Source organism: Hoplias malabaricus, chromosome 3 (genome assembly GCF_029633855.1).
Source record: "Hoplias malabaricus isolate fHopMal1 chromosome 3, fHopMal1.hap1, whole genome shotgun sequence".
In the NCBI taxonomy this organism is placed as follows: Eukaryota; Metazoa; Chordata; class Actinopteri; order Characiformes; family Erythrinidae; genus Hoplias; species Hoplias malabaricus.
The window spans coordinates 55,063,434-55,135,522 of record NC_089802.1 but is presented as its reverse complement, the minus strand read 5'-3'; the positions used below and the strand labels follow the sequence as shown (position 1 = coordinate 55,135,522).

The 72,089-nt window shown below is 38.1% G+C and overlaps 2 protein-coding genes across 3 annotated transcripts; both read right to left on the bottom strand.

Moving 5' to 3' along the window:
- Positions 1 to 13,413: 13,413 nt before the first annotated feature.
- On the bottom strand, positions 13,414 to 15,539 carry rgs16 (regulator of G protein signaling 16). The gene is made up of 5 exons (XM_066664616.1): positions 15,435 to 15,539; positions 15,134 to 15,214; positions 14,967 to 15,028; positions 14,492 to 14,658; positions 13,414 to 14,090 (listed from the first exon to the last, which is right to left on the bottom strand). Exons 1-5 carry the CDS (start codon positions 15,476 to 15,478, stop codon positions 13,887 to 13,889), a joined length of 558 nt encoding a protein of 185 aa, XP_066520713.1. The 5' UTR covers positions 15,479 to 15,539; the 3' UTR covers positions 13,414 to 13,886.
- Positions 15,540 to 23,413: 7,874 nt separating this feature from the next.
- On the bottom strand, positions 23,414 to 42,313 carry rgs8 (regulator of G protein signaling 8). Of its 2 annotated transcripts, XM_066664493.1 has the most exons (6): positions 42,167 to 42,313; positions 31,157 to 31,210; positions 27,609 to 27,719; positions 27,459 to 27,520; positions 25,155 to 25,321; positions 23,414 to 24,954 (listed from the first exon to the last, which is right to left on the bottom strand). In XM_066664493.1, the coding sequence occupies exons 3-6, from the start codon at positions 27,707 to 27,709 to the stop codon at positions 24,760 to 24,762; spliced, it is 525 nt and encodes a 174-aa protein (XP_066520590.1). In that variant the 5' UTR covers positions 27,710 to 27,719; positions 31,157 to 31,210; positions 42,167 to 42,313; the 3' UTR covers positions 23,414 to 24,759. The 2 variants fall into 2 exon arrangements, with proteins under 2 accessions (XP_066520590.1, XP_066520589.1); XM_066664492.1 differs by lacking the exon at positions 31,157 to 31,210.
- Positions 42,314 to 72,089: the final 29,776 nt, after the last annotated feature.

Below are 72,089 nucleotides of genomic sequence, written 5' to 3'. Positions count from 1 at the left end.
TCATGGATTTCAGAAGATCCACTCGCACTGAGACCACGGCCCTTCCACATCAATGGAGAGGAGGTTGAGAGAGTGGAGAACTTTTAGTTCCTTGGAGTACACATCTCTGCTGACCTTACCTGGGCCTTCAACACCCGATACCAAGTGGGGAAGGCACAACAGAGACACTGCTTCCTCAGGAAGCTGAAGCACTCCCACCTCCCTCAACACTTGTTGGTGAACTTTTGCAGAGCCTCCATAGAAAGCCTCCTGACGTACTGCTGCACAGTTTGGTTCAGCAGTTGTACAGCACAGGACAGGAAAGACCTGCAGTGAGTGGTTAGAGAGGCAGTAAAAATCACATGTACTTCACATTTACAACAGCCGACTCCAGAAAAAGGCTTTCGGCATTTCAATGGACACTACTCACACTGGACACTCTCTGCCCCCCCCCCCCCCCCCCCCCCTCTAAAAGGAGATTCAGACAATTAAAAGTAAAGACAAACAGGCTGAAACACAGCTTCTTCCCTCAGGCTGTGAAAGCCATCAACTTCCACCCTCCCAACAACCTTAACCATCCTTAACCAACCTTAACCAATCCATCCTGATTGATAATCAGTGGAATCAATGGACAATCCTGATGCACAATAACAGGAACCCACTCCCTCCACCCAACAAATTGCACACAGCCCTTTAAATAATCTCAAGCTTGTACATAATTTTTAGTGTTAATATATTTTTTAATGATTTTTTTGTTGTTTTGCATATGTACAGATTTTAACTGCTGCCTGTTAGATGATGCTAAAATGGCATTTCACTGTTTTAACATTTTTTTTAAATACTGTTTTCTAAGCAACAATAAAGCTATTCTATTCTATTAAAAAAGGCTCTGCCCCATCACTCCAGCCATATTCAGCATTGTCAACATAAAAATCCCAAATTAAGTCTACAAGGGCATAACACCCTACAATAACCTATTACAGCAAAGCATGGCAAAGTTACAGTTAATATTGTCAGCTTAATACGTCAAATTAGACCAGAACACCTCCATGAAGCTCTGGTTGACTCATGTACTCTGTGCCCTTAGCATGAGCTTCAGCACAGACCTAGGATTTTAAAGCAGGCGTCACCATCCATCCATCCATCCATTATCTGTAACCGCTTATCCAATTTTTTAGGGTCGCGGGGGGTCCAGAGCCTACCTGGAATCATCGGGCGCAAGGCGGGAATACACCCTGGAGGGGACGCCAGTCCTTCACAGGGCAACACAGACACACACACATTCACTCACACACTCACACCTACGGACACTTTCGAGTCACCAATCCACCTGCAACGTGTGTTTTTGGACTGTGGGAGGAAACCGGAGCACCCGGAGGAAACCCACGCGGACACGGGGAGAACACACCAACTCCTCACAGACAGTCACCCGGAGCGGGAATCGAACCCACAACCTCCAGGTTCCTGGAGCTGTGTGACTGCGACACTACCTGCTGCGCCACCGTGCCGCCCCAGGCGTCACCTGCTTTCTTTTTTCAAGGTAGGCTCTGGACCCACCGCGACCCTGAACTGGATAAGCGGTTACAGATAATGAATGAATGAATAAATATGCGTGCATAAAATATACGTAAAATGTTTGGGGGGTTTCTGAAAATAAGCTAAATTTACTAACAAAAATTTCACAAAGGATTCATAACAAACAAAGTTCACCTTATTGTTAGAGTATTCCCACAAACTTTACAGAACATCTCAGGTACAGAGGAGTGAACATTTATGTAGGAGTTATCTAAGAGGGAGTGTACTTACAGACTTAGAAACGTTGTCCTGTACACTTTACTCTGATGTTATTTGTTAACTGTTTGCTTTGACTCGATGTGCAAAAACCACAGTTGTCTCTACATTAGGTGCCTGTCCCCACCAGATGTTGCTGCGGCGCAGTGCTCCACATGATGAATATCAGGGCTGGCCTTGAATATTTGGCTGTTTGTTCATTGGGTAGGAATTCGGTTTATAATTGATTTTTTATTTTATTTATTATTTTTTTTTTATTTTTAAATAAATGTGGCTATTGATTAAAAGCAACCCTCAACTCCAAGTGTATTCAGCCTTGTCAACATAAAAGTCTTGAACAAAGCCTAAAACAGTCTAACAATCTAACTACAGCAACCTACTTACAAAGAAGCACAGCAAAGCTACAGTTAATTTTATCAGCTTTACACCTAAATTTACAGCACATCCATGAAGCTCTGGTTTATTTGTTTACACCCTGTCCCCTTAGTGCTATTGTGTGTGCACAACACAGCGCGTGGAGCCATGCTGGGAGCCGCAGTGCAGACTTAATTTTAAAGCGGGTATGCAGCGCTGGTGTTCTGTAAATAGGACTGGCCCCAAGTATACGGGTATTCAGATATTTGTTCATTGGGTAGGTATTTGGTTTCTAATTTTGAGATTCACATATTTAGGTTTTTGGATAAATGTAGATTTTGATAAAGACAATGCTCCACTCTGGGCTCCAACAGTAAAAACAGTGCTCTCCCCACTCTACCCATATTCAGGCTCATCAAAATAAACTTCTTTGTGCAAATGAAGCGTGAAACTCAGTCAAATAAAACAGCCTAACATGCTAAAACAACACACTTACAATGAAGCAAGGTGACACCACAATTCATTTTGTCAGCTTTGTGCCTGAAATTTGTGCACCTCCACTCAAACTGGTTAAACTGTGTACCCTTAGCGAGCTAGTTCACAGGTTAGGGAGCATAGCCTGGAGAGAGGGATATTAAAGCAGGGGTTAAATTAAAATTAATGTTAAAATCTAAAAATATGTCATTTTCATAACTAACCGTTGCATATTTGACATATAAAAACTTCAATAGCATTGTGTAAAACCCAGTACATCTAGCAGCCTTCACTGATCCCCACCAATGTGGAATCAATATGGTTGGTTCGTTCTCAGCTGGAACCAAAGAAGAGCTGGTTCTTCAGTGCAAACTGTGTTGTTGGCTGTGGGCATGTTGAGATTAAACTCCAGAAAGAGCAGAGAGGCTCAAAGTGTTTTCACACAGTGGACCTGGACATGGTAATTTATTCATACCAGAGACGGCACTGGATAAAACCATTTTTGCATGACAAGCACTTAACTATTAAAGTGATAATTGATTTGTCTTTATGTTGTTCTGTTAACACATTGCCCTCCACACCCCAACATGAACTTGCCCATCATGACATGTCCTGGCGTAATCTTTTACTTGCCCTATGCATTCAGGCAATCAGTATTGTTGAACTCTGCCATATATATGCCATTTCTCTTTTCACTGCTAGAAAAACCGTTTTTCCCCATGAGCATATGTTTTAATTGAATAATAAACCTTTATAAATAGAAGCAGTGCTTTAGTGTCTGTATTATTTTTAAATAGATGCCATGCATAAAATGTTATTTCAGGCTTAAGAGGTGTTTATAAAACAAGAATGAAACAAAGAAGAAAAAATGATTCTTTGTTGCAAGGGTTTGGTTATGAAAATCGCTGTGCAGTGAAGTATTTAATGAAGTAATAACAGAACATAAAGCACTTACAATTAAACATTTAAGCATTATTAAAAAATCTAAAATAAAACTGATGAATTATTGAGAATCTGTGCATGCCACATTCTGGAGCATTTAGTATCTACAACAACATTGAGAAACGCTGTCATGTCTAGTCATTGATTTTGAAGCAGCCAGTGTCACTGAAGAATTCATACCTTGGTCCAAAGCAGTGATTCAATATGATGACACAAATTGAGGCTAGAACTCTTGCTGTGAAAGCCCTAATCCATAGGAGACCAAGGCTCCAAAGCCCTGAGGAACAGGGTCAGTGGATAGCACAATTTTCCTGATTCACAGGGGACAAACAGAGGCCTTTTCCCACGCTTGGAGTGCAAGATGCGGTAGACACTGTCCCTTGGGCCCTCAGTTGATGAAACTAGTGATCCTCACAAGCACCGTTTGTTTGAACATTTGACCCCCAAAGGGAACTTTGCATAATTGGTATGACAATGTAGCACATCATACGCTCAATGTTATGGAAGATATGCAACATGGAGGAGGGACAAATATATCTCAGGACACAATGTCATAAGGAAATGTGATGTGATGACAGTGTACAGTATCTAAGCTGATTTTGGAATGTTCATTTTAATGAGTATCAAGGGAGTGTTGGATCTTCTCAAACAGTTTGTGCTCAGAGTGACTGTGTCCTGCTCACAAAAGGTCATTCAAGGCTGAATTGAAGGAGTGCTGCCATGCTTTAAGTAGCATTATTTATATAGAACCCCTCAGGGTGGCCTGTATGTATTAGGGTGATATTTGGGATTGCAGTATTATTATAGTAATTGTTTTTTATAAAACCACAATCTTGGTCATATTTTGCACATTCCCACACTTAGACAGTGGGAACATTTTTGGATTTTTAAATATATCTTCATGCTGCACATGTTTGAAAATGTCTTGGTGTGCCCTACTGAATCACTGAATTGCAATGAGGCTTTGACATTCTGGTGTTTTTTGTGATGTTTGTCGCCCTCTGGTGTCTGAAAATCAAAGACGTCAGTGGAAAAGGATGTGGTGATACAGCTAAGCTGGAATGTCATGGAAAAATCTATGTGCTTGTTATATTACTCCCATGATACCTTTTCTTTCTTCAGGTTTATATTCATTCACTTTTTTAGCCACTTGATGTCGTCCTGACATTCATTTCTGTTGTTCAAACTGCATCTAGGTCTTCATTAACGCATCACAGACTACTGTTTAGGGACATATGTAGTAAGCATTTATTTAAACTACACAGGAATACTGTCAAACATGCTTAGTAATAAAATGCAATAAACATTGTTTTTACTCCAGAAATGAAACATGATACTGGTCTTTTGCTGGCTGATTAAACTGATGGTTTGTTGCCTGTTGCCTAATTGTAAACTGATTTTAGAATGGCTATAAAAAGAATTATCATCAAATATGAATGATTTTTCTATAACATACACTAATTTTACATTTCTATATTCTTTGTATAGACACATGGGATAGGAAGTCCAAATGAGCCTTGAGAGATTGGATGTTTTTGTGGTTTTTATTGCCATCTGGTGTCAGAAGCATGGAAATACCACCTGTAAGACCACATCTGATCAAAGCACAAATTAGATAAAGGCAGATTTCAGCCATTATTGATTGCACTCACATTTTTTATTTGAAGACTGTTCGGATTTCAATGGTGGAAGTGGTACTTTATAATGGAAACGGGCAACACACTCTGGCTGCTGGATTAAATGAAGCTTGGTTAGTTGCCCTTGTGTATTCTTGTACAAACCCTGTTTCCGGAAATGATCGGACATTTTGTAAAATGCAGATAAAAAAACAGGAATCTGTGGTTTGTCAAATCCCTTGGAGCGTTGTTTAACTGACAGAAGCACAAAGAACTGATTTCCCATATTTTCATCCACAAGGTTAATTGTATTTTGTAACAATAATTCAATGTAAAATTAAAAATATTGGATGTTTTGTAGAATATTTCACTTCCCTCTATAAGAAGGACAATGTAAAATGTATAGAGAAGCATCCACAAATGCTCAGGCCTGCTGCTGTATGGATGTTTTCAAAGTTTCAGCAAAGAAGAAAAGAATTGCTGTTTGCAATAAATGTTCGACTGAGGTAAAGTGAGGGGGAAATGAGGCAAAGGCTTCCACTAATCTAATCGGTCATTTGAGAATTCGTCAGTCCACTGATGTATTCAAGAATATGAAGCAGCCAGCATTAGCAAGAAAACAGGAGCAGCTGCAGCAACTTTTGTGTCCATAAAACAGGCATTTAAAAGTGGCAGAAAATTTGCTAAAGACTAAACCCATCACAGACAAAATCATGCAGATTATGGCTCTTGACGACCAACCGTTCTCCATTGTGGAGGACTGGGGTTTCTGTCGACTGACTGAGCATTTGGAGCCCCGTCATGCTCTCCCAAGTCGTCGTTATTTTTCAGATGTTGCCCTGCTGGCTCTGTACAATGTTGTCGCCTCACATATATGACCTACTCAAAGCTAAAGTCAGAGACGTTAGCTTTACCACTGACGTTTGGACTATGTCAGTCCAATGTCCAAATCCACATTTGGATGCTAGTCCAATGAGTATGCTAAGCTTAATGACGATTTCCAAATGAAAAGGGCAGTGTTGCACACACAGGAGTTCTCTACTTCATATACAGCGGCATCAATCTCCTCTGCTTTTGAAAAAATGCTGGGCGCATGGAACACAATGAAGGAAATGGTGCACTTTGTGATCAGAGATAATTCTCGCAATATGGCTAAGGCTTTGGAGGACAACGGGATTGCTAGCTTGGGCTGTATGGCTCATACTTTACAGCTAGCCGTTAACGAAGGCGTACTAAGCCAATGAAGTATTTCGGACTGAATGTCCGAGCAATTTCTTGGTATGGAGCCTTTGTATTTTTTCGCAACAGTCCTGGATCCCAGATACAAGGATTGCTATTTTGACTCTGGAAAAAAAAACCAAAAGCAATATAAATGTTGCAAGAACAGATGAACTGTTCTCATGACCATGAAGCTGTTCCATGTAGCAGCGACTCCTCTGCTGATTATACATCACAGAGACCCAGGTCAGATTGGAATTCCCTACTAGATATGCTTAATGAAATTATTCAGGAAAACCAAAAGGAAATAAATCCAGTAACTGTGCAGATATGCTTTCTTCATTAATATCAGCTCATTTCATAGGCTTTCAATCAGACCGAACCTAAATTTAAACTAGTTATCCCTGTCTACCAATAAACAAGCATATACAATGCAATCTATCCTCAGTATACAGACTGTATCCCTGAATAATATGAATTAGGTTTGGCTTTCCTGAGCTTTCCTGTGATTTTCTTAGATTCAGAGTTATTTCACAGAGTCCCTCATTCCCAGGAATGTAAGTCCTTTTGGATATTGGAAGAACAACCAATGTAATTTCCCTGTCCTGGCCCAATCAGCCCCCCCCTCCAACAGTGCTGATAGTGAGCTTTTACTCTGCTGCTGTTCGTGTGGTTGATGAGAAACATAATAGGATTGCATGTGAGAAAGCAGAAATGTAGACAGTGTGATGTGCTGTTAGCCCCTTTAACTATGATTGCTGAGTCTGCTTTCAACAGTTCTATTGATGCTTGCATGCCTGTCGCCTGTGTCTTCCAGTCTGAGGTGAGGCTGTGGTTGGCTACAGGCCTCTGGGTTGAACCATGGCCAAAGTGAGGTCAGCTAATGGTGCACTGAATGTGACGTTTTTAGTGTTTACTGATGTAATGTTTGCTGGTCAGCACTGAGCAGAACAGGGTGAAAGGGGGCAAACAAAATATGCAAAGCAACAGAAGGACCCCAGTCTGTAATTGTAGAAATGCAAAGTGTTTCAGTGTGGTTAGTGGGACTGAGAGAGGGTGGACAGCAAGTGTAGAAACAAGTAGGGGGTTGTCATGAGTGCTTCCCATGCTGGACACCAGAGGTCCTCCTCCCCAGTGTACTGAAGGGTTTCCATGACTACGAGATCTCACCTGCATCCTGCCATTATCCCAGGTTTACACTCCATCCCCTCAGTTCCCTGCAAAGTATTATGAGTTATGCTGCAATCCCAAGCCTCTGTTTCTAGTCTTTATCATTTTTGATCCTTATGTCTGGCCTCCCTTTCTGATTTTTGGATTTTGTATTATGGACTCCTTTCATGTTATGTATTTTTCTTCTGGATTGGACCCTTTTTTAAAGTTCTGCTTGTGGATTCTAACCTCCTGCCTGGTGCCGATATCTCACAGGGGTCATAATTCTATAACTCTTGGCAATATTCAGATAAACTGGTGTTTTTTTCCAGAGCTGTTGTGAATGGAAACTAAAAAGGTCAGACCTAAGTAAATAAATAAAAAGTAAAATATAGGCAAATGTAAGCCCATTAAATATTGTTCCCATAATATTGTGATTGTACTGTGTCTATATTTTGAGCCTTATTCTGACAGACTTTGGAAATCTCAGACAAATTACAGGGTGAATGCTACATCTGGTGCATCACTAATATTACTTTATTGTTTTATAAATGGAATTAGTGGTTACCTATAAACAAATAAATACAACATATATTAACTAAAAAAACAGCCATAATGAGCCTATGAGCAATTTTTATATTTAAATATAGTGCCCTTGATTTGAAGGTGCTACATGGCAGATTTCCCACTGGGAGGCAATGTGAGTCCATGTTAGTCAAAAGTAGTCTTGATAGAAAACATCTTCCCAAAACATCCTGATACCTTTTTTCTAATAACTATTGAGATGATGCTCCAAGAATGATATTAATTAATTTACAAGAAAAGGAAATAAACTACTTAACTTTCAGTGGAAGTCAGTGTAAAAATCTTTTATTCCAAGTGTTTGGGGAGTGTTTCTGTTGATCCATTCACTTTAAAACACTGTCTACAAATTATGTAGTAAACTAGAAATCGACAATAATAGAGATACATATGAAAACTATGGATGCACAGTGATATTGGAATCATATCTCAATTTGCAGATGTTAATTTAAAAATGTCATGGGGCCACTCACCATGCTTGAACGAGAATGCTAACTGCCATATGTAGCATCTCACAGAGGGATGAAAGTAGAGGGCAGATGATTCTGCTTACTCAGAGAGAGCAAATCCAATTATGGACCATATGTCCAAAAGTCAATAGACTCTCTTTATAATTAGTGAATTTATTGTACCCTCATGCTTTCACCATAAGTACGTGTCCACAACTTTAAGCCGTATAATGTAATTGTCTTGAACTTCTAGTGTTAGAAGGCTGTGGCATTGCTTGGGAAGAAAATCTCTAAAATCTCTTGACAGTTGATCCAGGGCTTTGGTTGGGACACATTATTTTCATTGTCTTACATTTATTATCATTACTCGCCTGTGTTGAGCAGCAGCTCCTCTACTTTGTGCTCTGCTGTTCACACAGTGCGTACATGTCCATTCAGCCCCTCTTTGATTTGCATGTACTGTTACTAATTTTTCAGTCATTTGTAGCTGACCATCTCATATCTACAGACCTTGAATGTTTTGGGTAATTTAAAATACATATATCAGAAGGATCAAAGTCAGATTGTAAGTCTAAAGACTGACTTATTTTCTTTTTCTCACAAAATGTCAGTCTCTTCATTTAGCTGGAAAATTTTAAATTGGGAAATTATATTGGAAATATCAAAGAGGGGTTAATTTCATGCAGGTCATGCAGCATAGGCCCACCTTTAAATTGATGCCTTCCCAGGCACGTTTCATAAAGCAAATGCTGTGCTAAACTTTAGGGATAGGCAGTATTTACATTTTTCATATTGACATACCGTTTTAGAGTTTTATCGTGATATACAGTATTACAGTGGGGAAGGTGTTGGTGTGTGTGTGTGTGTGGGGGGGTGCATTGTTGCACTGAGCCTTATCTGTGAGCACAAAGTCGAGTGAGGGGTTTTGAGTGTTTGTGCTGTTTACCTCAGCTCAGCACAGCCCGACAGTGCACACCAACACGTGGTGACGTGGTTTCTTAGAGAGCAAATTTCAGTGACTCTACTGTAAAATTTAGTTAAGCAATAAGTCATGACAACATCTTATTTGTCATTGACCTTAACTTATGAAATACAATTTTGTGATTTTTCAGCCTTTCAGCTCAAGTTTTTTTAATTACTCCAATGAAGAGGAAATGAAGGCGTGAAATGAACTTGAAACTGAGTTATGGCTATGGGCGGGGCTTTGGTACGCTCAGGAAGAGCTCCCAACATGCACTGAGGGCCCACCTTGTTCAGTGTTTATTTGGACCTATTAGGTCTGTCTTTGTAGCGAGAACCCTCAGGGTGAAACACTGCAGCTTTGGTGAGGTTCCAGCTGAGTCTCTTCGCAAGCCATGGCCAAATGCTGCCTGTCTCTTGTTCTTATTCTCCAATGCTCTTTCAGAGACTTTTACTAAAGAGTGTTAAAGGCAGCTATGACCTTGCAAAGTTCTTGACACATGCGTCATAAATACCGCTGTCATTTTGTTAAATGTACCGCTGTCCACTATGTTAAATATTGCGGTTTATGGTATTATCATTATACCACCCAACCCTACTAAACTGTACAAACCGGATTCCAAAAAAGTTGGGACACTAAACAAATTGTGAATTAAAACTGAATGCAATGATGTGGAGATGGCAAATGTCAATATTTTATTCGTAATAGAACATAGATGACAGATCAAAAGTTTAATCTGAGTAAATGTAACATTTTAAAGTTTTATTTTTTCATGGCGTCAACAAATCCCAAAAAAGTTGGGACAAGGCCATTTTTTACCACTGTGTGGCATCCCCTCTTCTTCTTACAACACTCAACAGACGTCTGGGGACAGAGGAGACCAGTTTCTCAAGTTTAGAAATAGGAATGCTCTCCCATTCATGTCTAATACAGGCCTCTAACTGTTCAGTCGTCTTGGGCCTTCTTTGTCGCACCTTCCTCTTTATGATGCGCCAAATGCTCTCTATAGGTGAAAGATCTGGACTGCAGGCTGGCCATTTCAGTACCCGGATCCTTCTCCTACGTAGCCATGATGTTGTGATTGCTGCAGAATGTGGTCTGGCATTATCTTGTTGAAAAATGCAGGGTTTTCCCTGAAAGAGATGACGTCTAGATGGGAGCATATGTTGTTCTAGAACCTGAACATAGTTCTCTGCATTAATGGTGCCTTTCCAGACATTCAAGCTGCCCATGCCACAAGCACTCATGCAACCCCATACCATCAGTGATGCAGGCTTCTGAACGGAGCGTTGATAACAACTTGGGTTATCCTTGTCCTCTCTGGTCCGGATGACATGGGGTCCCAGTGTTCCATAAAGAACTTCAAATCGTGACTCATCTGACCACAGAACAGTCACTTTTGTCACACTCCATTTTAAAAGCCCCCTGGCCCAGTGCAAACGTCTGAGCTGTTGGAGCTTGCTTAGAAATGGCTTCCTCTTTGCACTGTAGAGTTTCAGCTGGCAACGGCGGATGGCACGGTGGATTGTGTTCACTGACAATGCTTTCTGGAAGTATTCCTGAGCCCATTCTGTTATTTCCTTGACAGTGGCATTCCTGTTTGAGGTGCAGTGACGTTTAAGGGCCCGGAGATCACGAGCATCCAGTAGAGTTTTACGGCCTTGACCCATACGCACAGCAATTGTTCCAGATTCTCTGAATCTTTTGATGATGTCATGCACGGTTGATGATGATAACTTAAAAGTCTTTGCTATTTTACGCTGGGTAACACCGTTCTGGTATTGCTGCACTTTTTGTACATCTTTCTGCGCTACAATGGTGGAATTGTTGATCCTCTTACCATCTTGGCTTCAGAGAGACACTGACACTCTGAGAAGCTCTTTTTATTCTCAATCATGTTGTCAATTGACCTAATTAGTGTTAATTGGTCTTCCAGCTGTTCGTTATATGCTCAATTTCCTTTTTCCAGCCACTTATTGCTACTTGTCCCAACTTTTTGGGGATTTGTTGACACTGTGAAATTTTGAATCAACATATTTTTCCTTTAAAATGTTACATTTACTCAGATTAAACTTTTGATCTGTCATCTATGTACTATTACGAATAAAATATTGACATTTGCCATCTCCACATCATTGCATTCAGTTTTAATTCACAATTTGTTTAGTGTCCCAACTTTTTTGAAATCTGGTTTGTATTTTTCACACATTATACAAGTTTCCTACAAATTAAAGCTTTGAATTATTGGCTTCAAATTAACTCAGCACTTCTGTGTGTCTGTTTTTTAATTTACTTTATCTTTGGAATTAGCTCTTTGCATTTAGTTTCTTTAATCTTTTATTTTTAACACTTGGTTACAGATAGGAGAAAAATTGGTTCTTTCACCTCTTCATCCTGATGAAGGTTGAGCTGGGTCTGGAACCTATCCAGAGTCATTTGCCACATGATAAGTAAACTCACTGAACAGAGCTTCAGTAAATTGCAATGTGTTACACACTCACTCACACCCGTGGACAGTCACACAGCCAGCTGACCTACCCACATGGTTTTCTGGATTGTTGGAGGAAACTAGAGCACCTAGAGGAAACCCACATAGACATGGGGATCTCCTCACAGACAGTGACCCTTGGCATTTATCGAATCCATGACTCCCATAACATGGACTTGTGTGATAGCGACAAAACCTGTGCCACCACTGTGCTGCCATTTTGGTAACTGGAAATGGATTCCTGCTGAGTTTAAAATGCACCTGTAACTTGTTAATTACATTACATGAATTACATAATTGTTATCTCATATGTTCTAAGATCTTATTCAAAATCATTTTTTTTCCAGTGATCAAATTACAGACTACCTTTCTGGCCTCTCAACTAAGTGTATACAGTGTAATCGATTGAAACATCTGAATGGTACCTGGATATGGTCTAAGTCGAAACCCACATATAATTCACATGGCATCATGGCCATAAACTGTTCTCAGTGTTCTCATTGTGATGAATGCTGAATATTACAATCATGGCCACTGTACCATCTGTTGCTGCCTTCTTACTTGATGAAATAGAAATATTCAGTAATACTGATTTCAGATGTCTAAGCATTTTATCCTTTTTGGATGCCGACTCTAGGTAGCACCAATGTTGGCAATAAAAAAAATAAAATTTTAAAAAGTGATCATGAGATGAATTCCAACCATGTTTTGAAAATTAGAATCCACACATAAGATTTGAGTTTACAAACTCAGTTTGATTGTCTCCTCATGACATGTTGGCTCATAGACAAGCCCTGTAAATGACAGCTTTATTTCTTTAATAATTGCGGACTTATTGTTTAAGCTAACAGAGTCGAGCAAGCCTTTGTGACTGCTCTTTGAACGACGCAAATACCTTATCAAATGGATTTCCTGTTTCCAAGAATTATTGTTCACTAGTTTCTCACTGATGTCTGCATGAAAGAAAACCGGAAGCAGTAGTGAGGAAATGGTGTGTTCCCTGTGTTGGAAACCAGACCCAAACAGTTGCCTTGGTGACTCAGTAAACCCACACTGTATGATGCTTCCTGTTACCGGGCAGTGGAGATTTAATATGAAAGAAGCTAGCAGCTCCTTCATTAGGAGCTTGTTTACCACAGGGTGACATGTCTGGTATGTTGTTTAACTGAGCAGCAAAATTACTCACATACTGCTGTATGGCTTGACACTAGACTGAAAAGGTCTGGACAGAGGTAGCATTCGATTTGTGCATACTGTATACTGTATTAATGTATAATGTATTTACTGATGTGCCTATTTTACGTTTATGTCATTCTGCATCGTTGATCTGAATGTTTGTTACAAAACAGCCAACTGTCTAGACACAGCATTTCAAATAAGTTTATTTTTATTTTTGACAGAGTACAGCAAGGTTTTTTGTTAAAAAATAGATCTGTACACATCCACTCACAGACACATTACAGCAGTGTGCAGATTGTAAATAGAAGAAAATAAATAAATAAATATCTTTTTTTTAAAAAGTGGAAATATAAAAACATTTACAAAGCTTTCTTGCATGTTCAAGTTTACATTTTCCATTAGCATATCATCTTTGTATGTGATGCAGGTGCTTTAGAGTCCTCTCTTTAATATCCTTATTAATCCCAGGTTTTTCAAACCCGTTTGCTTCCATCAGTGGGACACATTTGCACTAGAGTGATAATCTTTTCCCACTCCATCCTGCTATTCTTGAGTTGCCGTCTTCACATCTACAGGTCTGCTCTCCCATGTTGGGGACTGTACTAACCACCATAACTCACTGTCTGGGCCTTCCCTTCGTCAGATGGACACCCCTTTCTTAACATCAACTCTCGTCTGATTGGGCTCCTGGAGATCGTGGTCCTTCAGGCCTTCTTTGTGGCCGCCTTGGCATTCTTCTTAGCCAGCTGGCTGACTAAATCTCGATAGGCAGATGACCGCAGGAAACGTGGGTAGCAGTCTTTCTCCATTAAGATGTAGATCCGGTACCGTGCTAGGTCAAAGCAGGTTGGTGTTGGGCTCTTCATATTGGCTTGGGTTATGTCTCGAGTTTCATGGTCAATATTAACCTGGAAGAGAGGACGAAGAAACAGAGTAAGTTTAATGAGTCGTGTGGAGCATTTTTAGACAGTCCTAGTCAAATTGGATTAGTGAAGATAAGTTCTCTACAGAGAGGACTCAAAAGTGGCATTGTTTTAGTTTCTGGTGCACAATTTCTATTCATTTGTTGAGTTCATCATGCTGGATAATATAAATTGTATAAAGTCTACCATAACATTGATGTTCAATATGCTAAATTCAGCAAATAGCTGTCACTGTGCTTTAAAATGAGCAGAAGTGTGCTCATTTAGAAAACAAACAGAACATGTCATTTGACCAGGGTTGTCTAAACATCGGTATAAAATTTCCCTACAAACTCCAAAGCTGAACACTTGTGCGTCATTGCTTTTAAATAGAAAATGTTCTTCACCTCTCTTGGTGCTTCACTTCCAATAAACTCATTGTAAATCCTCTGAGCTTTGGAGTGGAGCTTGGCTGCAGATTTTGTGTTCCTGTAGTTCTCACAGGCCAGGTAGAAAGCGATGTTCTCCTCGCTGAATTCAGACACCAGAAAAGCTCTAAAGGCATACAGGCCATCTGATGGAGGGAGGGGAAAAAAGAGATTACTGGTGTAACATGCTGCATCAGCTTAGTGCATCCCACACAGATCAGACAGTGCAGTACACACACATCTGTGCACTGCAACCCCATTACTATGATTAAATTTTTACCCACACTCCACTACACATTTTACTTGTCCTATTTTAGCCCTCTCTGGGCACACAATGTCTTTGCTAATGCACTGTTTTAAGATTCTGCAATTTGCAGAGTTCTCCCCTCACCCCAAATTACAAATCTGTTGTTGCAGCGTATTTTTGCAGTGTGTATATTCGCATGACACTTACGTTTGCTGGAGAGGAGCTTATCCAAAGATTCTTTCCACGTTAGACATTCCTCCAAGGTCAGTCTGCAAATGAAGGCATTGTTTAGTTATTGCAAGAATATAGGTCAGCTTTGTCTTTGTTTATACAAGATGCTTGAAATATGTGCCATATGCAGGATATAGCAGTACCTTGGTTTTCTCAGTTTGTAGGCATAGCACACCAGCCTCCAGTCCAGAAAGCTGCTCAGTCGTGCCTTTAATCCTTTAGCCCTGAGATGCGCAGATACAATTCTTTAGACATATATATAAGCCATTGTCTTAACAGCAGTCATGAATGCATTCAAAACATGCAAGTCCTACTGATTTACATGCCCTGCATTAAAATGTTTACAAATGAAACGTATACAGTAATGTACACTCTAAAAATAACATTAGCATAAAATTGCCTTAAAAAAAGTACTATGTTGAGACATTAACTTGAAAGCTGTACCTTTCCAGGCAGGTGTTTGGCAGTGCTTCAAGTCCTCTGCACATTGTGAGCTGAAGAAGTGTATATCCTTGATGTGGAGTGGTTTGGTTTTAGAGGGAGTTTATCAGCAGTCTGGCTTTAGAGAGGAAGGAGGGGGTTTATATAATGGCAGTGGCAAAGCATCACCCATCCGTTCAGCCAATCAGGTGGCAGCTTTCTCCCTTCCCCTTTGCCTGAGAGTGTATTTTGTGAGTGTGCGTGTGTGTTGTTAAAAAGGAAAAAATAGGGAAATGAAAATTGCCAGGACTAATAAATGTAGTGCCGTTTTGTTTGTGCTCTAACTCTGTTTACACACTGGCCTAGAGCCAACAGGGCTAAATTGTTGAACATGAAATCTCTCATTTTAAGTTGGAATTGGGGATTGTTGTTAGTGATATTAGCTTTATTAGTAAAGTCCTTACATCTAAACAACTTTATAGATTTTTACACGTGTGTCTGAAATAATGATTGTAAGAGGGTGATGATATAGCTCATCTCACTTGCTACACCTTAACCCTTTGAACCCCAAGTTTTATTTTTATACTGTTTGTCTTTATTTAGTTACTACTTTTAATTAATTGATTAATATTAAGATTGTTATGAGAGTTGTATGAGAAATTAAAATGTACACTGACATTTATGAGTTAATCCTGCTTATATTGTAGTACTTCAGGTTTCTCTCCCTTCAGGTTTTCTTTTTACATTTTAGCAGTTTATAAGATCAACAGTCTTTACATTCAGTACATATTTTTCTGATGTATTTACCAACAGAAATATTAAAATTTCTCAAAATTGTTCATTAATTAATTTCCCATTTCTGAAAAGTTGTCACTTTCATGATTTTGTTACAAAACCAACATTATTCATGTGCTGGTGCTGTAGGAGCATTATTTTATTTCTCTTTTTACTAAGCACAAATACATATTTATGCTAGAGATCATCCTCCTTTATTTGTGTTCTATCAGGTTTCTTGAAAAACAGGAAGTATGTCTCGAAAAGAATGGATGCCTAATAAAGGCAACTGATAGGCACTAAATACTTTAAAAAGTATTGAATATTGTCGTGACAGGGTAACATGTACTGTTAAGGTTTATACATCAATGGCACCCAGTAATCAGTTGCTGGAAACATTTTCTTCTGGAAACATTTTGCTAAACCATCATCTCATTACCCAGAGGTGGTTACTGGTCTAAGGCTTACTTATCTCATGTCGTGCTCTCATAAAGGAACATTTCATTAAGGTTAATAAGGCAAAATAGAACAAGACCTCAGGGAAGCCCACCTCTAACACTGTGGGTGGATAGTAGTGATGTCACTGCACACAGAAACCCTTTTACCTGATATGCTTTGTGGTACATGAACCTGGATTCACAAGAAAATATATAGTTACGCAAGGACATAGGGCTACGGCCAACGTTGGCCATGAGATGTTTGCGCATCTGCTGTGATGTAAGAACCTTACTGTCACCCCGTGCTTGGAAACTAACAGGAATGAGCAGGACATGCAGAGAAGAGGAAAATAACCTTGTTTTTCTCCTCTTAAGGCCTCTTTTTTCTTCAAGAGATAATATGCCCTAGATCAAGACAATTATAAAGAGACACATAAGTCACAGTGAGATAAGGTGACTGCAGCTTTTTGCTTATTCTCTACAACAAGATGAGAGGTGATCACCTACTGCTTCAGGAAATGGAGTCGGGGGCTTTGAGAGTACCAAGAGTGAAAGAAAAAGTCTTGTTTAGTCCATCTGAGGACACACCTTATGTTCCTATCACAGCTTGTATACTTCAGGTCTAGCAGTAATGGGGCCAGTAAACTACAGGTGAGATTTCCTTCTTAGGTAGTTCAGTCAGTTTTATAGTAATGGTCACTTATGACCATGCTACAGAATATTCTCACATGACCATGTCTTTCATGTTCTGTCATGTTGATGGTTTTGTAGCATTTAATAGAAGGATGAAATTTTAAATAAAATAACAAAAATATGTATTTCAAAGTTGCCAAAACAATACAAGAATACAAACAATTAAGTCAAATTTATTATGATTAATTGGTCATGATTGTCTTGTGGTGTGATCATGATATACATTTACAAATTACATTTTTTTATATATATTTGAGAGAAAATTGAGACTATACGGTACAAACAGTACTTAGTAACAAACTGCAGCTGTACAGTCTTTCTGTTGATACATTTTTATATTTCTTTTTGGACATTTTGGTTTCTCGGTGTGTTAAGGGTATGATGCAGGACTTGGTGAGCAGCTCATAAAACTGTAACTTTGTTTTGGGTGTGTTGCTCCCCGCTTAACTACAACAATCAGATTTTACACCTGTTATAAATAAAGAAGCGCCAGTGTCGGTTTATATGGTTTTTTCCATGACGTGATTTCACAAATCTCACTTATGCCTCAGATAAATGTTGGAAAGTATCTGCTGCGTATTTAGAAAAACAAATAGTGAGCCTTTAAATAAATTTTACACAAAGTGTGCATAAATCAAATGTATGAGAGATGAATTTATATCAGGAGGAGATGGTGGGATACTTCTAGTCTGTGACACGTAAAATGATCTTTTCACTTACAGGAGTTTCATTTACAGGAGACTTTTTTTAGTTGATCTGTCACACTTGTCTGTGTGGTTGGTAACTTTATTTTTTGATTTTTGGTGCCCATTTCTTTCGGTGTGGCCGCAGCTACGTTGTGTAAGCCGGCAGAAAGACCTATATTTTGAGTACTGTTCTGAGAATGATTTTAATTAAATCTCTCCCCACACTTTAATTAGATATTGTGCCGGTGCCTACTCTGCTGCTTTGCATACAGAGGACCCAGTTTCATGCACTGCATTTATACGTTCAGTGTAAGTTGTGTCATCATCTTTATAATGGGCCTGGTTCCATGCACCAAAGAGCTCTGCTTGTCTTCACAATACCTATTGCTTCTTTCTTTGCTGTCGTACCTACAGTATTATAATGTCTAAGCAAGTGGTAAACAAATTTGTGTGGAACAATAAGTGTTCATGAACATTGTAGTAATCTGAGATGTCTGTGCTGTCATCCTGCTGCTCTCTCTGGATCACTCAGGTTTGTTAGCAGTGGTGCTGATATCTCTGGGAGCCCCCCCATGTCTGTGCTACATTTGTAACTCACCCTTTTTAGTTACGCTGATCTACTGAGGTCTGCTTTATCTGCAACTCACACTGTAATGATTCTTTTAGTGTTCAGTCACCTACATCTAAATACCTGATATAAATACCTGTATGTTTCTCTGCTAAGCATCCCACCAGCTTTTCTGTCTGACATCCCGCAAGCTTTGACCATGAAACAAGCACCAACATGTTCCCTAGAACATGATTTAAGATTTTTAGATTCATGCTCAGCCTCCTGCATGCATGCAAGTATCTCACCTTCACGTCACTTGTTGACCACTGAGACTGGGCTTCAACTAGATCTGTTCACTCTTCACCAGCTTCAGGCTTTCTTTTTTGACACAGCTCTTATCACACTCATAACGTGCCGTAATAGACCACTGTGCAATCGTTATAACTCTGTAATTCATCATTCATGCATGGTCTGTTTCTCTCGCTATACTGTCTATAGTCTCTGTAATTCACTCTGAATGGGTGTACTAAGGTGGAAGTGTAAAATAATCTGGCACAAAACATAAAGATTTCATTCGTTTTTATTTCTCTTTTAAAAAACAAACAAACAAACAAAAAAAAAAACAATGTAAGTTTATTTACACACACACACATACACAAACACACACACACACACACACACACACTCCTGGTAAACACTCAGGACAGAACAGGGTGTGTTTGGTGATTCCAGTGACGTCTATAAATCGATGTGCATTGGATTAGGTCTGAAGAATGGGCATTATAAATGTGATAAGAACATTTGTTTATTTTTTTAAATAGCATGAATTTTTCTTAATTTTTTAAAATTAGTTCATTTTTTAAATGATTTGTAGCTTTTAAATTAATTATAGACCACTGCAAATCATTTTGGATTTAGTAATTTCTCTTCTAGAAATGACACATTTCCAGTGGGAAAATGAGAATACCAACCAATAGTTACCAAAAACACTGGTTACTAGTACACTACTGGTAATGTCCTTCATCTACAAAATGGTATTTGATTTATTGTTATCCAAACATTGATAGAAGCTGTTTTATCTGTGAAAGACAAACTAATGTGTAATGTGGGAATAAACTGTTACAGTTGTTATAAAATGAATTAACAATGTTGATATCCTTTATGCTTATAAAATCAGTGGCTTGCTTGAATATTAGGGCTTCAAGCAAATAACTAAACTCATTTGCAGATGCACTGTCTGAAACTTCGCTATGGTTTCATGTGTGATAACACACTGAATAAAGCCAAATTAAAGGAGTGAATCAATCCAAATTCATCGTCTGCATCCAAGCCACATGGTGTCTAGCACTCTACATTGTTCCTGTATTTCTTCTGAAGAGGGGTGGCAAGTATTGCTTTACAGAAATTAAAAGAAGTATACGTAACATGTACAAAAAGGATTCCAAGAAGTTTGGTGGAATTTTTTGCAGCGCATTTTAGTTTAGTTTTAGGCATGAGCATCTTTCATATGAGTGGTTTGTGTGTCATTGTGATAAGAATAACCCTTTCTAAACAGAAAGCTGCTTGTTTAAAGCACTGCTAGGCTTGCTGAGAACACCATCTCATAATATTGTGAGATTTATCCCAGCAGCACTTAATTTTCCGATAACTCTTATAAAGTTGAAAAGACTGATGCTCCATGGCTGTCTTTAGCTTATACAACAGGGATATACAAAGGCCCTGTGTATGTCACAGCGAGATGCTCTTATTTACTTCTTACTTGTTCTTGTCTAGACACCATACAAATTGACTGAAATGGGTCAAAATGACTACTTTCTTCTTATTATTTTTTATAAACTTTTGAAAAACTTTTAAATAAAAAAATGTTACTTTTTCTTTCTTTTTCTAAATGAATTTCTGGGCTCAGTGCAATTGGCTGCTGCTTTTTCATGCCTTGTCCTCTGTTTCCTAGCAATGTGGAAAAAAACAGATGAGTGCTAAGCCACTGCTCAAGGTCACTGTCAGCTCTAATGCCAGTTAAATGGTGTGAATTAGTGGGGAAAATTAGTGAGTGAGAAGCCGTCCGGGAATATTCCTGAATCAGCTGCTAAAGGCCAGGCCTGTGGTTCCCATCTCTGTTTGTCTGTTTGTTTTAGGGATCCTTGAGTGTAAGTTTTAAGCAAAAGCCTCTTTTATGCCTCTTAATACACACAGATGAGACCATAATCTCTTTAGTTTCGTGCTTGAGGTTTTATATAATACTGAGCTTTATTACGTTACAATGATTTTAATGACAGAGCTGTGCATATAACCTTTGATTGCACTAGAGGCCTTGTAGTCCTCTCGTTTGGTGTAATTTTATATGCATGGATCCATAGATGATTTGTTTTGTCACACAAAGAGTTTTTTTTTTTAGTAGTTAAGAAGGATAGCATGATATATTTATTTATTTGTTTATTTATTATTATTTTTTTATTAATTGTGATTGCAACTCTGAATTTAGGATATTTTGGGATAGGTGAAGATAGCATGTCATTTTAATGTCTGAAAACAACACTTGTACCTGTGCAGCTGCGTCATCAAGTAGGAGATAGAGTCTATGGGGAATCCAGTAAAATCCCTGCACTTCTACTTAGCAGTTTGAACAGTTCACTTCACAGCAGGGTCCAAAGCACTGAAAGCACTGTGCTGACAATCTAGCTTAGCAACCAAGTGAGAGGGCTTCCCAGAAACGGAGCTGTGAACTTCACCAAGATTCACAATCTGTGACCACTGTTAATTCAGATCATTCATAATGTAGTAAGAAAGTGTGGCCTAAAACTGCATGCTTGAGACTGTCATGAAGGGACTGCTGAAAATAAAAGGAAATATCCTTAAATGCAGTTTTATAAACATTTAAATTTACATTTTAATACAAAACTTTATTCAGTAGGTGAATGTAATGAGTTGACTTTATTTAATGCATATAAGAGCTGATTTAATCTAAATCCAAATATATTAAGTCATAAGCAAGAGAATGACTGGATAAATACAACAAATGAAAACATTTTGCTAAAGTTGCACACATTACAGCAAGATATCACACCGTCACTGATGAGAGATATACGCTACTTTGTTGAAGCAGTTGCATAGACTGGTCAGCAGCTGGACAACAGTCTCTATCTGACTGAAAAAAATATTTGAAATAATTGAAAAGCCGTACCCTAGTATTAAGTGGCATGCTTTGATTTTTATTTTTTTTAAATGAGTTATTTATTTATCAATTTATTTTAAATTTTATTTATTTATTTTAAAAAGAAAACATGGCAAATGTCCAAATGTTTCCACAAACCTCGTCTATTGAGCCTTTCCTGTGCACCTATTGCTGACACGAGCATTCAAATGTGCATAAAGAGCATTTATAATCTCCATAATTAAAGCATTGATCAGTATAATGGCTGTACAGGAGCAGCTGCACACAAGCGTAAAGTCATTATGTGCAATGTTTACTGTTGGCTAGAGTGATATAAAGACCGCCCCCACCCCCACCTCATCCCCGGACTGTGAAACAATAGAAGTACATTCTCCAGGGCTTCATCCAAAACCAAAAATAGCGCTAGGATTTATAAACAAAACTTGTTTTGAAACCATTTTTATTTCCCATTGTATACATTTAAAACACACAACCAACTGTACATCATTTCAATTAAACATTTCCTACCTGGTTAAATGCTTATAGCCCTGTGAAGGACTGGCGCCCCCTCCAGGGGGTATGCCTGCCTTGCGCCCAATGATTCCAGGTAGGCTCTGGACCCACCACGACCCTGAACTGGATAAGCGGTTACATATAATTAATGAATGAATTAATTAAATGCTTATATTGGGGTTATGTCTGTTCCATTGCAGTCACATTGCAATGAAGCTTCCTCTAGCTATAAAAACACATGGCCTATATTTTCTCACATTTTACTCTCTCTGGTCCTGAAGATTTTTAGAAGGGCACTGAGGCTTATTAAGTCAGGTAAAATATTTCCTCTTTATCTCTGTTTGACTGGTCATGGCTGACGGCATTTGTCAGTTATTGTGGGTACTGGCAACCCTGTGTATTTGCACTGTAATATGATTGGACAGAGGACACTTCTCAAAGAGAATTTATTGTCTTCAGCACTGCTGTCTTGAATGCCAGTCCTTCTTCTTGGTCTGTTTTTCCTGATTCCAATGTTCATAGGAAATTCATGTCAGTGCATTCATGCTAACATTTTTATTAGCAGGTTGGTGTTTGTCTTGTGAATAAAGAGAATAAGAATTACTCCTGATTGCTGACCTGGAAACAGCTAAATACAGCTAAGAACTGGACTTTGTGCCAGCTTAATACTTTAATGCAATTTATCTGTCTGAGAGAGCATTAAAGACATTTTCATGGACCAATTTGGATAGCATATGGAATATAAGATCCACAGAAGCATCAATTTAACACCAGTACGTTACAGGAAATTTGTTATATTTTTAAGTTAACATGTGCCTAACCACTAAGGTGACTAGGGCTTCAACAGATGTATAACACATGTATGTTGTTATATGCTGTATAATACTACTGGCCACAGGAACCGCTACAAGATTGCATAAAATAGCAGCTAAAACTAGAATGAATTGTTAGTAGCCTGTTGGTGATAAAACTGTTCTGTTCACTGTTAGTTGACCTACATATGCTCACATGCTGTGTATGCTGAAAAGAAGACAGTCTGTCCCACATTTGGTCATTGGCATTCAGCTCCAAAATGATTCACATTACACATTAGTAAAATGGTCAAACTTATGAGAGATTTGAGGCTTGTCCTAGATTCACAACGTGCAAGTTTTATCACAAGGTGTTCAGAGAATGACACTTGTTAAGTAAGGACACAGTTTACTTGAATTATATATTTTGCAACAAATAAACACTGACAAAATGCTACATACATACATATTTCTGGAGGATCGAATTAATCAAAAGTTTCAAAATAATTAATAAAATATTAATTATTTCATGAGGTTGTCAGGCCAAGTAACATGCAACAACCAACACAAGACTACACAATATTCTGAAAAAAAAAAAAAACCTGTCCCCTGAACGTATGCTGTGTTTGAATGGATACATATGTGAATATGCATTATGCTTGCTTACAGGACAGTAGTTCTTTGGCTCAGCCCTGTTTTCTTTATGCATAACACATTTCCATGTTTACCCTGCTCTAATGAACCTGAAATTGAACTCATCTGGCAATTTCCAAGCCCTTCATGAGCAGGTGTTTTAGAGCAGGGGAAACATTAACTTGTGTAGTGAATGGTGGTATAGCACCGGGTTTGAAAGCCACTAGGCTAAGCTAGACTGAGACATTTTCATCAAATCTACACATACTTCTGCAAATTTAATTTCCAGAAATCGTAGGACAGCCTGTAAAATGCAAATAAAAATAGTGCATGCAAATTCAGCCACTCTTCCATCAAAGAATTGCACAGTTTTATACATTTGTAAATGGACTTTGATCTGTATTTAAACATAACCAGTGTAATATGTAATTTCTTTACATTAATACCTATGTTTTTTGTTAATATATTTAAGTAACAGAATGCAGTGTTAGACTGGTGTGCCTGCATTCAGACCTCTGTATTAGAGACAATCTGTGGTGTGTTATTAAGTACAAAACATGCTTTTTATGCATTTTATGGTTGTAAAATTAGAAATAGAGCACCAAAAGAATCTGCTTTAAAAATGTAATAAATCCATTTAGTTCATGAAATATAATTAATTCCGTATGATTTGGAACATTTTGCATACATCAAATTTGAAATGAGTTTACAAATGTAAATTTGTAAATTGTTTTATTTATGACAATTTTAATACAGGTCAAAAAGAATACCCATGTCTGTGTGTTCTGTTCTTATTTGCATTTCAGACACATTTAATTTAAATTAGCATTTCCAGGTTGCCAACATTTACATTTTTTTGGTAACTGAACTGATGTCTGTATAAATAAACTATTCTACATTTACTATTTGGAAGGAGAAAAGTTTTAACTACACGTGCAGGGGCACAATGATGGGTTCAGTTATAATCTATACAAGTGCAAACTAGCTTCACAGTTCTACAATGCATATTCAGTTCATTATTCAGTAAACCCAGGGACATTTTTGATATGTGTAACAGCAAAGGTCTGCTCTAACATTTCCATAGGATTTACAAACAAGCAAAACAACACAGAGATTCATTCTTAAACAGATTTCCGCTGACAGTACATCTGTGTTCTGTTCAGAAGCTCCTGGTAGAACTTTGATCGCAGAAACCGAGGGTAGGAATCTTTCTCCATTAGGCTGTACACTTTTGCTTGGATCTCATTAAGACTGGAGGAGGTCGGCTCCAGAAGCTTCTGTTTGGTTTCTTGCCTGGTCCTATAGTCTATATTCACCTTTATTGGAGGTAACAAAACAAGTACAGTTGAAATTAGCCTCTGTCAGGAATTATGAAAAATTGACTGTCTCTGAAAAAAAATGTTTCTTATCTTCAGTAAATACTTTACCACAACAAATCTACCTAAACAAATCTACAAAATATAAATATAACAAAAACATAGTCACTGTTACTGTTGCTAAAATTGACTTTACATACCTCTCTAGGTGCTTGAACCTCAATAAATTCCTTGAAGATCTTGTTGGCTTTAGACACCAGCTTTGTAGGTGATTTGATCTTTTTGTAGTCTTCACATGCTAACCAGAACTCAATGTTCTCATCACTGAACTCTGTTTTGAGGAACGCTCTGAAAGCTGCCAGGCCATCTGCCAAACAAACAGGGACATCATTAAGAGTATAAAGAAATATGAAAATTAAATCTAGAGGTCTTAAATATTTGAATGCGCCTGAAAAGAACGCCTGAAAACTCCATCACTGATCAAAGATTATACGTTTGCCTTTGGACCAGATTTAACTGGTTACAGGAAATGCTCACAAGGGCACAACTGTTGTTGTTCTCATTTGTCTGTGCGATATCTGTGACAGCATGTCAGAAGATCATGTTTTGCCTCTCGATTTTTCTGGGGGTTTGTTATTTCCTCCTCAAGTGTCTGTACGCAGGAGGTTGTTTGTTTAGTCCCTATACCCAGCATGTGATTGGCTCATTATTTCCCATTATTTAGGGGAGTGCTAAACCAGCATTAATCGGCCATAAATTTGTATTTGTTCTTTTGGAATCAGCATGTGTCTGACAATCACTAATCTTATGTGAAATATAAATAATTTAAGCAAATATTTTGACCATTTATCAGCATTTATTGCACAGTATGAAAGGTTTTCCTGGTCATAAACATGCAAACCAATGCAACAATAATGTGTGTTATGGATCATACACCATCTATAGTCTGTTCTCTGAAGTATGCATCATTGTCACTTTATATACATTTTCAAGCACCCAAAATATGTTGGATGCCTTTTTTTTAGGACAAAGGCATACATCTTATGCTCTGGGGCTTGTGTGTAAAGAGCACTTTGTTGAGATGCAATTGAAGCTTGTACAAATGGCTGGTAAATGTAATTATAGTGCTGTTCAGAAAATTCAATAAAAGGACGATCAAGAGGTGAGAACAGCTGCATCGTGTCCCCTGGCTTGCAGAGGAACAAATAGTTCAGTTTGCTTCATAGACACTAAAGACAGGTCCACAAATGAAACTGTGACTTCTTTGCTTATATCTGCATTACCAAAAGTAATAAAAGTACAGGAAATAGGGACTTGACATTTGTGGACACTCAGCAGTCAATCAGTCATAGGCATAAACGCTGGAGGATATGCAAGCCTTGTGGATGTGGACATGTTTAAAACAAAATGATGAGTGTTTTATGTGCAGTTTGCATAGCTGGTGTTTTATTCTGTAGAGGCACAGCAGTATAGTGTGTGTGCTCATGGCAGCAAATAATGCATGGTAGCACAGATTGTAACAGATCTTCTTTATGCAGTACAACATGTTTAAGGAGAATGATTTTGATGAACTTTTTCTAATGATAGCATTATGAGAATATGAACTATCAGAGCAGTTTATTAAATTATTTTTAGAATACTTTATTGTAGAGAAATTACATTTTAATATTGATAATATAATGACTGACACTCTCATATTATCTGACCTTTTGCCACACTAATGTATGCAGGTTCCATTGTCTTGCTGAAAGCTGTAACAGGGCTAACCATATCTTAATCCTGTTTTAGAGAGTTTCGAATTTGTCTGTTAATGTGATCTTGATTTCCTCTTTACTGCACAGCAAGAGGCTATTTGTGTTTTTTCTAAAGTGTTAACGAGCTGCGAGCACCAGGAAAAGGACAGAGACATGCTGTTCTAATTGATGCTGGAGACGGATTGAGCAAATTACATCTGTCATTTTCAACCTGATTGACAGAGGAGATTGCCACCAAATCTGAGTCAGTGTGAAATGAAAAATCCTCTACATCAATATAGTGACTGATTTTATATAAAGAGTGAAACAGCCTTGGAGCAAACTAAGCAGACCGTAAGCTAGCTAGCATGTTTTATATCACTCTGAATGAAAGACATTTCTATTTCTGTATGGAATGAAGAGCAGTACAAAAGTGATTGCAGACACATCTGGATCATCTTTAGATATAAATTTGGAAACTGTATTCACCCACTCACTCATGTAGTGTAGGGTTGAAGTCTGAGAATATCTCAAGTATTTCTTTAAATATCACACATAATTGTTTAACACATCTTTTGTAATTAATTGTCATTCATTTGAGTTAAAAGATGTTCTTTTAAAACAAGGTATAATTAGTGGGAGGGATTATACAGAATGTTTTAAGAAATTGAAGGTTTTGTTACACCAGTAATAAATGCATTCATACAGAGATCTATTTTTGATTTTATTGCAAATTATTGCTATTTTTGAGAGGTATTTGGCGTAACTTACACTTGTTTGACAGAAGAACATCGAATGAATCTGCCCATTTAGTCACTTCATCTGTGGACAGTCTGAACAAATAGAAAAACATGAAACCATGGTAGAGTACAATTGTCATGACTTTATTAATTCAGCTTTCTATTACTTATCATTACTTACTTCAGGTATCTTGTGGACCTGTCTGGTCCAGGAGGCAGAAATTCAGAGAAGTCGCTGCATGAGTCAGATTTATTGGACAGACATCCAAGTCTGGTTTTCATGGTTCTGGATCTGGAAAAATGAAATGAAGTCATGTATAAACACATCGCTGAGCATCACAGGAGACTGCACTAGAGGAAATAGAAATATATAGATAAATTACTAACACATATCTCATCCAAGCAGTGTTAATTAGCAAATCTCTATATTTTCATACATCTGAAATCCAAGGGAATAAATTATACTTTGTAGAATATATTGGATGACAGGTTAGATGGCGTACAGCAATGAAGTTTGCTTGCTATTGACTTTGTTAAAACTTACACATTTACAGAACATTTATTGGGACCTGAATTAAAAAGTTATTACACAATCATATAAAGGCAGATTTATATGTTTGTGCTGACTCCACACAGAGCCTATGCCGTAGGCTACGCAGGAGTCCTATGCCTTTGTGAGCGTTTACACTTCTGCATTGGTGTCTGTGCCACTTTGATTTACAGAAACACAACACAAGGGCTAAATCTTAAACATATTCTGCTACACTATGTAGTACACAGTGCAGTGGTGAAGTAGAATTAGTAGATTTTATAAATCTTTGCATTTGTTATAAATTTAGGGAGTAGGTCGTTGTTTAGGACAGAGAATAGTTTACATGTGCCAGGAAAGGAACAAATACAAAGCCAGATTTCTGATGAGTTGTGCTAACCTGTCAAAATGTGCTGCTGTGCAAATGTGCATATGCTCAGACCCAAGATTTGTAATGTTTTCAAGTGTTTTATGTTATTCTCCAGTGCATTACACAATCTTAGTTTACTGTTATTTGCTTGAGTGTTCCAAATTTCATGTAAAACCCCCCCAAAAAACTATTAAACCAGGCCTTATCACTGTAATAATCTTGTAATTTTTAAATTATATATATATATATACACACACACACACTGTCTTCACCTTGGTTATTTAATTTTAAACTAAATATTAATCAAAGTAGCTTCTTGGGTTGGATAGTATTATGGTGTTTTGAAGATGACCTCCAAAACCACTAGGCTTAGAAAGATGTCCTGGGCAAAAAGTACTAAGGACAGAAAAAATTGATTCATTCATTCATTCATTATCTGTAACCGCTTATCCAATTCAGGGTTGCAGTGGGGCCAGAGCCTACCTGGAAACATTGGGCGCAAGGCGGGGAATACACCCTGGAGGGGGCACCAGTCCCTCACAGGGCAACACAGACACACACACACATTCACACCTACGGACACTTTGGAGTACAGAAAAAAATTAAGTTTTTAAAGGCTTTTATAATGATTCTTCACCTTCAGATATATACAGTTGTATAATAGGTGGATGTGTATGGAGCTAAATCAATGACATAGACAATGACAAGTATTTGGATGCTCAGACGGAAATGTGTTGGAAGTTGTTTATCATAATCCCGTATTCACATGTGGGGGTGTTTCTGTGACACACAGCTTTCACTTTCTGACTGAAAGTCAGCTCCTCTGTCTGTAACCCACACAAACACACTGGACACAGACTGTGTTACTGCCTTTCTGATGAGTTCAAAGCTTTTCTCTTCAACTTCACAGAAAGAAAGGCGATATCTCCAAACTGTTAACAACACCATAGAGCGAGTAGTTTGATATTTTTAATAGACTGTTGATCACTGTTTAATCAATCAGATAATTATAGAAATTTCTACATAAATGCTCTGTTCCTTTATTAAGTATATTATTTCTGGTTAATTAAATGTAAAGGGGCTTGTGTTTAATGATGTTAAGCATTGCATTTAATATTAAACTTTTTCAGCTGCTGCCGTGATCACAAGTTTTCTTGTGTAAATTAATTGAGTGTCATTCATATTTCTCCCATGCATAAACTCTTGCCTCTTTCACATATGAACTCCAGAGAGTTTCTAGAGAAACTCTGGAGTATCAGATCCAGAGATGTCCCTGAGTGGTGGTTTACACATGCAATGCACACTAGGAGATTTTCTGTTCAGACGTGCCCTTACAGCAAGAAATTGAACGAGTGCAGGAGAAACTCTGGAACATTTCCCTCAACACTCTCACATGTGCTGACCCAGACTTCACCCGGAATATTTACTAGGACGTGAGTAGGAAAAAATCTGGGTAAGGTCTGCGACGAATGTTGTGGGTGGTTGTGTTCACTCATACAGCTCCCCTGAGTAAACTCCAGAACGTATCTGGATTACCATGGCTGTGTGAAAGGAGCTTCTGAGTTACTGGCCTGGAGGACATTTTCAAATTCAAGGTGTGTAAATCTCATGAATGGTAAAAACACGCTAAACAAAACAAATAAAACCACCTAAACAAACCCAGAAATATTCCTGAGTTTACCCAAAGGAGCTGTATGTGTGAACACAAATGCTTGTCTTGGACTTTTTACCAATTTTATCCTGCTAGTAGAGAATCCGGGTAAGGTCAGAGTCAGCGCAAGTGAGAACTGAGCTGCTAATGTTTAGGAGTACGTGCCACACACGGCACGTTTCCCTCTATGAGAGCGTGTCTGACACAGAGAATGTCCCGCAGCATTCTGCATGTGTGAAAGGACAACTCAGGAACCTCTCCCAACAGGATACGACTTTCTCTAGAGTTTCTGTGGAGTTTGTATGTGAAATCCTGTAATGTTTCTCAGTAATGTAGAAACAGTCGTTGATTAAAGGTACAAACAATATAAACTGTGCCCTCAGATAGTACAACATTATCTTTTCAAGGTACACTACTTGTACTTTTCCAAGGAAAAGAGGCATATTTTGAATTTAATGTACAAAAAGCATAAAACAGAAATAAACCTTAAAAAATAAAAGTCAAGGCATGGTGTTAATGCAAATGTAAAATACATTACAATTATTATTATATTTATTGTTCAAGTAAAACAGGCTTTTCTTGTTTACATGATTGCTTAGAATGTACATAATTAAAGTCACTGACATGTTTGGATGGTTAATTTCATTAGGGAGTCAAACAGAGGCTCAGTTCAGACAATGTTTTTTGTTTTTTTACAAGGAAATGGTGGATTTAAAAACAAGTTTGGCATATTCACATAAGAGTTAAGTGAATAACAGATATTCACGTAAGCAGTAAGTTAATATGTTAACCCATGAATAAATTTCAGTGGCACATGCATTGTATAGCATGTGACATAGGCACATTTATATATCAAATGTTATAAAGGTAGATGAATGTGAATAATTCCTATATCTGGAGCTGTTTTTATATACAGTGGTGTCTAAGAGTTTGTGTTCATTATTGGGATCAAATACTCTGAGATTTGCAAACAATTTTGGATGAGAATATATGGAAATCTGCCAGTGGAACTGCAAACGTCTTTTGAAAAACAGTTTTATAGCCTTGACAAGAACTGTTTACATTTATTAGATGTCATTTTTAATTTTCAGCACAAGGAAATGTGTGCAAAGGAATACGGAAAGAAAATCCAATTCTTAAGGGGGTAAATTTTATTGCAGCTGAAGAATAAGTGCTTACCCTTGATTTTGATTGCTGACCCCTGGTTGTGTTTCTGTGCTATATTGTCTTTACCTGTGAAAACAATAGGTATTGCCTAAGTTAAAATTGTTCTTAGTAAAAACACTATTTCTTTATTTTCCCAGTTACCCACTCGCCAGATGTCCCTTTCTCCCTTGAATGCAAACAAACAGCTCTGTCATTTTCTCACACACCTTGTTTGTCTTTTGTGTTCGATTGCACCTTTATAACCCCCTCCCTACTACACACACACCCACACACTCTCAGATAGTTCAAAACATCAAACGCACTTCTGGAGCCATCTTACAAAACATTTCCCAGCACAGACAGCTCTCATCTACATAATAACAAGCATGTGTGTGTGCATGTGTGTGAGTGTATAAAAAAAAAAAAAATCCCCCAATATGCCCAGAGCAGTCTTGCCACAGCCAATCAAAATGTCTTTGGTTTTGAAAGGGTGTGGCAAAATTGCTCTTCTGAATATACAGGTGCTGGTCATAAAATTAGAATATCATGAAAAAGTTGATTTATTTCAGTAATTCCATTCAAAAGGTGAAACGTGTATATTATACACATTCATTACACACAAACTGATATATTTCAAGTGTTTATTTCTTTTAATTTGAGGATTATAACTGACATCAAATGAAAACCCCAAATACAGTATCTCAGAATGATCTCTCAGTCTAGTTATGTAGGCTACACAAACATGGGGAAGACTGCTGACTTGACAGTTGTCCAAAAGATGACCATTGACACCTTACACAAGCAGGGCAAGACACAAAAGGTCATTAAAGGGGCGGACTGTTCACAGAGCTCTGTTTCCAAGCACATAAATAGAGAGGCAAAGGGAAGGAAAAGATGTGGTAGAAAAAAGTGTAAAAGCAATAGGGATAATTGCACCTTAGAAAGGATTGTGAAACAAAACCCATTTAAAAATGTGGGGGAGATTCACAAAGAATGGACTGCAGCTGCAGTCAGTGCTTCAAGAACCACCACACAGACGTATGCAAGACATGGGTTTCAGCTGTCGCATTCCTTGTGTGAAGCCACTCTCAAACAAGAGACAGCATCAGAAGCGTCTCGCTTCCAAAAAGGACTGGACTGCTGCTGAATGGTACAAACTTATGTTCTCTGATGAAAGTAAATTTTGCATTTCCTTTAGAAAACAAGGTCCCAGAGTCTGGAGGAAGAGAGGACAGACACAGAATCCATGTGTAAAGTTTTCACAGTCAGTGATGGTTTGGGGTGCCGTGTCATCTGCTGGTGTTGGTCCACTGTGTTTTCTGAGGTCCAAGGTCAACGCAGCCGTCTATCAGGAAGTTTTAGAGCACTTCATGCTTCCTGCTGCTGACCAACATTATGGAGATACAGATTTCATTTTCCAACAGGACAGACCCACTGCCACTATCAGAGCACCCTGGGCTCTCATAACACCTGAGCAGTGCCACAGACTGATTGACTCCATGCCATACTGCATTGCTGCAGTAATTCAGGCAAAAGGAGCCCCAACTAAGTATTTAGTGCTGTACATGCTCATACCTTTCATGTTCATAATTTTCAGTTTGCCAGCATTTCTAAAAATCCTTTTTTTTGTATTGGTCTTAAGTAATATTCAAATTTTCTGAGATACTGAATTTGTGGGTTTCATTAGTTGTCAAATATAATAATCAAATTAAAATAAATACATGCATGAAATATCAGTCTATATACAAGTTTCTCTTTTTCAGTGAAATTACTGAAATAAATCAAATTTTTCATGATATTCTAATTTTATGACCAGCACCTGTAGGTGAAATTGTGGTAGAATAATATACATTGTACATCTTACCATGCTTCTGCTGTCAGAATCCACAAATCTTATTAGTTTCTATTTTAAATGCTTTTTAGGTATTACCATAATATCTTCATTTAATGTTCATTTTCGTTATGTGTAAATGACTGTGCTAAACGAAGTGCCAGCAGTGCAAGTATTTGTGTGATGACAGAGATGAGGCTCATATGGTTTGTGTTAATTTGGTGATTTGGGAAGAGCATAGCACAACATCATTAGTCTGTTTTCTGCATAATTTCAATATTATGCTTCTTGCTAATTCTGTTTCAAAGGTTAAGCGCTTAAAACTGAGCATGAAATGAAATATAACACCTTCAGTTTGGACAGGGCTATAAGCAGTGCTTGTTTGTTATTACATCATTAATAATTAGTTTCCTCTGGTTATCACTTGAAAGTAGCCAGTTTCTAGAGCATGTTGTTAAGTGATTTACTGCATAAATGTGCTTTTACAGTGATTTTACACCTGTGTAAACGTGATAGAGCAATTTTTAACTGATCTAAAACTAATTTCAATTTAGTCCCATTGCGTTTTGGGGATGCAGTGTATATGCTGTATTTCAAAATATACCCAAAGCTAAAGGAAATAACCCTTTAACTGCAGAGATTAATCCTATATAGGCCCTGTTGTCTTCAAAGGAAGCTTTTTTTCTGCATGAATGAAGTACTTGAGGCTGAGGCATCATTCCCTTGCACTCAGGACACGTGCTTTGCTATTTATAAAATCCACTGACAAATCTATCTAGTCAGAGAGAACCCAGTGCATGTACTATTCAGCCATGCGGTAAAAATAAGTCCTTGAGGGGCTACTAAAAAAAGATGCTCTGAGTATTTCGTCCTTATGAAATTCTCATGAGATGGCTCATAAAATTTAAATCTTACTAATGTTTTCCTCCCCGCCCCCCCTTCTTCTTTCTGGATATATTCCACTTGTCAGCAAGTGATTAGTTCAAAATTCTCTTTGATGTGTGCACTGCACATTGCAGTTATTTTGCTGCCTGAGGACGCTTAATCTCTGATTTTGCAAAATGCAAATTTCTTGTGGATTGTCCTAGATTTCCATTTTATTTTGAGGCATTCCTTTTCTGTAGTTTGAGGCAACACCTCAAGCTCCATCATACACATTCCTCCCAGCAGATCAGTCTCATGTGCAGATAATATTAAATATTCTGCTAAATATTGTACAAGGGGCAAAAATCTTTAAATAAATGTTGTATCTTGTGGCATGAGGAGATTGCACTTGTTTTTATGCATGTACTAGTATAAAATCAGACCTTCTTCCCATGAGACAGATAGCTTGGTATAACATGGAAACAATGATATGGTTTACAAATATACCATTCACTTATCCAATCCATGAGGTGTATGTATATATATGTGTGTGTGTGTGTGTGTGTGTGTGTGTGTGTATATGCTTGCTCGCCTAATGCCGCTTAACCCGAACCATTTACACTGTTTTCAAGAAAAAGTCACAACGTAGGGCAGCCATTCCAGAGGGAACTTTACATATATCAGTTCTAAAGAATAGAGAGAGGATGAATTATGATGATACAATATTTAAATATTATTCTGTCAAACTAGGAAGGTGGTTCTTCAGAGAAAATAGCCTTAAAAAGCACAAGGCAAATATAGGACCAGGGTCTGATTCATCATACCGAACTGAAGCTGTTTTCCTTTGCTAATTATGACTCAGTGCAGAGGAGTAGTTTTAATGCAACCAAAAACAGGCATTAAAAACAATAAAAATTTGTGCTGTTTCTATATAAAGTCTAGGGTGGCACGGTGGCGCAGCAGGTAGTGTCGCAGTCACACAGCTCCAGGGGCCTGGAGGATATGGGTTCGATTCCCACTCCGGGTGACTGTCTGTGAGGAGTTGGTATGTTCTCCCCGTGTCCGCGTGGGTTTCCTCCGGGTGCTCTGTTTTCCTCCCACAGTCCAAAAACACACATTGGTAGGTGGATTGGCAACTCAAGTGTCTGTAGGTGTGAGTGTGTGAGTGAATGTGTGTGTGTCTGTGTTGCCCTGTGAAGGACTGGCACCCCCTCTAGGGTGTGTTCCTGCCTTGCCCCCAATGATTCCAGGTAGGTTGAACTTGAACTAGGCTCTGGACCCACTGCGACCCTGAACTGGATAAGCGGTTACAGATAATGAATGAATGAATATATAAAGTCTACAACTTTGTTTACTTGAAAGCCCAAAAAAGATCATCAGTGATGATAAAATTATGCTTGATGCATGTGAATCTGCAGGATAGTTCAAGGGATCCCTCACAGCTAAATCATTTCATGAGGAGGACCTCATATTCCCTCAGCTAGTGTGCCCCATTACAGTGCATTACGCTGGCTTCCGGTGTGATTGCATCCTGCCCAGCTTCTACTGCCCACTCTTAATGTGTCATGCCATCTGATCTCTTTCACATGCTCAGGCTATTTATGAAATCTCTCCTAGCTGCTCGGCTGAAGGGCGACCTCAAGATTCATTTGTGGGGATGCTATTTGTTTCCAGATTCTGAACAAGTCATCACAGTGCAGAGATTAACTGGACACAGCAGTTAACAAAACTTTGTCTTCACTGAATGAACAACCTTAATAATGAAAAGAGGTTAAAACAGTACTGTGGCTAGATGTGTTAAAAACTGGCCTTTATATGATAAATTGGGTTTTAGTTATGCACAGTGTTACGTTTTACAATGCCTTTGTCATATTACATGTTTTTTTTTTGTTATATTGTTATGGATATTTGTGATAGCCAACATTTCCTGTTCACGAGGTATAATACTGTCTGAAATATATCAGTAATTATTGTATGTTGTATTATACAATATATTTTCAGTCATTATAATATATTCTACAGAGCAGCTAGTTCTGACCCCATAATTTGATCTGACACTTTCCAGTGTTAGCGGATGTTTACTTATGCATCTGTGTGAAGCACAGACAATCTGATGTTTCTAACTGGTTTATCATGGCATTAGTGCATTCGATGAAGATCCTGTCTGACTTCATTATGACTTGGCATACAGGAAATATGACGTGGGCAGGAATTTGTCACAGTCTGCTTCTCAACCAAAGAAAGTCAGTCACACATCTACAGTTTGATTTGCTTGATTCTAAATGTAATTTTAGGGATTTAAACTGGATATAGCTTCTAATCACTGTAAGATAAAATGTATCTAGTAAGGTAAACGTGCCCTCAGAACTGGTTTTAAAACAGTGGTTTTAATATATAATTCTGTACTATAAATATAATGCATTTCCTTTTCCAGAAATAAAAGTGAATGTTGGTAAGTTTTCATTATAAAAAGCATGGATTTTAAATGGGAGGTATGCAATTTGATATATTAATGCATTTCTGTTTGCTAGCTAGGTTCTGAATACCCCTAAGGATGTCCCAGTGACTGAGAAAAGGTACCATCACAGTGTTTGTTTTTCTGGAAGTGCTTTTGAATATCTTTTATGAATAGTGCCTTCCTATTGTTGCTGTAATGCTATTTCCCAACACAGAACATTTTAAAATGTCTTCAGAAGGTTTTACCGAACAGTATCAGTCAGATAACAAAAATCCATTCTTAAATGTAAAGCAGCTAACAAGACATTTCTTAGTTTAATTTTGCAAATGTAGATATTCGAAATCGTGCTCAAGGCCTTTAAACAACTTGCCATGTGTGTAGAGAACACAAAGGTCATAATCACTGGGTCCATGAGTTCTCTCACCTCAGCCCTTCTATTAGTCAGGTGCAGAAGGCCTGAGAGCCAGTGCTTGCATTCACAGACTTTTTCACACTTTGTCATGACAGGAGCAGGGCAAGGCTGGGTCACGGCCCTCCTAAGGTTGCTGTTCACTCTATTTTTGGCACAGCCCTTTCTTCATGATGCCCACCTATGAAACATGATGGCCCCTGCCACTTCACATCACATTTTGCTCAATAGAAACGTAGCAGCAGAGGTCAGTTGTGCTATATTTAGACCATATGAAGCATCGAATTGTCCTTGTCTTTGTCATGACGAGTTTTTGTTCTTGTTTCTGTGTTACAAAGTGTCTAGTTAGAAATGACTAGAGGCAAAGGGTCATTTTCTTGAAATGCAGTACAAATTGAAAGTGATCGGACAGTGACACATTTTTTCTCTTTGTTCTGTACTTAATTATACTTGAAATTAAGTGAAACAATTATTATGCCTTTAATGTATAGAGGTATATAAAGTCAACTTAACCTTGAAGGTATTCACTTCCTTATTGGGCAGACCATAGTCTTTCATTGCCAGTTCTCTAGGGAGAGAGAACCAGTGGTCAAGAACTGCCTACTACTGCAGGAAAAGAACTTTGACTGACACGCCAAAGGACCAATCACATATCTGCTTTTTTGGCATGACATGTAGGAGGAGGCAGATAGCCAAGGTTTCAGACTTTGTCAAGTTGTGATTGGAGTATCTGAGGCTGAGACAACGCAGATAATACAAGTCAAACTAATTCTACTTTATTTAAAAAGCACATTTAAATTGTTTTCCACAAAGCTGTACAAGAAATCTATTCTTTTAGATGACTTCTTTTGCTTATTTAAGTGTGTCATTGGTAATCTAGGGCTAGAATTTGGCACACTCACCACCACCACAGCCAGGGTTCAGTTCCCGGTCAGGGAATGCACCATTTCTAGTGCAGCTATACCCCTGAAGGTTTAAGATCCAGGCATGGGACCAAATAGTCCCTGGTTCGGTGCCCAGGATGACTGCTGAAGTGTCTGCCCACTGCTCTGGTTGTGTGTTACTGCCTCTAATCACTTGTGTGTGTGTGTTCACTGCCATGAATAAGCTTAATGTAGAATCCAGATTTTATTGTACTATCCTGGAATGACATTTAAAGCATGTTTTGTGTTTAGTAAAAAACACATTAAATGGATTTCTGGACTTAATTCTGGACGTAACAAGTGTACAAACGTAACGTTGAAGTGTTTTCTTTAGTTTTAAACCATTCCCCATAAATGTTTGAGAAAACTGCTGAAATTACTACTGTATTGATGTTCATAAATCATAAATTCCTCAGTGACGTGTTACTGTCACTGCCCAGAAGGGTGTTGTATATAGCAGAACACAACTCACTAGACAGGAAAGTTTATGTAAACAAATTAATATAGTGTTTGTTATAATGTGTGTAAATAAGGATTAGTTGCTGTTGTTTGATCATACTGAATTACTTTTCACACTATGCCCACTTCCTGTTCAGAACGTTACACTGTAGAAAAAAAAAATAATAAAAAACATCAGAACCACATGGTGCTGTTAAAAAGGAGCCATTGTGGGGATCTTGAGGTTGGGTGAATAACTTGGATCTTAAAACTCTATAATTGCTTTAGCAGTATGATTTGGGTCATTGTCTTGGTGCAAAGTGAAGCACCATCTGCTGAGTTTTCAGGCATTTTGTTTGGTCTGAGGATTTAATGTGCTTTAGGAATTATTCTGCAGCTGTTGAAAATTATATTTCAAAAATACAACAGGCAAGTTAATGTGGCAGTTGTTAAAGCAGTCCATTCAAATGTTTTCATACATAATGTGATTTACTGTGCTTACTGAACAGTTACATTTCTCTATAATTTTCGCTTTCTGCAACTTTGAGTCTGTTTTTCAGAGCTCAACAAATATTTAAACAGATTTTATAAAATTACATTCACTTTAGACCTTCAGACATGGGGTCATCATAAATTGCTTAAACTCTCTTTTGCTTATATTCTTCTATAATGGCCTGCATCAAACGCTAATGAATCTAACATTGTGCTTGCTGTGGCAATGCTTGTTTCATGTTGCCAGTTTAAAAGGCTATATTTTAATGCCTTGTTTGTGGTGAGTGTTTTTTATCCTTGTCAGAGTGATGTGAAGAAAATAATCTTAAAGCATTCTAGTTACAAGTAATATTAATGTTCAGTTCTATACCAATAACTGATCATTGTTAGTTGTGTAGCACAAAACCAATATAATTGAAAGGTTTTATTTTTCTCATTTGTTGAAGCATGTAATAAGGGGGAAGCAGAGCCTTAAGTTACCACCTATGGCACCAGGGTCCTGGGATTGTGGGTTCGAGCCCTGTCTCTGGTGCCTGTGAGGAGTTTAGTGTGTTCTCCACGTGGGTTTCCTCCAGAGTCCAAAAACACACACAAGTGGATTGGTTACTCAAACGTGTCCCTAGGTATGAGGGAATATGTTCCTGCGTTGTGCGCAGTGATTCCGGGTAGACAATGAATGTTACAGACAATGAATGAATTAATTTATATTTGAGTTTGCGATATAATTTTAATTACAAAAAAATGCATTTCTTCTATTCATATAAGGATAACTTAAAATTGGGTACAGCAATGAATTTGTAATTAGGAAAATGTATGTATTTCTCCAAATTTGATCTCTACTGTCTGGTCCAGAATTTGAGCAGAGATCCTTAGATTCATGGGATGTGTCAGCTTAGCCCCGTGTCATCTTAGCCTAAAACTTTCTTCTTAATCCTGTAACATAGATGATCTTAACATTTAAACATTTACTATTTTTTCCCCATCCATTTTAATCATAGCCTACTTACACTGATACCTCGTTGATCATCACCTTAAGAGATAACAACAACAGACCCCAGATGTAAAAGCCACATCTGGAATCAACTCTGGTCTGTTAGTTAGCGCACTTATGCATGAATTAATAATGTAATGACACAGCTGGGTATGAAACAACTGAGCAGCAAATCTAATTATTTATGGTTCCCTGGTGTTTAATATGGATATAAAGGGACATAATTCCTGTATGCTTCACGCAATGTAAATACAGGTATTTTCAACATATAATTCAAGATTATTTTCCTAGAAACTCAGAGTTGGTGAGAACAAAAATTGTGGCACTGCTTACAGATACATTGCCAGAATACATTGTTTTAAAATTCATTATTAAGAATCCATGATGTGTTAACTCACTTAAACCTTTATTTAACTGACAAATGTACAGAGAATATTTTTTAAATATTTTCATAGACTAACTTTTTCAATGACCAACAAGTTGTATGGAAATATTGATTCATTTGATGTTTGCAACAGTTATGGCAGGGGCAATATAAGAGTGAAAGGTTTATATTAAAAAGAATATTGAACTAGCACTGTTTTTAACATCATGCCACAATAAGTAATTAGAAAATTAGCATCAACCAAAAGCTTAGGTTTTCCAAGTAAAGATTTGATGTGGCTCACCACATTTTGTCAAACCTTGTGAAAACATTTTCACAATAAATAATAAAAAAAACCACTCTTTACACAATAATCTACTTGTAAATAATCTATTGATCATTATTGTGAAAAAATTGAGGAAATGTGAAGAAATTGAAGTCTTAGTAGGGCAGGGGCAGAAACCACTGTCCTGTGCATGGCCATTCGATGCCACCTATGGCACTGCATGAGAACCCATCATGCTATTGTTAAATGGCTGCTGCATCAAGATATGCAACGTGTTTTTTTTTTTTTTTGTAATGAATAGGTCCGTTCTATTCGGAAGCACTGTGGAGTATTCTGGGCCCAAGCTTATCTCAGTTGGTGCAAAAGAATGGAAATGTGTGGTGGTCAGTGATGTGGAGGGTCTATCAGTACTCATGGGATATGGTGTGACATTGATGAGGAGGCATATAATGACATTTAAGAGAGGCATATGCCTTCTTCGTGAGAAGTCCATAATTAATTCAGTAATAGTATGCCAGGCCACGTTGTGCACGTAGTGTGGCTTCATAGACAATGTTTGTGTACTGGAGTGGCCAGTTTATTTATGTTTACAAAATAGAATTATGTTGGTCAGTAAAAACATCAGAGATATTTTCTTTGGTCTTTTGTCAGTTAAATAAATGTTACAATTAATAAAAAAAAATATCTGATTCTTGTTTTGCATTTTACATCCAACTTTTCTGGAAACTGGGCTATGTTTTAGCCCCCCCCCCATTGCTATTTTTATAACACAAACAAAATCCCCCATATGCCTTGTTCTGTGCAGTATTGCGTTTGCCAGTGCTGAAAACATCCTTTCCATTTATGTATCTAATCTGATCAAACAGATTGTCCTAGTATTGTTGCATTGCTTGAGGAGAGTTTGTGCTAGTGTGGTGGCCCTGCTGGTGTGATACAGTATGTGGATGCCCGGGGCCCAGATTCATCCAGCCCAATGAATTGCCCTTGTTCTTTTCAAGATCAAATGCCACAATTAATTTCAAATATTCAATCAGTTAGTGCACTCATGTTTCAGCTGAAATATTTAACCATTGAATTGGCAAATAAAATAGTACTGCATTATATTTTTGGCTGTGAATGAACTGTATGCTTTGATGTAACCAGTCTCACAACAAACAATTCAATTATAATAATCAGAGTACACTTGTGGTCAAATGCAATACATTAGCAATAATCTGTATTCACTTATGATAACACAAAAGATACACTATAATAATCATTATACATTTATTATCACACAAAAAAGACATTTCATTATGATTATGAATCAATTTAGCCTTATGCAATTCAGGAGGGATTATTCCAAACATGCCTGTCACAGCAGATCTCAGAAGTAAAAACCCTCTTGCACCATGTTTTGTAATCACATTATGTAATATGAGTGCATTCAAATTTTACTTCAAATGAAGGGAGGGGCAGTTTTTGTGTCTGCAGAAAATAAAGGGTCCCCCCAAACAGGCTAAAAAAAATGCTGTGGGGGACATGAGTGGGTGCTTCAAAGTCTTTTCTCATCTCTGTCACTTCCTCTTACTGACATTTACTAGCCCTCAAAGCAAATCATGGAGATGTGCATTTGATATTGGATAACCATATCACGTGCAAACTTTCATGCATATCAATTTACAAAATACATTTTGTATTTACCTCTGGAAACATCGTAAACATGTTCCTCATAACCACTCATTAATTTCAGTCAAGTTAATTAAGCTTTGACAGGTACCATTCATTTAGTCACTAATAAGTTCAATGGAAAAGAACATAATCTTTCCCTCTCTTTCTCTCTTAACATGCTCTTGCTGTCTTGGCAACAACAGGCACATCAGATGTTGGTTGAGATGAGAGCTAGGCAGATGGTGTGTCTTGATAAACAACAGAGAAAGACAAAACCAATGAGGAGCAGCTACTCCCTTGCAGTAGCTAGTCCGGGGTATGAATATGGAGATCTTACCTTAGCCGTGTTGCTGGTCTGCAGGGTTTGGTGTTTCTTTCTGAATCCGGATGGACTTGCCTCTATCCTGGCTTTCTAGGGCTGCGGAGGCAATGCTTCTGCTCTAGCGTGCTATCTACAGTTGCCCACATATAGCAACTAGCACGCGGTGTGTTCATCGGTGTGAAAGTGTGGGGGAGCGTGGAGCAGGGAGAGGAGGGGGAAAGAGAGAGAGAGAGAGAGATGAGAGGAATGAGAGAGCAAGAGGCTTTGGGGAAATGCCAGTGTTTGTAGAAATTCAAATGGCAATGTCTTTCTGCTTTGTTTCTTGTAAAGTATTAAAAATATAAAAGACAATTGGCAGTTCTTTGGACAGATGCTATATAAAAACTCTTCCATTAAGACTTTGCCAATAGATGTTGTTTTTGTTAATATGATGGGAGAGATTTGGACACCAAAATTTCCAGATTAGAATAATCAAAAATGGGTTGAACTTTTTTTTTCCTGAAAAAAAAAATGCCTGCAGCAAAATGTCAGAGTCAATGAAAATCATTGTCATTGATTTCTTTCCATGTCTCTTACTTGTTGCTTTAATGCTCCTGTGAGGAGGATCTGTGTGGAGGTTTTCGAATAGTTCAATTAACAGTGAAAATATCAGCTGCCCACAGCCATTATACAGTTTCTACAAGAGACATTAGACAAGCTGATTACAATATCTTTTTCTGCCAGTTGTCAAGAGGATGCAGTACCCAAGAACAACTCAAACAGGTTTGATAGAATCATTTGAAACATGAAGGTCAATTTTTTTTATTAATTCAATTTATTTATTTATTTATTATTTATTTATTTATTTTTTGTCAAGACCTTTCAATTTTAGAAACTTGTCAATATTGTCACAATTTTTAGTACTGGCACTCATTCATCAAAGCTACGTAGAGGGCCAGATCTTAAAACGACCAAATGAAAATTTCATCCATCCTTATGGTATTCATTCATTGCAATTTTACATTATAATCAAACTAAAAAAAAATAACCCATAATTATGAATATTACTACACCGATATCCACATATATGCTTAATCTCTTTGCTTGTCTATGAGTGTCTTTCTCTGATTCTTCTTCAAACAGAGGTTTAAGTAAAATCAAAAAGTGAATATGAATCTGAAGCCTCAGAACACACCTTGTTTTTTATTATTGTTTTATTTTTTAATTTAAATGATAATACATTTATTTATTTGTTTATTTATTCATTTTATCTTTACTTAGACTGGGATCAGTTTTACATGGGAAGGTGGGATAATGTGATTGATTCGTGATTCCACCATATAGTTGGAGCCTTTTTTTTTTTTTTTTGTAGCCAATTATAAGCTTCTTGCGCTTCTCAGCTGAAATTTTCTCCTACTCGTCATTTGCAGTTTGTTCAAGCTCTTGAATGTTTGCAGGGTTCTTTTCCGCAGTGGCAGATTTAAGCTCACCCCAAAGATTTTCAATGGGATTAATATCAGGACTCTTCAACTCAAACCAAATTTTCTTGCACTGGGTAGGGCATTTCGCTCTAAAATCTCTTTCTAAATCTCTAATTTCATGATTTCCTGTATCATCTGTTCACAGAACATTTTCTCAGAAGGATTGTGGTTTGTCCAGGTACTCTTTGATTGAGATGAGTTGTCTTTTTTCAGCAATTGTCCCTTCTTTGGCCTTTTTGCCCATAAAGGTCTGCTTTTTTAGTGTGCATCATATGTTACTTGTTAAAACCATGAACTCAGACTGTTATAGGTTGGCCGTCAGATCTGTGGATGTTTGACATGGTGTTTCCACCATTTCTACCAACCTTCGAAGACATCTCTCAATTTTCCTCTTCCGTCCACATTCAGGGAGGTTCTTGACAGTTCCATGCTTAACAAACAACTTAACTTTGCGCAATGTTGAAACAGGGATAACAAGGTCTTTGGAGATGACCTTACACCCTGATGCCTCAGACAGCTCTATTGTGACAAAGAAACAGAGAATAACATGTAGCTTTTAGTCATCATTTGCTGGGTAATTCATGTCACATAGGCACTGACAATTTATCACAGGTGATTCTCATTTGTGATTTAGCACAGGTGAGTGAAAATGTGTGCTAATACCACAAGTGCCACATCAAACTTTAGATTTTTCTATTTTTGCCCTCCCATTCTTTGTTTATTCATTTGTTTAATTAAAATGTTGTTTATCATTTTTAGTGATCATTATCACTATTTTAAGTACATTAATACAGCTCTTGCACAAAAATGAATCAGAACGTTAATGTGAATGAAACAGACAAAATACAAATCTACATTTAAAATAAAAAGTATGTCAAATGTTCTTCTGCAAACATTTGAGCTTTGACAGCTTGTGCTAAATATCACTTCAAGCAGTAAGTTACTGGAAGACTCAATAACACGCGAGTTAGCTTGTCAGCTAATCTGACTTGATGCAGGCCTTTGGACTGAGAGTTTGTTTAATCGCCTAGCAACAGGACGGTTGTTTGCCTCTGAGCTGTGCGTTAGCCGCAGCGTGGGAGCAGTGATATTTCAGACATTGATTTTGTCCTTGCTGGATGTAGTAGAGTGAGAGAAATGCTGTTAACGTCAAAATCATTGCGATGTTGTTTTGAGGGTGTGCAGCACACACCTACCTGTGTGGTTTCATAGCACAGTGTTGTTTTTCTGGCATTGAATGGCTTACTTATTACCTTCCTGAAAATCAACGTAAGCCAATAGTTTTAAGAGCACTAGTGTCTGAGCATCCTACGTCTTTATAGGTGCAGGGCTTGTGAGAATGACGAAGGGTGATGTTTCTACAAAAATCCAGTGATATGAGATGACTACCACCATGGATTTCCAAGGCCTGGCTCTGAAAGGCTATGCGTATGTGAACCAGCCTCAGCCTTTCACTCCTGACTCTGCTAGGTCCTCAGAGAATGACTAATGGACGAGGAAAATTCCCCTGTGGCTGAATTACCCAGGTTTGCGCCTTTATGAAGCATCTGAAACTGAGTCACACGCAAAGAGTAATAAGCTTGCTAACGTGCTCTCTCTCTCAGCGCAGGGTTACACGTGCTATTCCACTGCTGCTGTGGCACAAGTTTTCTAGCTCACATGGCAGCCCTCTCACTGTGTGGGAAGATGCAATGCCCTGACTTTATATTAACTTTTTATTGTGCCAGTGATGATGTGTTGAACAGGGACAGAATGAGATGCACTGATTCAGGGTAAGTGTCGGACAACTGCAGTGTTTATCATTTTACCCCTTTTTTTAATGCACTTGATCCCAACATCATCAGAGTTCACAGAGCTAAAAGTGAGAAAACTCTTTTCGGTCCTCTAATTATTTTCTAGATATTGTCATTAATCTAAAATCTCATACAAATTTTAATTCAAAGTTTGGCTGCGAAATAAAATTTTTAAAGGAGCATTAGAACTTCTCACCAAGGCATAATTGAACAGAGGGAGTCTCCTGTTTTACAAAAAGTGTTTTGCAACAGTTTTATGAAATTGAAAAAAAAACCAAAAAAAAAAAAAACCCAGTTGTATACTTTGTACACCACATGGAAATGTCTGTTTATCATATAAGGAAGAAAAATGATAATGAACATGTCATAATCTACAGGGAAAAACATAAAAGTATTACTCCACCAATCAGGACATTGTTATTTTGGGCACAGTTTGAGATCAGTTTGAGCCTTTTGAGTATTCTGAGTTGTTTGAGTTTTGAGACACAGTTGCTTCTCTGTTTCCCATTTCTGGGAGCTTTCTAGGTGACAGGATGGAAACACATTATTTTAGTTTTTACTTCAAACTTTTGAATGACTTGTGAGAATTGTGTTGTTAGTGTTTGATTTGATATTACTCTGTATAACTCTAAAATCCTGTTTAAAAAAAAACCTCCCCAAACAACTCCATCAACCAATGTTGATATCTATGATATTTATATATGACTGAAGGCAAAACATTCTAAATAAGTTCACATGAACATACCAACACCAAAGGTGATCTGGAGAACATTTTTAGCCTTTTATATATATATATATATATATATATATATATATATATATATATATATATAACACACTGTTCAGCATTGTATTTTTACTACATAGTAAAAAGCATTGTTGCCATGAGGTTTTGTGTGTACGAGGCCAAAAACGACAAGAGAGGTAGAGAATTGAAGAAACTAGTTCACCAGTCTAACCATTTAAATGACATGGGATTGGTGGCAGACTGGATCAAATGTTGAATTATGTATTTCTCATTATTTAATGGCCTTATATAATTTTTAACCGTAGGTACAAATGTAGGATTGAGTTAAATCTCCTGGTGCTGAGTCTCATAGGAAATATCCGTTAAGCTCCCTGTAGGCAGAGCACAGACGAGATACGCCCGAAGTGGAGGCTGTGTTTTCCGACAGAGTGTAAGTAGAGTAGCACTCAGACAGATGAAGGCCTGCTGGTTTATCTGATCAGACATAACAGCCTCCCACTTCAATCAGCTTCAGAGGTGCTTACCCATCACAAAGGCCCTGTTTTACAATGAATATATGTAATCATTGCATAAAGGAGAGTTTATTAAAATAATATTTTATACCATTTACAATGTACAAGATTTAAGAAGGAGCGGCATGTTGGCGCAAAAGGTAGGTCTCACTGTCACACAGCTCCAGGGTTCTCCCAGTATCTACATGGGTTTTCTCTGGGTGCCCCGGTTTCTGGTTACACAAAACTTTCCATAGGTGTGAGTGAATGAGTAACTGTGTGAGTGTTTGATGGCCTGTGATGGATTAGCACCCTGTCCAGGTTGTGTTTCTCCCTGTCTTCCAGTGATTCCAGTGATGTAACCCTGCAGAGGATTAAGAGGTTGCAGAAAATTTAATAAATGAAGATGTAAGAGTGCACTTTATACAAGTAATATAATAAGTAAACTAAACAGGTTCTGTCCTCTTGCAATTGCACATAAATTAGCTAATGCTAATTGATGGTAAAGTTTAAGATAGGACTGTAAATCTGGCTTGGAGTGGGTTGGGTCTGGGATGCCAATCTTCAATGTTGAGCCTTCTGGAGGTGTTGTGGGTTTAATTCAGCGAAACACCAACAAGAGAAGGTGACCCCTGTGAAGAGCTAGTGGTACAGTGGCTGGTTTGGTTACTCATGGTTTGGGCTCACTGAGTAAACCTAGTTGTTAAGGATAGCTGGTTGCTGGGTCATAAACGGCCACAGCAACCCTAGCATTGAGGTGTAGAGTTCAACAGAAACTTTGTGGCTGCAGGTAGGAAGAGAGTGGGGTGGGCCCTATGTGAAGCTCTAATCGATTGGCATAGGATATTTTACATCTTATCTTGTGTATGATTATAATAATAGGAAAATACCACTGATTAGTTTTAATGTGACAATTTGGATATTGTCCCATGAATAATGCGTATGAAAAAACAACAAAAAATAAGATTAAATGATGCACTCTTTGGCTTCTTGACTTTGTCAGAGGTTATCTTTGTCATTACTGTTAGTCTCAAATACTAGAGAAACAAATCAAATTCACCTCTGGAATCATCACTGGACTAAAAATATTATCATCATCTAATCTGAAGGGACAGAACATTAATATTAGTTGAGTTGTCCTGTTATTTGATCAGCGGTCTATTGAGTCATACATTCTAAGACAAAGTCTAAACCGGTCATCATATAGCCCTACTTTTATTTATTTATATATTTTTAGAGTTTTGAGTTAAATTCCACAGGTTGTCTTTAGGATACTTGTGAGGAGATTTTCAGTTAATATGATAACAGCTTGCCTTAGGATATTTTGTAGAATGATGTTTCTGCACCTGCTCCCCTCTTTTAAAAACACTAGCATGTCTAACTTAACAGGCCTTATTTAGACAGAACAGGTTAACAGTTACATGGTTTCAAATCACATGAGCAAAATCCATTCACACTCTTGATCAAATGAGTAAAAGGGACTCAGAATCTCCCTTGTTATTAAAGAAAACAGATGTTTCAATGTCTGGAGCCCAACAGCCTGCTCAGGCAAGTTTAACCCGGCTGCTCATGTGAAACTCTGCATAAAACAGCAGCACTGGTTATGCAACAGTGTGCTCCCCTATCACGACTCTCCCTTCCATTAGCCCATCGATCACAGTGTTTAACTGCCTCCTACTCTACTTTAATTTTGGGTTGTGCCCTAAGTCAAGTATTTACTCCCTTTGTAATTAGTCCAGGCTTAGAGACGTTACAATAGTCTTGATGGTGGCATTTAGAGGAGTCAGTTGTTATCTGTTCTGTAAGGTCACGAATGAATGCGTGGGAGTCGGAGAAGCCCCCTGTGTGAATAATACTAAGGCTATAAGAAAATACCCTTCTCTGCACTGTGTGTATACTGCATGTGTGGGGAGTGAAAATAAAATGGGAAGAGACATTCTGTACTCTTTGCCCTGGGAAACCCTCAAATCTGGCTTTATCAGGACTTCTAAATATTGAATTGTAATGTGTGGGGCTTCCTGTCGTGCGTTCCAGGAAGCTGAGGGAGGTTGAGATTTTGTACAAGGGTTTGCACCATTAAAAGAAACATTTGCCGTAATACCTTTCCTTTTCAAGGCAGCCTGCTTTGTGTGTCAGAGAGTTCCTGTGCAAAATTTGGAACTTCTTTCACTGACGCTATGTGATCATCCAACATTAGTTGCCATAACATTACAGTATCTCTTAACAAACAGTGGACAAACACAGAGATGATGCATTTCCAGAAGCAGAACAAAGACACATTGCTTTTCACTGTGTTAAAGTTCAAGTAAACTTTTCTTGTGTAGATACTCACACTTTGAACACATGTTGAAAAGCTATAGAAATTTTGGGCTAATGCTGATATCGAGTATTTTATATATATTATATATCCAGACTGTCTGCTCTTGCTGATACTGATGCCAGTACATAAACATTTATAAAATGAGGCAATTGGTTTGATATCTACCTGGACTGGCATTACACAGAAGCATAATATTAATTTATATATATTTAGAAATACACTGTAATGAATTAGGGGGCAGCACGGTGGCAGTCACACAGCTCCAGGGACCTGGAGGTTGTGGGTTCGATTCCTGCTCCGGGTGACTGTCTGTGAGGAGTTGGTGTGTTCTCCCCATGTCTGTGTGGGTTTCCTCCGGGTGCTCCAGTTTCCTCCCACAGTCCAAAAACACACGTTGGTAGGTGGATTGGCGACTGTAGCGACTGGCGACAAACTGTGTCTGTGTTGCCCTGTGAAGGACTGGCGCCCCCTCCAGGGTGTATTCCTGCCTTGCGTCCAATGATTCCAGGTAGGCTCTGGACCCACGGTGACCCTGAATTGGATAAGTGGTTACAGATAATGAATGAATGAATGTAATGAATTAGCACATAATGAATGGATATTAATGAAATCCTAAAAATCAACCTGAAACATCAGTACAATACTGTATTATATACTTTATGTAGGCAAATCAGCTTATAAACAGTTGATGTCTGACTAAATTTGCATTTTACTACTGTTTATCTGTTGAAATTTTTAATACGAATCTGATAACTATTGTAGGGGCGGCATGGTGGTGCAGCAGGTAGTGTCGCAGTCACATAGCTCCAGGGGTCTGGAGGTTGTGGGTTCGATTCCCGCTCCGGGTGACTGTCTGTGAGGAGTTGGTGTGTTCTCCCCATGTCCGCGTGGGTTTCTTCCCACAGTCCAAAAACAGGTGGTAGATTGGCGACTCAAAAGTGTCCGTAGGTGTGAGTGAATGTGTGTGTGTGTGTGTGTGTGTTGCCCTGTGAAGGACTAGTGCCCCCTCCAGGGTGTATTCCTGCCTTGCACCCAGTGATTCCAGGTAGGCTCTGGACCCACCACAACCCTGAACTGGATAAGCGGTTACAGATAATGAATGAATGATAACTATTGTCCCACCTGTGCACTATAATGTTAAAAATGTTCTAATTCCCTATCTGTATCCCATTTAAAATCCCAGGTTTATTACATCCTAATACTAAATGTTTAGCTGAGTTTAACTTAGCTGGCACTTCAAGTTTTCAGATACAGTGGGAGATTGAATTCATTACAGGCTATTGGTAAATAGCAGAGGTCGTTAATAATCGTCTTGGAGTTATTGAGCCCAGTTTGGTGATTTCTCTGCTTAAACAAATCTGATTCAGCTCCTCAGTTAATTGGCAGGTTGAGCTGGTGTACTGGAACAGGGAAATTACCCAAATGCATTGAAATCTAGCCATACATCCTTCTCAATGCCTAGGTTACAGCGTAACTAGAACAGGTCATCAGTAGGCTGTGTGGTAATATCAGCAGAAAGCTTCCGGCACTCACGGTCACATTGTGAAGAAAAAGTTGCAACATGAATCTTTCATTCCTTTATGGAAATGGGGGAGTTGGGACCTCTCTGCAAGTTTGAATATGAAATATGTATATATAGACACAAACTCCAACGCAAACATAAGGCTTTAGTTTCCAAGTTTAGTGATGTTTTTCTCCTGCGTCACAGAGAAAGTGAATTTGTGCAGTGAACTATGACTAACTAAAGGATACATCGGTTACGTCCTTCAGATCTCTCCAAGCGTAGGCTGTATTTCTCAGCTGCACTCAACTGCAACCTAGACTTTGGGCCACAGCTAATCTCTTGCTTGTTGAAATAGGAAAGGCAATTAGGCAATTTAAAATATATATTTGTATCTAGTTTCTAAGACCATGAACATTATTTCCTTGTAATCAGTGATATTGTATTTTTATAAAACATGCGTAACATTGACTGTGTAGTAGCATTTAGTGTTGCTAAATACAGAAGTTTTTTCTACCTGTGGTGGTGGTGAATCTCAAAGGATCGTTTAAGCCAGTGCAACACCAAAGAGCGTAAATTAAAGTGACTCTGACAGGCCTATTTATTATTGAATGTTTATTGTAGTGCATGACATTTTCATGAAGGCTTTATGGCCACAGTAAGCAGTTGTTTTTGTGTCTGAGCCCTGATGAATAAAGATCTTTCTTCAGAAGGCCCATGTGAATGCCTGAGATCCAACTATGTTTATCTTAAGAATTATTCATTTTATCAAAGAGAAACTGTAGAGGCAAGGTTAAATGCCCTTGAAGCTCTCTGTATTGGGCTCTTTATCTTGTTCTCTTTTTTTATCTACTCTGCTGCAAACAGTCTCCAGAAAGTAAGGCTGAACAGGAAGGTACAGGAAAACAACCAGGTTACCATAGGGGTGGGCGATATAGCAAAAATACATTATCATAATTTTGTATTTTTTTTTTTGCAAGATCACAATCTCAATTTTATTACAATTCTTTTTCATGCTGTTTTTAACCTCTTAACACTCCAGGTGTTTTTTTTCTTTTCATATTCTGCTTGAAATTACATACTCAAATCTTGAGGCAGTGAATAAATTAGAGGCAATTTTATGAAGTAATGTTACTGAAAAGACTTTTTAAAGATATTGAAATGAATATTTAGTGGTCAAAATATGAACAAAACAACAAAAAACTTTAGGCGCTTTTCTAAATTTAGTTTGAAATCTTTGAAATCTTCTTTTGGAATCGTCAAACACCACTACCTCTCCATAAGGGAAATGATTAATTTTTCTGCAGAAAAAAAAATCTAAGCTTAATGCCAACATTTTACATTTTAACTTCCTTGACAAACTAATCTCATGCACCTCTCCAAATGGCTTTTACCCTCACCAAACAGGAAAAAGATTCTGACTCACCTTGATTTATTCTGATATTTAGTCTTGTATCGAACCCAGTACCCTTCCCCTTTAAGGCCTGAGGCGTTGGAAGGAGGAAGCTTTCCCCGATTGGTTGTAGAGTGAGGCCGCCTCTCTCACTCCCCTACTGTGTTTAAATGGTCTCAGTAAGAAACGTGCAGGCAGTGAAAGGGATCTAAGCTTTGAAAAGTTATGTATTGTTTTGATTGTTGTTGCCATATAAAACTGTCTGTGTCATCTTTTGTGGTGCGCGTCTGTTAGGCGCCGAAGCTTGGTTGCCTCCCCGCCTCCTTGGTTGAGGATCGCTCCTGATTGGTTTACAGACTTGATTGACGTGTCGCTAAAGCTGAGCGCCCAAGCTACACGGCCATAGCAGAGACCCACTGGGAACACATTTAAACTATGTTTTCATTTGTTGTATTTTATTTTGAACTGTTGTTTTTCTTTCATTTTGCAAGTCATCTTTACACAAACATGAGGATTACTAATGAGAGGATTGACTCAAATTAGGTCGTGTTTTGAAGGGGACAACCTACGTAAACGTTGGTATCCTTTGTGTGTGTTTGTGGGCTCTTAAGGTTTCACAGCACCACAGTTGTGTTTTATTTATTTATTTATTTATTTATTTATTTATTTGTTGGCGAGGAAGAGATCTCATGTATGGAACAACAACATTTTTTTTTTGTTTTAATCCAGTAGTCATACATTTTAGAGTAATGACTTACATTATCTGTACCCCAAGAGTCTGCCCATTTAACTGATGTGTAATATGTACACAGTGAGTAAACAACTTATAAGAACTGCAGCAGACTGTATATGCCTTAGCACGATCCAACTATCTCCCTGTGATGGTGTATCACTGGTAAATTCATATAGTTTCTGATCTAATATAGTCATATCACACACCCCTTGGTGACCATGGCACTTTTATTGGAAGCACTATGATTTCAACCAAGTGTATGTTAGTGCTGCATGTAATAAACAGATATGATGTCTCTGTTTTCATGTCGTCCACCCCAGTCTGTGATCTGTATGACTGATTACTGTACGTATAAAAAACTCAATTCATTTATTCTGTGATGGCAGGAATATCACATTTGATGAATGCCCTTTCACATCTTTCACAAAAGATCTGTTTATATTATATCAGTATAATGAGAAAGAAGTCTGTAAATACTCCATTCCCATCACTACATTGCTAATGTATAACCTATGGCTGTTTGATTATGGGGTGGCACGGTGGCGCAGCAGGTAGTGTCGCAGTCACACAGCTCCAGGAACCTGGAGGTTGTGGGTTCGATTCCCGCTCCGGGTGACTGTCTGTGAGGAGTTGGTGTGTTCTCCACGTGTCCGCGTGGGTTTCCTCCGGGTGCTCCGGTTTCCTCCCACAGTCCAAAAACACACATTGCAGGTGGATTGGCGACTCGAAAGTGTCCGTGAATGTGTGTGTGTTGCCCTGTGAAGGACTGGCGTCCCCTCCAGGGTGTATTCCCGCCTTGCACCCGATGATTCCAGGTAGGCTCTGGACCCCCCGCGACCCTAAATTGGATAAGCGGTTACAGATAATGGATGGATGGATGTTTGATTATGGCATAAAATATAAGCATAATCATTTTAGTCAGTATAATTATGTAACACAGTGTGAGAACACTAATGCATTGGCAACGATGATAGTTGCTTTTTACATTTAAAATGCTTTGTTCTGTGTTATTATGCTGTGTGATGACTTCCTAAATAAAAACATTGTTCATGTCCCTTTGAATTAGCTGTTAAAATATAAAGGTCATGTTTTCATGGTGTAGTTATCTTAGATTTTGTATCTTAGGGTGACAGTGTGTCCTCTTTGTGGGAGGAAAAAAACATTCTAAATTTGGAAAAAAAAATTTTTTTTAATTAATTCAGTTAATTCAATGTATACCCGAACTGTCCTAGCCAAAGTCTCCAATTTTTTTGAAAAACAAAATATGGTCACCCAATGACCCCCCAGGTATTTGACCTTGGTGTAACAGAAATCTGTAACCATTTGTTAAGGTTTTAGAAGTTACCCTGCTTAAGTTATGAGTGCTTTGCCAGAATGACTCCAAGTGTACCCGTTTATAAACAATTGCTAATTCTAAAAGGTGTTTCTGTTATTTTGTTCACCCTGCCTGATATTAATAGGTTGCATCATATTCAGGGAAGTCTCATAATTATTATGGTCAAAAAATCTGATCTGATTGTGGCCCATGCGCCCATTCAGCCATTTTGAATACAATTGAGAATGGGGTCATTTTGGTGCTAATGAACAGAATGTGGACATTGAGTGCATGTAGACTCGCTCTCCTAGGGCTGCCTTCTGCCACGGTACTTGCACAGCTACAGACCACGTAATGAGCATAGATCTTAATAGAGAATTATATGTAAGACATGACTATACATAATTCTCACACTGCTTATGATTTCAGATGTGCCATTCCCTCAAGACAATTTCCCACTGAGACATAGCTGGGTTTGTGCTGTCTCAACAGCTATTAAGGATCGTCAAGAGGGAAATAACAGCGTAAATGTAATCATCATTTCCAGAGCATGAGGGATTTTAATCACTTTAGTAGCAGAGAAGCAGAATTTGTTTGGATTGCTGCTCTCTGATTGGTTTGAATGAATGGGCTGCGTTCTTTCTCATAGCCCAACAGTAGTTAAAAATTTGTAGGATCTATCCTACTTTTTGTTTGTTAGACACTGGTGTTGTAGATGTGATTCATCCTCTATTAAGGCACTATCACCCTTCCTTTATAAACTGGGTGAATCATCTGCAGAGAGTGAAACTTTGCAGGATTCTTATAACTTTGAGACTGGTGTCTAATTGATTGTGTTTTAAATTCACAAAAGGGTCTCTTAAAAGTCTCTGACCAGCATTAATGAGGAAGGGATGGAGGAGTCAGTGGTGCCATAATTGCCTGGAATAACCTTTGCTAAAGCACCAATCAGTGAATAAATCAGTTAGTCTTCAGTGCTGTAAAAAATAAAAAAAAATAAAAACTACTTTAGGTTAATCTTAGACACTGGTGGAGCAGTACAAAAGTATCACGTTGATGTGGAATTTGCTGACACGTTGCAAACAGATTACTGAAGCTGTTCTGCACTCTTGTGGGTAGGAGAAGACATTACATGTGCCTATGTAGCATTGGCACTGAGCCAGAGTGAGCAGTGTATCATTTCATAGTTCTAGATTCACCTGTGGAAAGTCTTGGAGTCTTGCAGTACTTTGGGTAAGCCTTCTGTTAATCAGAAAATAAATCTGTATTTTACTTACTTAAAGAAACAAATTTAATATGAATATCAGGATATAGGCTTACTTATTTTGTCAGTACCAGTTATTATGGCAATTGTCATAATAACATGTCAAGTGACACCAGGAAGGAAGACAGAACGATTCTCAGGCCTGAGGAGAAATCAAAGGAATAAAGATGTAAAGTACTCACTCTAAACTCTATTTTATTTAGACATTCACAGCATTATTTATAGGGCATTTGTCACATACATATTTGGTATTACAGCGCCCTCCATAATTATTGGCAGTTAAAATGTGTTAAAAGCCTTAAAATAATTTAATCTTTTATTGCAGATGCATAATCTCACTCTGGGAAAAAAATTGAAAAAAGCAACCTTCAACTCAAGTGAAAAAAAAAAATTAAGAAAAAATACTGACTAAGAAATTATTATTTCCCACAAAATGACCTGTTCCACAATTACTGGCACCCTTAACAATTTCTTGGAAGTAAATGTATTTGAACCATTTATGTTTCATTCATTTCTACTGTAGTGTATAAAGTGCATCAAAGAATCTAGGAACCTTTAATGAGTAATTCATTACTTCCTGTTTCCCTGGGGTATAAATATGGCGCTACACAGAGGCCTATTTTTTTCTTACTCACCCTTAAACATGGGAAAGACAAAAGAACACACTATTCAAGTAAGGCAGATGTGTGTTGACCTTCACAAATCAGGCAATGGCTTCAAGAAAATAACCACTCACCTGCAGATGCCCTTATCTACAGTCAGAGCCATCATTAAATAGTTCAAAACATCTGGAACTGTGACAAAGCTCACTGTAAGAGAGTTGAATCAAATGGTAGCATCTTGGGGTTACGAGGTCTCCCAAACAACCATCAGGCGCTATCTACATGGCAACAAGCTGTTTGGAAGGCATGCACTGAGAATGCCTTCTCTGAGTTATACTCAGTACTGGGATTTTAACTGGGACTGTGTGCTTTGGTCAGGTGAGACCAAGATAGAGCTTTCTGGCAACAAACACTCTGGCGTAACACCAAGGATGAGTATGCAGAAAAACTCATCATGCCCACTGTGAAATATGGGGGAGGATCGGTGATGCTGTGGGCCTGTTTCTCCTCTCAAGTACCTGGGAACCCTGTAAGGACACATGGGATCATGTACTCGTTAAACTATCAGGACATTTTAAATCAGAATCTGGTGGCCTCTGCCCGAAAGCTGAAGATGGGTCGTCACTGGGGCTTTCAGCAAGATACTGACCCTAAACATGTGGCCAAATCTACTCAAAAATGGTTCACAAGGCACAAAATCAAGCTCCTCTCATGGCCATTTCAGTCCCCAGACCTCAAACCAATAGAAAACTGGGTTTTCTATTAGGGGTGAACTGAAGAGGAGAGTACAAAGGAGAAGACTCTGGACGATTTAGAGAGGTTGTGCAAAGAGGAATAGTCAAAGATCTCTCTTTCTGTATTCTCCCATCTTGTGAAGGGTTATAGGAGAAGATTTAGTGCTGTCTTGTTGGCAAAAGGAGGTTGTACAAAGTGCTAACACCAGGAGTGCCAATAACTGTGGCACACATGATTTCATTCAAAAGATTTTTTTCTAAATGTGTGATTTTTTTTTCCACACTAAATAAAGGCACTTGAATTAAAGATTAGATTTTCTCTTTCTTTGCATTGTTGTCCTAAGAACACTTCTTAACCAGGGGTGCCAATAATTATGGAGGGCACTGTGTACTCTGTGCTAACATGCAGGAAAACTGTCCCCACCAGAATTTTTTGTAATGTGTGGGCTTAATTGTAGGGAAGGTCCCTAATTGTTATTCAGGCTGTATCTCACTGTAAACCCACAATCCACATTATATGCACATTATATGCACAGACAGAAAGATGAGTGATAATGTGGGAGCAATGAGACGGCTTGAAAAATGAACCCAAACTCAGTTAAGCATGTTGTTCGCTTCATCATCCAGAGACAGAGTTTTATGTGTTATTAAAGCTGTCTCCTTGAGAGCTTTTCTCACTTTAGTGTGGAGGCAATGAAACCTTGTTAAACTGAATATCTCTATATTGTCAAGTTTGATTATTTATATAATAAACATAAGTTGAAAGTTTGTAGGTCATTATTTTATTTGTGCCACAAATAGGGCTGTTAAGGCTTAACAGATTATTCATAAACTGACAACTATTCCACTTATGCTATTAGTGGAACATTAACTTACTTTCCGGAAAACAACTGTTGTTATTATATAATAATAAGCAGGTTTACCATTTAAGATGGGATGCATTAATAGTGATGTCCAGGATCCCTTTGTGAGAGCACAATATTGATGTAACATATCAAACCTATCAAGAAATCTGTAGAAGATACAGTTATTTCAGTCATGTTCCCAGAGAGGTGTGTTGCATGGCAAATTGAGGAAAATACTAGTGTGCAAAATAAAGATGTGGAATACAACAGTGAATTCTGGGAGCTAACTTACTGAGGTACATTGAGCAATGGCTAGGCTACCCACTTTCTTGACATTCATGTTTATTTACCTGGGCTAATAATTAATGATAATATTAGTGCTTGCAAACTGAGAATTTCCAGTTGTCTGCATTGTATATTCCAGTCATTAAAATAAATAAATAAAATTAAGTCTGATATTGGTTGTGTTTAATTTGTTAAAGAAAATATGTTTAATAACAAATTCAAATTTAAAACTTATCTCAGCCAGTCAGATTTTCATGTGTCAGAGTGTGTCAGCCACTCTATATCTCTGATGTATATGTGATATTTTGATGTTTTGACTTTGGCTTTTGACTTAAGGTGTTCAAAAATATATATATTTTTTTTATATAAGTATATATATATATATATACTTTTTTTGGTCACAGCCCAATAATAAGCACTTCTGTGATTAATAGTATTTATGTCATACTGAATGTGTGAGCAGTCAGAGAATATTGCAGCTAATCCAGCAATAAAAGCTTCCTGTCTTAATAAAAGTCTTTCTGTTTTATAGTGAACATAAATCCTGGTAGTAACTGCTGTCTGTTTTATTACCACTAACATTGACGTGCATGTGTCCTAGTCAATTTAGGGACGAGTGTGATGAACTGAAAGGGATAAAGCTATTATTCCTAACACAAAAATAGGTAAGACAAGGTTAAAATGTTCCCTGCCCCTTTAATCACAATGGTAAAAAAAGCTAAAAATACAAAAAAATCTTTCCTGGCCCCTATTATAGAAATGCCTCAAGCACATATTCTTGATTATGTGCCACACTCCAGGGTCATCTCCAACCCTAATGTAGCATATCTGTCTTAAATATTTATTTTCCGCTCCAGGTGGATCAAGTGTGTTGGACCTAAACAATGCAGAGCAGTGACAGTCCAGAAGCAGAAATGCACTTCACCAGTGTAATCCTAAAGAAAATTGTGTACAAGTCTTTCATTATTCTTTTTTTTCTCTGATCCCTAACAGTGAAAAAGACACCAGAGGGAAACCGTTTTGTTAAATTTGTGAGTGAGACAAACAGACTGTTTGTAGGAAACTGTAGAAATGGAGAAAAAGTACCCAACAGGTCATGAGTTGAGTGAGCTATGAGTCAAGCTGGTGTCCAGAATGTACAGAGAAGCTTTTAATCAGTTTAATTCTATTAAGGAAACTGTATAGTGTTGCAAATGAATTTAAATATTCTGAATAAAATTTAGAATGCTTCATGTTTTGAAAGGACTTGTCAAATATCAGACGCTATCTATATGCTTAGCATATTATTTATCATATTTCATTCATGAATTTGGACAAAAGTACCTTTTTCTGTACAAACCATTTTGTGTTCAGCCTTAACTGTTTAGATTAATATTGTGTGAATTATTGTATGAACTCATAACATGACAAGTGATTTCAAACTTGTGAATGTTAGTGTATGTGTACCACTAGGAGGCTCCCTTAACAAGCTTTAGTGTTTTTAGCTCTTATTCAACCTGACATACTACCCATAACATCAAACAGAATAAACAGTGGTCATGTGAAGGGAAAAAAATATTACAGATAGATGCTAAAAGTTAGCATCATTAGGTGAAATATGAATCCCGTTTTGCATAGTTAATATGTCCCATTGTGAATTAAAAGGAGCAAGAAAAAATATATTTGTTATTTAAATACTTGAGATAAGTTTGGTAACACTTGAGACAACTGCAGTTTTGAGAGAAAAGAAGCTTCTATGTTCTATATATACTCTTTTTAGTCATCACCAGTTGCACCTTTTAGCTATACACACACATAATGCAGCCCAAACTGAGTGGGTGAGGGAAAGCACAGACTTCCTGTGAGCTGCTAAACCCCACAGGAGATCTGAACATGCTTGGAGGAGAACCCTAATTGTTTAGAGCTGTTATGCCAGGGAACAGGTGACTAGCATCATGCTGAGGGATAGTGGAGAATTGGCCCATTCTTCGAACTAAGAGAGCAAGGCAAGTTGTGCTGTATAAGATACTTGGACCCACACCTAATTAAACTGGTAATCTTTTTAAATGATATTAATAATTGTTCTCATTTGATCTAGTTAATGAGATCAATTTGATTTAGTTTTTGGTGTCTCTGAACCCTTGTTTATGACACTTAGTGACAAACTAAAACACATCTTTTAGTTTGACATTGTCTAGAGAGTAAGGGTTTTCTTACAGTAACGTCACAGATATATGTGCTGAATAAATGTTTCAAAGGCTTGCACAAAGGATTTTCTACTTTGAGGAAAGGGTGGTGAAGACTTCGTATAGAAGGTCACCCTGCTTTAGCTAAAGAGTTATCTGTCACAGGAAAGTTCATAGGGTGTGCTAAACCCCTTAGTGAACATGACTAACTGCTGTCTGACTTTATTAAAAGAGATGTCTATGATTGTGGGGAGCTAGAGTTCTCTGTGGTTGGTTTATGTCCAGGAGCTCTGCATCTTTTAAGGTGGAGCTATGTTTGAGGGGGAAAAATTTTATTTGGCCAAAGTTTATTTTGTCTGTTTTACTCATTGTTTGAATTACCTCAGTTTAACTTGATTTGTTTAGTTTTGTAGCACTTCTACTAAAAAAAACTCCAGATGCTTTTTCACTGCTGTGAGCATGCAAATGTGTGGCGTAGTTAAGCTACGTTTTAGGAAATCTGAATAATTTGAGACATTTTGTGATGTGTTGTATCCCAGAAGAATTGCTGAAACATTTCCCTGGCCTCCCCAGGAGCTCCACTAAGAGCTTACAGGCAGACGGTTCGCTTGTAAAGAAATCAACCTGAGACACTTCAAACTTAAAGTATCACCTTCTTGCATGAATGCAGAAAGAAGTAAAAGAGTACTGCTGTAAGGTAAGACCGTGTAAAGTGGCCCTTTCTATTAGGCTTTCATACAGTTTTTTCAAAAGGTGATGTACAGTTAAAGTAATTTGAGAAGTTATTCACATTCTTTCATAGCAGCAGCGTAGTAACAGGTTTACTCACAATAGAGCAGAAGATTACAGTGAAAAAATTAAAGAAAATGTTTGTGACAATGATTCTCAGCAGTTGATAATTATGGTTGCTGCTAGATACAATAGGAAAACTAAATGCTGGATTGCTTCTATGTGGAAGAAGAGAGAAGAACATGAATATAATTGGTTATATCAGCATCTTACCGGCTATAGAGACAGAGAAGAAAATGCTTCCTTGTATGAGCTCTCAGAGGTACAAACCTTTGTTGTATATAGAGAAACATAAGGCTTTCCCTTTGGACTTCTCTCCGAAAAAAAAAACAAAAAAAAAACCTTTGTATGATAATATAATTGCAGTCTTACAGCATTTGCTGTTTCAAAAGCTCAACTGTTGTAATACCAAACCAACTTGCCAGTTAAGAAATAAATGTCTGATTTAGGTTTTATTTAAACCTTGAAGGCTCTATTCAAGAATAACACTGAGTCTTCATCCTGCATGAAATATTAATCCACAATCCAAACAGCATGAAAGAAATATACTTTCAACAAAAGACAAGAAGCATTAAATTCCTTCTGCGCTCTTTGATGCTAAAAGAATATTGCTGGGCGTTTGGAGTAAATCTTATTTTTCATTGTCCTATCCTTTCCCAGTGAATCAATACTAATTGCATATAGTGAGTTGCACTGACCACATGCTTTTAGAAATTTTTTCAATCAATCCTTATGTCCCAGATGAAAATAATAAGCACTAATGGAGATGATCTCATTCAGTAGCAAAGATCAAGCAAGAACTGGGTCAGAATATTGAGCTGGTAATAGTCTTTCATTTGAGTTAATATTTTCATGAGAATATGATAATGGCATTAACTGAAATCAAATAAGCAAAGGCACATTTGTGGTAATTAGTTACGATAAGTCATAATTTTGCTCTGAGTATATATTGTGTAACTTTATTTTACCTACTTTGGTTAAGTTTGCCTTGTTTTATGACCTTGATCATCTGCAGCTTCACAGATTACACAGTTCATCTGTCTGAAGTTGACCGTGATCTGTGACCGAGGCAGTTTTCCATCCAGAAATCTCAGTAACTCAGAGCCCTTGGCTAAATGGGCTACAGTCCAAGGGCACGTCTAAACAAAAACATCTGCCCATGGTCTCTGAAATAACTCAAAAGTTCTTCTAGGAGTAGAACATCAGTACACTTATAATGGTTTTCTTTTCCTATTGTTATAGACCCTACTTATTCCACAGTAAGAGGACTTCATTCAATGTAGATTGCATAAATGACATGATGATAAACATTTGAGGTTAAAAATGTGTTAAACATGCCACATTCCATATTCTACATTTTTGTTGTTGTCTGTTTCTCTAGCTTTGTGCAATATTAATGTTATTATATATTTTTTTCTGATCACAATTTACAATTAAGGGGCAGCACACAGCTTCAGAGTCGGTTGTGGGTTCAAGACGCATGTTCTTCCTGTGTCTGCATGGGTTTCCTCAGGGTGCTCCGGTTTTGTCACATGGTCCAAAATCACATATTGGTAGGTGAATTGGCTTCTCAAAAGTGTCCATAGGTGTGTGTGTGTGTGCTGACCTGCGAAGGATGGTGCCCCCACCAGGACCCACTGTGACCCTGAATTGAATAAGCGGCTACAGACAATGAATGCATGTACAATTAAACAAATTGTGATAAATGATTTAATCACATAAAACAATGCCTAAACCCCCAGAGTGGGAGCCTGTGTGTTGTATTTGATACATGCACATATTGGACATCAATTCTGGACCCCTGCTGCATAACTGAGCGTTTATAGTCATTTTCTATGAGATGCTTCAGTATAATATATAAATGTCCCTGAACATTGTGACAATGCATGGCCTTGTAGAGATCAGATGGCCATATCACTCAAGTCTTTAGTCCCTGTAGCAATGTAGATATTAAAATGGCAGTTGGTTTACAAAAGGACGTGGTACATACACCATGCATGTTTATATTCAGTATAAAATTTTATATAAGCTTAAGATGGCAATGTAGCATTAACAATGCTGTTTTAAGATTAGCTTTTTATTGGCAACTTATTAAGCCAGTGTAGCTAAAGGCTGCGTACTCTCCCCAGCAACAATTTCACAGTTATACTCATCTTTGAAGCAATATATAGAAAGTATTTATACAAGAGGACACAGCTCAATTTCAGCCAAATTGTAATATATATGTGGGGTAAATGGCAATAACCTGGAGAATAGTTTGTAAATCTTTCGTCAAAAGAATCTCTTGACTTTTAGCTATCTGGCATCTATAGGGTTCATGAAAGATAAACAGTTTGCAGTGAAGAGTAAAGCAGATGATTGTTTGGCTGTTTTATTTTTTCCTTTGGTGTCGACCTTGAAGTTCTTGGCCTACTACCTTGTTTTGTTGATATCCTGTGGGAGAAGCCTATTTTGGGTCACTGGTGTAGAACAGACATAACGAATTACCTGGACTGGGAGTTGACTAGGAGTATTTACATGCAATAAGTATGTCTGTTCTTCAAGCTTAATATCCTAAACGTCTCTCCCCTGACTGCGTTACTGGCAACATCATCTTTTTCTGAGCATCTCTCCTGTGGCATACTAAACACTAAAAGAGAAGCAACAACCATCAGCAGCGTGTAATTGGATGTGTCTTTTTTAAAAACTTTTTAGCAGCTGTCCCAGAAAGACAAGCAGAGAAATGTCAGGGCTCGTTCACAAGACTATAGCTCTGCTCTGTTTTGACTCAGTAATCACTTGTGTGGTGACAGGGTAACACCACCAGCCTCACACGTTTTGGGCTGCACAGTGTTGGAGATCTGTCCCATTGCCTCCCACACCTCACCTCTAACACCTCCAGTCTGCTGGCCTCTCTCCAGCACTGACATATGCCAGTCCTCCGGAAAACACTGAAGCTAGAGGTATAAACTGTCACAGTGAGGTGAGAACATAAGCGGAACCATGGGCGCCCACTGAGAGAGAGCTTGTATTTGAGCGGTTTGCTTTTTTGTATATTCTCGCTGGGCATGTCTACGTTCTGCTGGCAATTGTCAGCTGCTGGTCCTGATGCAAGCCTGCTTTGCCTTCTCAAATTGATGATATGTCGCCACAATCCTGTTAGAGCGGACAGATGGCTTTGTGCAGGTGTTAGAATGTGCGGAGTCTGCCTGCCCACAGAGAGCCTTCCAGAACAAAGGCTCCCCTACATACACGCTCTCACACACATTCATAGACACACTGTGAACAACAGACACTGGTAATATTTCATTACAAGTTGCAGTAAGTCTGTTGGTACAAATTGGCACCAACTCAGGCTGTGTGGTAGCCTGATAAGCTGCATTTAATTGGTCGTAATCGTCAGTGGATTCCCTAATTATCATCATTTAAAAGCATTTCCGTTGTTTTAAACATTAGACCCATTAATTAAAAATGCATTAAACATTCACCTTGTTTTTTAATGCGCATTTCCTTTTAATCAGCTCAACTTTGCAGAGCATTTTGTAGGTCTACAATTAATGTAGTGTTCATTTCAGTTGTGTCTCTGCATACTTTGTTTGCACTGTTTTATCCTGTTATTTCAATGATCAGGACCATGTGTTGACACTAACACTGGGTTTGTGTGTTATGTGTGTAGCGCTGGAATGAGTGGATCAAGCACAGCAGTGCTGCTGGAGTTTTAAACTATAGATGCACCGATAGATCAACAGTGACCGGAAAAGGCCGGTTTATAGCGTGATCTGCCGTAACTAGTTATTGGCTGGTCAGTATCTCCAAACAGATTTGTGCCGGTCACATTTACACATGCACCATGCAGGGGCAGCAGCAGCGCAAACACAGCTACACACATTCAGTGTTTAAGCAACGACTTTTTTCTATCCACTTGTTAGGTTATGATGTACTGTCCTTTATGAATCGTCAACATCTGGGTTCAAACTGCTGCTCAATATGGCCAACTCAATATGGTGATTTTGCTGCTAGATTTAGCGACTCTTCAGACCTTCTTCTGAGTTATAAAAAAAAAAAAACAGGCTAGCACCAAATATAGAAACTTTCTGTACAAAATTTTTGATACTTCATATAGTAGATTTTTGCTGGTAGCACAGCTTGTTACAACACCGGCACTGACAGGGCTCCCTCTGCGGCCCCTCTGCTCACAGAGACTAAGCAATGGGAGACAAAGTTCTCCCTACATGTTTCTCGGCTCCCAGAGACAGAACTACTGGAGCCACAGCTCTCTCTCTGCCAACACTCTGCTCCTAGAAATGGAGCAGCCCAGTCAGGCAGCTCACACACATCAGAATGAGCTGTGAATGTGCAAATTGTATGTCAATAAGACACACGTTTGCTTCTTTTTATGTTTAATATATTCCTTTTTCTGAACTTGTGAACAGAGATCACAGCATTGATTGAGCCATTCAGCTTTATTCAAACAGTAAACACGTCTTATGAATGCATGACAAGGGACCTAAGATGCGATTGGACCCAGAGACGGTGAAACATCATATGTGTGGCGTCACACTTAACAAGTGCATTGTACAACCTTGTGCACTTGTTTTCATTGGGAAATGTTAAAACGTTGATCTTTAATTTATTTTGGTGATTTTCAAAGATAACTTTTGTCATATTAATGCACAGTTTTATGTCGAGATGTAAAAAGTTACTATTAAAGAAAAGTTGAACAAAACATTTTCTGTATGTTGTCAATAGTTCTTAGAAAAAGAAAATCAGAATTGGCCAGAACTGGCCAGTCATTTGTTAAAAGAAATCGGAATTGAATTGAAAAAACTTCTCTATTTTAAACCCATCAGTATCACGTGAAATGTAGAAAACATTTTTTCCCAGTCAATGAAAGGTAAAGGTATACTGGAATTGTTGAGAAGAAACACAGATCAACAGTAAGGACCCTATATAACTGAGACTGGGACACTGCCTCTTCGACACATCCTCCAAGTCACAAACTCGTGTTCACCTTGGGAGTATATTATTGGTGCATTTTTGATCTTTGTAGTTGAGAGTTGAGGACTATTTGCTCTCTGATCAACAACATCAGAGTTGAGCATTAGGGATCTTTTGATCTCTGATCAAAACTCCAGACCTGCCTGGTCTAATCTTTGGCTGATCCCACATTCAACTCTGCTTGTCGGGTGATGAGACTGTAAATTCTGGAGTGGCCACTGATTCCATTGGCGATTTCCCAGGAGGGTCAACAAAGTCTGATGCTACATCTAAGTCTCTCAGTCATACCCCATAGACCAGATTTAATGTAAATATAAGCTCTTGCCCTGTTTATTTTCTCAAATTTTTTTTCAGAACATTTTTCACCTTACAGAATAGTGCTTCATGTCTAGGCTAACTTTGTAGGATATGGAAACAAATGGAACTCATTTAGTCCAGTTAGTCCTCTATATACAATCAAATAAACTATTCTCCTCAAACCATCAAATCAGACTGCTCTCATGTTAACTTGGACTCTGTTGGGTTTCTGTTTTAAAAAAGTTTACACTCTGTTGAGCTGCTAATGAGCAGTGAAGGGTAAAGTGGTAGTGTGAGAACCTCCTGCTGGGAAATCAACTCACAACACTTTGCAAAGAATGGGATAAAGAAATTTCACAGAGAGACCAGCCGCTGCCTTGATATATAAAAAATCTTTGTCCTACTGTCATAATAATTACCATTTATTCCCCAAAACACTTCCATAACCTTGGAGCCACTGAAAACACAATCTATTTAACATTTAGTTTTGTAATCAGATATCCTTTTGATATTTATATCAGATTCACCAATGTTTATGAAGAAAAAAATCATACTGCTGAAACAGAGGGAGCACCAGAACAGGAATAAAGAGTATTTCATGGATACTGGGAACAAAGGTTAGTGTTAAAAATGTTGAATATATTAGCCTCAACTGTCTGGGGTCTGAGGGCATTTTCTCAATTTTTGCATATCCTCTTAAATTTCCATTTAAATGCACTTGATCCCCATATGTTTCATATCAAAATGATCAGAAGATTCTCAGTTCTCTGTAATGAAGGCCCATTTCAGCTACGCTCCTGTGAAAAAAAGAGTTTTGCCTGATTTTAAAAATTCTCTTGAGGGAAAAAAATACCTTCACCTCAGAGTCCCTTGTTCAGTTTCACACAAAACCTAGACAAATCCACCAATTACACATGGTGAGAGGCACGTGAGGCATATCTCATGCATCTCAACCCCTTTTTAAACCTCTTCAAAGTAACTCCATATGTGTGACACTTATAAAACCATTACAGGAGGGAACTGAAAGGGTCAACTCTACAGATTAAGGAATTGGTTTGTAAACGGTTTCTGCAAATCAAAGAACAACTTAAAATTTGATGTGTGTGTTAATTCCTAGACACCAAGAGGATTACAGATGGTCCATCGGAACACAAGAATGGCATTAGTAGGACAGGTAGGAAAAAATTTTAATTTGTTGCATAGATATTTTCGATTGATCTACCTCCATAACATTTCTAGAACCTTTAGTGCAGCTGAAGGAGAGGAAGTCGTTAACTGTGAATTATTAATATTAAACCAATCTGTAAGAAAGCCTCTGTGTGAGAAGAGACAGATTTCACAAGAACAAAGTACAGGAGAACATTTGCACCGGGAGCATTCAAAACTGTAATATTTCACAAGGGGGTGCTGTTGAGACATTGTATGGGGACAAGCTCACCAACATCCGTGGATCAACCACAGATATGCACAGGAAGACCTTAACAAACGTTTGATTTTCCTATGTTTGTTTGGGATCCAGTGTACCTTCAAAAGCAATCTGTGCCATCTGGTGAAGTAATTTCACTTCAGTGTGCTATAAACGCTCTGTTGTTTTGCGACTAAATTAGAGGATCTCAGCCAGTCCGTTTCGGCTGCCTCCCTGCTGGAGGTCTTATGTTGAAGCGGCAAGGTGCTTATTATACAGCAGTGTCATGAGTAAGAGCTGAGAGAAAATGTTCAAGGATCACTGCAGGTGGAGTATTGACTGTCTCTGTGGTGGCAGATGTGAGCAAACAAAAATTACAAGCAACAGTGGCAAGGGAATCCACCAAAAGCTCTTTTGACATTTTGTTTGATGTACCATAGGGTCAGTTAACATTTGCTGTGAGTGGCACTTATCGACAAACCCCTGCCTTTGTGTGGTATGGTTTACTCAAGATATTTGTCCAGTGCGAGGAAAGCTGAGTGGAGCTGTGCAGGAGTGTGATGAATATAACTTCTGCGTGTTTGTAGGCCTCGGCAAGAGCAAAGTGGAGAAGAAAATTTTTGAACACTTGACCAGAATTGTCATGGAGAAAGCATGGGGAGATTACTAATATCAACACGTTGCACTGTGCTTAAACTTTCACACCTTTGTTTCACTCTTGATTTTCTGAACTTTTGTAAAGCATTAGTTGAGATACCTCAAAGTAGGAAGTTATCTGACAGCAAACCTATTTATGATTGCACATTTTATGGGGAAAAAACTGCACTTTTTCACTGCATTTGCTCATTCAAGTATGTATCTGGAGCACCAACTAATCCACTAACTTTGAAATAAGATAAAGCCTGTCAGAAATTTGTGATCAGCCTAATCTGCAGATTCTCATTAACATCCAATCACAGCGCTGGACCTGCATTTATGTCAGCATGCCAGTATTAGGCTACATAGAGCAAAACAAACACCTGTGCAGAGAAATCAAAATAGTGATTAAATATGATGAAAACAATTGAAAACAATAACAGAGAACAAAGAGAACCAAATAAAAAGGTCTTAAAATCCAAGATTCGGCTCCTCGTGCCTGGACTGTCATGCTGAACTGAGCTGTGGCTCATTCCCATTTAAAGGGACAGGCGCTAAACCCGGCCTTTCACCACAGGGCTGTCTAGACACCTGCTGCGTTGTTGGATCCTTGTGGTATTTGAAAAAAGTATGTGGCAGATGTTTCATTTAGAGCCAAAGGAAGTGTTTAAACTCGTTGGAAAGGAGTTTAATATGTCTCCATTTTAAGGCTGGTGTTGATAAAAAGTGTAAAACTCTGGAGGAGCTCTTGAGAAAGCAAATACACATTATATAACAGCTGGCTAAATGTGACAGATTACTGCAGCCTGAAGCTGTCAGTCTTGGCAAGCTCTAATGTGTTATTTACCCAAAGCAAACAGTCATCATGGTTGGTCCCAATTCCCATACATTACAAGTTTATTAATCGCCAAATGAATCATAAAATAGATTTTGCATGGTGATATTCACGCCTGTTAACAATATCTATTAGAAGTCATGCGTTAAACTTGGTTATGGATTATTAATATGCAGAAGATGATTGTGACTCAATCAGTCAAGGTCACTGCATCTATAATGCCTTGGCTTGATGTCTAATTGAAACCTTTCCACTGCTCCTGACATGGCCTATGGGTAACACAAGAAAGAAACACACTGCGATACATGTACCAGGGGGTTTGTATGATCTTCATGAATGGAGCTGCTTTATATTTTATTTAATAAACCATAATAGTTCTTGAATTGTGATGAAGTACACTCTTTGTCCATTCCTCAGAGGATTAAGGCTTGCTTCATTTGAGATCTTTTGATACTGTATAAAGAGCGCTCTTAATGATCCTGCATAAGGTGTTCGAGAGTAGGTCTCAGGAGCTGAGAAGGTAAGAGAAGTAGTCAGCAGGACATTGTCTCTCTTGTTTGGTTCTGTATGCAATGGAGCTCAGCTCTGAATTCTGATAATAAATGATAATTGGAAGTAGTTAGAAAGAAAGCAGGGGAGAAACAGTCGATAGGAATAATGTGTTTCTGCAGAATGCCACATTAATTATCATAATGAAAATGGACTTAGCTGTGAATCAGAAGGTCAAATTAAGCTTGGAGCAGAAACATTTTGAATTAGGAAACCGTTAATTAAGCATATTCCACTCTTTGAGGAGGCTGAACTTGCCTTTTCCCTCCTCTCCCTGTGTTTTACTGAGGCTGTGAATTCTCTTCTAAGCTAGCATTAGATTTTTCATTAGAGTTGCCCAGGTATTTAGGGAAGTTCTCTAAATGACATTGATGGCTCCAGTGCCACCACCCCCCCACCCCCACCCCGCTGTTTGGCCTGCCCACGTCCTTCCAGAGGCACAGCCATTCACATTCCAGTGGTGGCAGAGCATTCATGCATTTTACATCACTGCTTATGGCACTGGGTTAGTGTAGCAGCCCTTATAAATATCTGACAATTATTGATGTCGTCCTCTACTTCCCACTGCAGCAAAGGCATACAATCTCATTTCATAATGATTAGAGTTCTTGTTTTTTTTTTTTTTCTCCCACTTTTTGAAAGGTAACAGAAAAGATAGGCTATCCACCATAATGCCTGCCAGTACAGTGAACACACTCACAGTATACTGATGAATTGTTCTGCCAGATAAGGGTAAAGGACCTATAAATAGTGCTGGACTTCAGCCTCTTTTCCTCCCCTATGAGCTCAGTCAGGTAGAGATGAGAGCCTCCCCCTGCCGCTCTTATCTGCCCGACCAAGTAAAGTTGGGTGGGGGGAAGGGGAGCTCTGTAATAGCGCTACAACATTGGTCAGTGATTGCCTGCTTATTAGAGGAGCACTAGAGTGGAACATAACATTTTCAGTTTCAATTAAATCTACGAGAGCATATATAATGCATTTGAAACCCTCACTGTGCGAAGAGCCTTTTGAATTCTCCAGAGGTTGTTGTTGATATGGTGGTGAAATTAGCCTCCCTGTGCGACTCTTCATCCAAGCCATCAGTCTTGAGTCAGAACAATTAATTTGTGGCATGCACTCACCGGCAGATTTATGTGTTTCCGACCGGTGATGAAGCTTAGACGATTCATAAATGTTTTCCTCCCATCCTATAAATGAAAGCAGGGAGATATGCTGTTCATTAATTTCTTTTTTCGCCTGAGGGTTTGGTGGATATACATTGCAGGCCACAATTAGTTTTGCAGTGCAGCATGGATGTTGTTTTTTTGACCAGTGCTTTAAAAGCCATTAATTCAGCCTTTTCCTTAAGTTCATTGTAGCAGACTCTCCACCCACTCCATATGCTGGTAAAAACTTTTAATGCAATGTTTTCTTTAAATTAAACTTTTGAAAATTTGCCAGAAAAGGTTAAATGATTTTCTGCCAGGGCTGTGGAGTGTGGCAGCGTTCGAATCAGTGTGAAAATATTTGCTTATTACTCATGCTCAATGAGTTTCTGAAACATTGCTGTGTGTGAGAGAGAGAGTGTCTAAATGTTTTCCAGTTGAAGTCGTGTTGTATTGGGCAGCCAGAAGTAACTGATGGAATCTTTTGTCTTCCTTATTTAACATAATTGCCATCATATGAACCATGGATCTGATAAACACGATTATGTTAATTTCAACAATGGACAAAAAACAACCTGGAGTGCGAACTCTGCAGGCCAAGAATAGCTTGGTAATACTTCATTACTCTGGTGTAAAACATCATTTTTGCAACAATGGCTTTGACCATAGGCTTTAAATTATCTCTGTGTATGTTTGCAGGGGTAACAGATGACTGCAGCAATCCATTAAATGTATCTGCAAGAGGAGAGATAAAGAAGGATATCTTGTGTTTGCAGCTGCACTGTATGTTATGCATTATGTACCAAAGTGTGTGTGTGAGTGTCATTATAATAAACAATTTACAATGCACTTGCCCATTCCTTGAACATATCCTTTATAATGTGGTGTTTACTATACTTTACTGTAAATGTCTATCCTGAATCATAGGTCGTTTTGTTTAGAAAGTGTAATCAACCCTGTGGTATCTGCTAGTTGTGCGCTGTGAACACTATGTATGTGTATACATACATATAAAAAAGAAATTACGATATATTTGCTATATGAGAATGTCCAGTCATTTTTGGGCAATTTCCCTAAAGGAGCCACCTGTAATATATGTACAGGGTATATGTCCAGGGAGTGTGGTCATGGATTAAGGCTAGACTGAAGCACTAGCATCCCAGAGAGCAGTGCTGGAGCAGTATATTCTCTTTGAGAAGTCCCCAGTTCGGAGCTTGAATTTCAGCCTCACCAGTGTCTTGCAGCCATGAAATAACCAAGTGAACCGAGTTAATGTTATATTTTACCAGACCCAAAAAGTCCCATTGCCCTTCGAAAAATCTATTTTAAACGCTTGGTGCCAGTATTAAAGATTGCTTCTTTAAATATGTTAAAATCTTTGCTCAGTTATAATTATAGTTTATCATGAATAGTAATCATTTTTGTTTGGAGATTCCATAGAATCCTTAGCTACACTGTTTTTAATACATTGCATAGGAATGTACAAGTGCAGTGTAAAATGTAATGTAGGTTCATTATGTAGTTACAGTCCTCCGCAGGTCATTGACTAAACCCCTGAAATTGAAGTTATTTTTAAGAAAAATCCTCTGCACATTTGACTTCATTCATTAGGCTCTGTGAAAATGCAAATAGTCCCCACCTCCATCCCATCTGCCT

What these genes read in the sequence shown, in the direction of transcription:
- rgs8 (XM_066664493.1), bottom strand. Translation starts at nt 27,709, where the DNA reads ATGAAAACCAGACTTGGATGTCTGTCCAATAAATCTGACTCATGCAGC. An exon ending in AGGTCCACAAGATACCTGAA is followed by an intron (nt 27,521 to 27,608) that starts GTAAGTAATGAT and finishes CTATTTGTTCAG; the next exon opens with ACTGTCCACAGATGAAGTGA. An exon ending in AGGTTCAAGCACCTAGAGAG is followed by an intron (nt 24,955 to 25,154) that starts GTATGTAAAGTC and finishes CCTCCAATAAAG; the next exon opens with GTGAATATAGACTATAGGAC.
- rgs16 (XM_066664616.1), bottom strand. Translation starts at nt 15,478, where the DNA reads ATGTGCAGAGGACTTGAAGCACTGCCAAACACCTGCCTGGAAAG. An exon ending in TAAGCTCCTCTCCAGCAAAC is followed by an intron (nt 14,659 to 14,966) that starts GTAAGTGTCATG and finishes TCCCTCCATCAG; the next exon opens with ATGGCCTGTATGCCTTTAGA. An exon ending in GAAGTGAAGCACCAAGAGAG is followed by an intron (nt 14,091 to 14,491) that starts GTGAAGAACATT and finishes CCTCTCTTCCAG; the next exon opens with GTTAATATTGACCATGAAAC.